At 45.1% G+C, this 72,089-nt stretch overlaps 1 protein-coding gene across 3 annotated transcripts; it reads right to left on the bottom strand.

The window, feature by feature from the left end:
* Positions 1 to 19,199: 19,199 nt before the first annotated feature.
* On the bottom strand, positions 19,200 to 53,580 carry LOC144112672 (uncharacterized). 3 transcript variants are annotated; one of them, XM_077645485.1, is made up of 7 exons: positions 52,885 to 53,580; positions 52,647 to 52,733; positions 52,450 to 52,549; positions 52,296 to 52,384; positions 48,443 to 48,558; positions 43,568 to 43,724; positions 19,200 to 27,450 (listed from the first exon to the last, which is right to left on the bottom strand). In XM_077645485.1, the coding sequence occupies exons 1-7, from the start codon at positions 52,988 to 52,990 to the stop codon at positions 27,317 to 27,319; spliced, it is 789 nt and encodes a 262-aa protein (XP_077501611.1). In that variant the 5' UTR covers positions 52,991 to 53,580; the 3' UTR covers positions 19,200 to 27,316. The 3 variants fall into 3 exon arrangements, with proteins under 3 accessions (XP_077501611.1, XP_077501610.1, XP_077501612.1); XM_077645484.1 differs by having other exon boundaries at positions 52,296 to 52,380; positions 52,446 to 52,549; positions 52,885 to 53,485; XM_077645486.1 differs by lacking the exon at positions 52,647 to 52,733 and having other exon boundaries at positions 52,296 to 52,380; positions 52,446 to 52,549; positions 52,885 to 53,489.
* Positions 53,581 to 72,089: the final 18,509 nt, after the last annotated feature.

Genomic DNA, 72,089 nt, shown 5'->3' on the forward strand with positions numbered 1-72,089 from the left:
AAGACAAATTGTGCCGAGATATGCAGATAAAAAGGGGGGGGAGGCATTCTACATCATCGTAAATGCTACCTAGGACTTTTTCAAAATACAACAAGGAGAGGAAAAAAAAAGGTCAAATATCCACAGCTCACTGCTACATCATAATGATCAACCACAGATCCCTTTGGCTGTTGTTTTTTCAAGAACGCCTTAACGACCCCATCAGAAAAAGGAATGCTAAAGTATTGGACGGATAGTGTATTGCACAGCACACACTCTCAGCTTTGTTATCTCAAAGCACAGGCCAAACCAATAAGATATGCACCATCCACATTTAAAAAAACAAATTCAATCAGGAGTTATTCTACAAGAGACTACACATTAAGGTGTTTGCCATATGTATAAAATCCGTTCAGAAAATGTCCAACCAAATTCTACGTAAACTGAAAAACCTTTGCATTAGCTTGCACCTCTCTGGACATCTGGTATACAGCTGCCCCTCAATGATTAGAACTCGAAGGGAACTGAAGATTTGCTCAAATTATGGCTGGCATTTTCAATACACTTGATGATTACAGGACCAAACCATCAGATCAAATAAGCTGGCAGTTTAAATAATGCAATTTAAAATTAACAAGACTGCACTGTGGTACGCATTACTGTGCATAAAAATTTTCTCCTTTTTATCCCCTTCACCTGCAGTGAGACGATACTGACCAAGGTGCTTCCCCATGACAGCGCTGGATTTAGAACGGCAGAGAGAGTTGATCCACGTCCGTCACGTCTTGTGAGGGCTCTCGTCTAAAGCATAGCATCACCAATGTTTGCCAGCTGCCTTACAGCACATGTGTCCTCATGTGAACTCAGGTTAATCAAAAAGCTGGAGTTGCACACGAAGGGCAAAAGATTTTGGACTAATGAGAAAGACAAAAGACAATGCAACATGGCAGCTGACTGCTGTGCCAAAAAGGAACTTTGCTTTAGGATCAGGAAGGAATGGTGTGCAAGCTCCCAGGGGGTGTATTCTGAAGGGCAGTGAGGCATTGTTATGTGGGATGCCAGCTTTAATAAAATAAATATGACCTCAGACTTTCTGGACAGAACTAATCTTTCTAGGGCCAGAAATCTGCAGCAAGAACATTGAACAAAATCTGCCTGGCAAAAAACAACATGAAAGAATCCAAAGTACCATACAGTTCCCTCATAATGCAAAAACAAACATGTTCACAATTCTCTGGTGCATGGACAAACTAGGAAGAAAAGCTATAGTGATGCTGCTCGAATTCGAATAAAATTACATATCAAGTGAACTGGCAGCATTAGTAACATCAATGTCAGTATGACATGGGCATTCTTGATAATGCTTAAAACAAGGTGAACAGAACTCGGGCAAACATCCTGCACTGCTACTATATACTAACCATTTTTTTCAGGTGTGCTTGAATTTGGTCCTGCTCGACTCAGCCATCTCTGATCAATTGCAATCCAGATTGTAAATATCAAGTGTGAAGTGAAAGCTATTGTCAGCTCCTTTGAGCCTGCTGAGCAAGTATAGCAAGTAGACCAAGCATGAATAAGAAGACTAATGGGAATTTAACACTGAAAATGTCATTACAAAGGGTACTTCCCAGAGATTCTTCCAAATGATTTTATAACTGATTTCACACACCTGTATGTTGGTAGTACCGACATCATCCTGCTTAGTCGGTGTAACCCCCATTTCTGATGCTTTGCCCATATCTTAGCACAGAGGTTCTTTCTTCCTGAAAACCTGTAGTCTACATAACTTTTTATAATAAAGAGACTTACTACTGCAAATACAAGAAAGTTCGCTGCAGCAGGCAGTTAAAACTTTGGAGTGCTATGCACGCAGACATAGATAATTTTAGCATGCTCATCCACTACTTGGCAAACGCGGACATTTTCTGTGTGCAATGCCCACACTGTAAAATCACTGACACCAAACAGTATCATCACCTCAAACATCAATTTTTTTTCCCCAAACGCAGCTTTTACTACATTTTATAGCATGTGCTACATTCATGTCACATTATAAGCTCTAATTTTTTTTTTTCAGCTGCAATCATATGTGACTTAACATTCAAGCCGAAGCCATCTATCGATGTCGTTGCGTGTGCCTGTGCATGCGATATTAAAACTTGAAAAAAAAAAAAAACTGCCGCATACTCTTTCAAATGCATCTACACACACCCGATGAGCCGGAGGCTAACCACATCAACAAATGAGAAGACCCATGAAGCAGCGGCTTGTTTCATTCATGTTCCATAAGTTCAATAGCCACAGAGTTCAATCAGGATCAAAGATGCCCCCCCAAAAGGGTATAGATCAGTCTTTGGCAGAAACAGCTAAAGCAGAGATACCCATCTTTGCTTCAACAGATTTGTACTAGTTTGATTAATAGAGAACGTAACTCATCACTACACTAGTTCAAAAAACAAAGAATGAGACCTTTACACCTTACAGCTTCAAAAAAAAGCAAGGATAATATACAGGGATGTAGTCTTGCTTCCTGTTAGGAAAGGCTGCCCAAGAAGTGAGAACCACAAAGAGGCTGCAACCCTTCTGAAACTGCCACTTGAAAAGCAGCACGCAGCAAAGCCTCACTACCAATGCATACACAACCACTTTACATTCTTCCCACCATGTATAAGCATATCTAAAAGAATTACACTTTGCTACAAAGTACACAAACCACAGAAGTAAAAAATAAAACAGTGCAGACATTCTGTCACAGCTGAAGAAAAACATTATGAAACCACTGCAGCTTCACACCACAGGAACTAATATGGATTATGATGAAAAAAAAAAAAAACCGTAGTATGACAGATCAGTAAAGCTTCTGAAATTGACTTGGTAAGAATGTTTTGGAAACAAACAAGCCATTTTCAAAAATTACAAGAAAGATTCTTAGTAGTAGCGGTCAAAGTGTCTCTGGTTTATATTTATGCACAAAGCTATCACTACCATATTTGAGGCTACTTAGGCTACTTAAAGGGGCTCTGAAAGGGGCTCTCAGTAGTGTTGCAGGCCAAGAAATTTTCCAAGGAAGCTGATGCAATAGCACCTATCCAACGTACATGGCCAGCTAAAAAGACCCTACCAGCTATATTTCTCACTTTCTTGCTTCCCTCCTGACTGAAAATATCCCTAAAGCCATTTCTCTACACGTTACAGTAGAGACTCAAAAGTATGAACCTCAGAGCATCGTGAAAATATTTGCATCATCCAAAACTTCGTATCATCCAAAACGAACAAAAACCTGTATGCACAAGTATGCGAAATGCATTAACGCATATCTATTTACTTGACATGATTTATTTACGGATGTGCAGCCACAGCTCACAACTGGCTGCAGCGCAAATGGCAATCACGACGTCGACGGTGAACAGGCCGCGCTCTCACTCGCAGCAATGAAAGCAATGCGTGGGCCGTGCGCTGCCACTCACTGGTCCCGGTGCGTACAGCATGACTAACAATTGCGGAGTCAGTGATGTGCGGGCCACACTTGGTGTTTGAGGCTGCGGCCGCGGCTCACGCGTTCGTATCATCTGCAGCGGCACGGGAGAGTGTTCAAAACATTCGGAATTCTGCACATTGTGCACAATGTGCTCAGGCGAGAGAACATTACGAACTTGTATCATCCCGAAATTCCTAACAGCCGTTGGTGTATCAGTGAGATTCTACAGTATTCATGTCTTGCTTGCCTCATGTGGATATAAAATTATGGTACGGGCTCTTAGCAAACAATGAAAGTGTTGTGCCAAGCTTGCATGTAGACAGCCATCAAGGAGTATTTCAGATGAACAAATTCACAGTTTAATGCAGATTCTGGGGCATCATTTGAATGTAACCTGAACTGTACATGGACGTCCTGGTCTGCGTGGCTATGTGTAGTGATAATGGGCTGCCATCTTATGGCTATAACTGCAGGCAACAGATGCCCAGAGGTTGCCCAAAAACAAAATTCACTACTGACAAAAGCAAGCAGGAAGCTACTTGTATCACAGACACCATGTGTGCGCAGAAAAGGAAAATGCAATCCGGGGCAGCCAAGAGATTGGGGAACCTGCTGGAATAACAGTCATGGATGGAACAAAATGGGAATAAGTGGAGGCCATTGGGAGGGGACTGAGCTCAACTTGGCTGATAATGATAATGAAGGTGGTTGTGCGATGCAATCAAAAGTAGAAGGTTCCGACAAAATTCACACAAAATAATGCAAACTGCCTCACTTTATGTTACATGTCTGTTACCAAGTTTTCTGCTATGTCAGTGAATGAGAAGTGTGCTACCCTATAATTAACAAGCTCCTTTTTCCTGACCTTAAAACTGACAACCCTAATAGTGCAGTGCTTACAAGTCCTTTTTTTTTAAAATCAAGAAGTACTACACAGTATAAGGCAGAACTCCCGTAAAGATATGGCAGCCTCTCAAGTAAACACTGCCGGGCATGTGAGCTAGCATGTGCATAGCTACATCAATAAGGCTCTCCCACCAGATTCCCTCATAGGCTGTGGTAACAAAACCCTACATCAACAACTTCATGACACTTAATAAGCAACTTGGGGTTTTTTTCGAACAATGTGACTTTATAGTCGCATCACAGTCCCCTTTCTCTGCCGCAACATACTGTTTTTCAAGAATACCCAGTGGAACCATTTTAAAACAATGAAAAGAGCCAACCAAAACCAAGACTCAGAGTCCATGGCCAGGCACGATGCTTTAGTGATTCAGCAATGATGTCAGAAACACCACTTGAAAAACACATGCATTCAATGGCTGCAGTAGCAAACGAAAAGAATTAGACCTTTCTTAAAATGCCTAAGACGACCTAAAACAAGTCTCAAAACTTTGTTACTGAAGTGCACAGCAGATGCTCACATGCAGGAATGTTTGTGATGTCAAAAATGTAGTGTTGCCTGTACAAATCATTTAAACTGAGGTCACGGAAACGGCGAGCTTAAAAATCAATTTGTGCCGGAATGAAATGTTGCGTGGCTGCCAAATTTTGTGGAAGTAATCAGGGGTGAGAGAAAAAATTACAGTATAAGTTTAGATGGAATCTGTTAACCTTCAAAAACCTTGGCGAATTTAAGTGATACAGGAAGTAAACAAATTTTAATTAGAGTGCCCAGCCCTAAGCAATATCTGCCTTAAAACAAAGGTAAAGACACTAAGTTAATGCTAACTTCAAGCTACAACACTGCATACAAACGGATGCAAAATCCGGTGCCGCAAAGTTCAGTGCAACAGGTGGTACTCAGCTCATGAATTGCTTTTAAGCATCACTAGGATCAGCTGCAAATCTGATATAAAGAAGAGCATTGCAAACCCGAAAACAGATGGCAATAAAATATACTACCAAATAAGCCAAAGATGTTCCCTCAAAAATTTTTGGGATAAACAGAAATGTTGACTTTTTTTCCTAAGCATATTTCATGGTAGACAAATTTGCTGCACAGGATCAGTTGGAGTTCACTAGATGAAATTGCTTGCTGCAAGATTATACTGAGAAGTCAAACAGTGACAATTAGCACAGATGAAATTTAGCAGAAATCTCTTCAGCTACTTCCTCATATCAATTCATCAGGAGGACCTACTGGAGACAGACTGGATGTCTACAACAGATCATTGCATTTTTGCAACCAAAGGGCAAATAATGGTGAAGACATGATCCAAATAGGCCACCCAGCTTCATAGTGAACTTCCTGCTTAAAGTGAAACTAAAACAAGAGCAATCAAATTGTCTTTCATTTGCACACAGCCTGCACATGTGAACCAGCTACCCCACCTAAGCAGAAATAATGGTTGCAGTAATCTCGGGCTGTTATGAATCATCACTGCAGCATGTAATACATTGCAATAGAGCCAATCTGAACATCAAAAAATCTGCCACACAATGTGATTCTAGCCCTGTTAAATCTGGTCCCATGTCCAAAGTCGCTACAACTGACTGTGGCAGTCCAAATATTTTTCTCTCAACAGCCCAACATTTTCAAGGTCCTTATGCCCTTTGTCCAAAATTAAAATATATTCTACATGCGCACAGCTGGCCAAATTGCAGTTTATACTGGAGTTATGAGCCAACATGTACAAGATGTTCCCTACATGCGATGCATGCACAAAGTATCGTACATAGAGTTCTTCACAGCCAGGCTCATTTTTACTGCACAACCTTAAAAGGGATCTGAAAGGGCCTCTAACAAAGTTAAGGTATGCCTGTGATGTTAAAGGATGCCACTTCACAAATATCCTCCAGCAAATTCCTTTGATGAAACTGAGTTATCTGTAATCAAAATTAAAATTTCAGCCCCTTCGTGCCTTTCCCTCTCCTCTCGTCACATTTAGCATGCTGGAAGGTCGGCGCTCCTGTGCCAGCCCCCCCCCACCTGGGGCGGAGCTTCCTGACGCGCCGCAGCTATGCCCTTTATTTGCAACGGCCATGGTAGCTTCCTGACATGTGCAAAAATCTATCTAATAGCCATCTCTGAACTGGTATACGCAGGAGCGGTGTGACGGAGCAGGTTGCGAGCATGAAAAAAGTCGCCGGAAAGACTTGCCAACTTTCGTGAGTGATTGTGGGTCCTCTGCTGCATTTTAGAAGTGTATTATTTGGCTCAGGTGTTCATAACAACACAAGGCAGTGATTGAGCAAGTTGATGTGCTCGCCTCGAAAGGTGTTTCAGAGCCCCTTTAATCGACCAACTCATTGCCCCGTGATATGCAAGAGGTAATTATGTACAGAATCAAAGTTGTCCCCAGTGCTTAGGAAGGCCAAATATGAACTACGTGAGTTCACTACAAAGATTGGTTTCACAATTTTTAGTGAGGAGAAAGAGGCAAGCCACTATTCATAACAACCAACTAATTTGACAAGACTACTGATGTAAAATTACGTGCAGCACAATTTCTTCAGTGCTGTAGCTCCTGTGACGCTGGTCCATTATCCCTTGCCGACAGGTTTTAGAGAGTTGCTAGCGCCCTTAGCCTTTTTTTTCGGAACTATTCACAACTATGTTGGCAACTTACCACTACGTCCATTGTTTTAGTCACTCAATAGCTTCCCCAATACTCGACAACAAAGCTAGCTACTACTGTACTTTCACTATACTGTTTAACAATAACGAGCTCACCATGGGCCCTGATGTTAACGTTTGGCATGCAGATGTTTCTTCACCATTCAAGGTCTTTGATGGTAAGATTTGTTTTACATAGAGTGAACCTTTTGGGGCAGGCACCACCACGTGTGCAAGTAAATGCAGACAACAAACTAAAACATTTTAGTGAAACAAGTAGTTGCACTTAGGGCACATGTTTACATTGAAGACTGAAGGTTGTTCACTCTTGAGACATTCACTTTGCGAAATTTCTCTTCAAAGCATGTGCTCCAAGATGTTTACACCACTCAATTTGGCTAATGTTGGACTCAGAGGCATTAGCGCTGATTCCATGCACAACAACTATGGACATGCAACTATAGAAAATTGGATGGCATCAGCCACAAAATCACCCATTTAAAAATTATTCAATGTGCCTGGCTATTTCTGTAACACAATGCATGCAGTGCTCTTGCATTTAGTTCCCAATATTGCAAAACCTTTCAAGAAGGGCTCTTGAAAGAGGTGGCAGCAATTTTTTCCTCTAATGGTTGTCAATTAAATACACTAATGCTGTGATGCGACGCCAAAGGACAAAAATCCGGTGGAGGAAATGTCACGTGAGCCTTGTGGCCTAAGTATAAGGCCCTTGCTTATGCAAGGGCTTTATGCTTTAGTTATCTACTTATCTACAAGCAAGGGCTTTATGCTTCAATTATCTACTTATCTACTGTCCTGAAAAATTATTATTGGGTTTATTCTGTGCAAATCACAAGAAGTGCAGTGCTACAGTGTTATGCTTAAACAGAACTCTATGCAAGTTTTTGAGGCCGAGATTGTCAGTTCAAAAATGAATGATGTGAACAAGTATTTGCAATATACTGAACTACAAAAAATATGGCCAAACAATTTGGCAATACTAAACTCTGTTTCGTACTTAGCGTGCAACATTGCGGAGGCTGCGCAAATAGTACGCCCGCAAAAGCATATCACTCCGCTGTGTATCACTCGTGCTTCTCGAAGCCTCGGTGAGGGTTTTGAACAAAACATGGAACGGTATAAGCGACATACTTGGCATTGCAAATCACAGACTAGGCAGGCAGGCATTCATTTACTGAACTCTCTCATAACTTTTACTGATAGTGAACTGCTTTTTTGTGCACAGATAAAGTCTGTGGAGTGATACACGGCGTACCAGCCACATATCACTCCGCCACCGCAAGTCACTTTTACTCCTCGAAGTCTCGATGATGGGCTGGACAGAAACATAGCAAGAAGCAAAACGAAGTGCGAGATGTTGCCATTCATGGTATGTACTTGAAATTTTTCACAGCGCTAGATCCTTGACCATACGTTGGATGTATGATGAACTACTTTTCGGGCATGGACATAGGCAGTGCAAAAAAGCACCCTCGCTTTGGTGGCGTTGCATGCTATGTATGAAACTGAGTATAGGTTCTGCATCACACAATCACAGCCTAATGAATCTGGTGACCATACAGTCGTAGCCTTTTGGAAGTCCAACAGTGGACACTGTACACGATGGCATGATGCCGTGCCTACAAAACTGAGTCTGGTATTGCTTAGAATTTTATTTTCTTTGTTTTCACAAATTTTTGCTTTGCACTAAAGTTGGCTTCACTTAGTTCCTTAGTTCGCTTAGGCAAAGCTGGTATGAATGGTAGTTCTGTTTCTTCACCGCATCCACAGTCTTTGGATAACTTGGGAGATAACTCTACTTCAGGGCCTCACTGTTATATAAACAAGAACGTCCTTGTCACAGGGGTGTTACTGTTACTTCTCAAGGCTTACATGCTCTTAGCCCAAGTTCCACACTGAGTAGGTGCGCACGCTTCCACCTTCACAACCCTAACCTCATGGACAGCAATGACCTGTCATAATCAGCTTCAAAGTCTTCACTTACCAAGTATTTCTTAGCTTGTCAATCTACTTCAACAAAACCAGTTTCTATGAAAAGCTTAAACACGTGCACAAATGATGGACATGTGAGGGTGGTACCACAATCTGGATGGCATGATACACAAAAGCTGTGTATAGCATTTGTATATATGCCAAAACAGAGTTTTTTCTGTTTTTTTTCGAGCAGAGTAGCTGGCCCTCCTGATGCAGTCATCTCAAAGCTTGAAGTACGAACTGCTCTTTTTGTTTCCTAGTTACTTTGTGGTTTACGGTTTGGTTTGCAGGGTTTAACATCCAAAGCGGCTCAGGCCATGAGGGACGCCGTAGTGAAGGGCTCCTGACAATTTCGACCATCTGGGGTTCTTTAACATGCACTGACATTGCACTGTAAACGGGCCTCTAGCATTTCGCCTCCATCAAGCTGTGACCACTGCAGCCGGGATTGAACCCGAGTCTTTCGGGGCAGCAAACAAGCACCATAACTACTGAGCTACCGCAACAGCAGTTGTTTGCGTTCCAGCTGCAGGTGACACTAAGGCAGGTCCAAGGCAGAGTTAAATAATAAAACAAAGCTGCCTTTGAAAGAGGCACTGCTGTCGGTTCTTTCTAAAAGTGTTAGTACAGTTGAACCTCGTTATAATGAACATTGATATAGCGACTTTGGATGGTCACGCTTCATTTCAGTGACATTGATTCTTTTATAACGCAACCCAAAACATGAGGTTCACAATGACATCGGCTGTAATGAAGAAATATTTAGTTTACGAAGGCTCAAAACCCGAAAGGTAGCATAAAAAAAGCAAAATAAATATTGGAAGCCAGTTCACAACCGGACTTTTCTTTTTCATCATTTCAAAAAGTTGCTGAAAGTTTGGCTGTTTGGCACAAAATTGCGCGTTTGGCTGGTCATGCCATTTATGAACAGAGTGCAAAACCTCTGAAAGCTCATGTGACGACAAAGGGCCGAACGCCGGTGCCACCTGTCCAGCAGTGAAGAAAGGCAAGCGCAGCAACAATGGCAACTGCGAAGCTGCAGCGAGCTGGCACCACCGCAATCTCTTCTCTTGCAGCGGTCGAAATGGCAACGAAGAGAAAGGCTAATAAAAAGAAATAGTGGATCGCGTCATGTTGCCTGAGGATAACAGCAGCAGCGATAACGAAGGTGACAGTGAACGTGATGGACCACCGATAAGCAGTGCGAACGTCGCGGACACGGCCAAAAGGCTGAAAGGCTATTTGGAAAATCTCCCGACGACCAGAGCTACTGAAGAAGGAAAGGCTCTCTTATGTGTGGACACTGGAAAACTTCATTCAGCTCAGTGCTGTGAAAAGCCACCAGACGAAGGTCACATCCTTCTTCAAATAAACGAGCGCAGACCTGTTTTGTCAAATGAACTTTATTCAGTTGTAATTCGACCTTCCCGTATTCTGGTCTATTTTGTTTGAAATGCAACAAGGAGACAGGTAAGGATTACCTCGTTTATAGTGGCTTCAAAGCCAAGAATAATGCATTTTAGTATCTAGAATATTTGCGCGAGCCAAATAGCGGATTTTCCACAGCCGATATTTATGCCTACAGTTACAAGAAATATCGTATATAGCTAACTAATTTACGGTCCCAATGCTACTTAGTTATAACGAGGTTCAAGTGTATTTCAGTCTGAGCTTTATGGCCAGCTACTTCCACTCCCTCGAGCAAATCATAAAGGCTTGGAGGACAGTACTCTATAATTTTCCGGTTTCACAAGCTTGCCTTCAGGTATGTTCTACAGTAATAGTGTGTGACAAAGCAGAACGCATTGCATAGCCACCCTGAACTTTCTTTTCGCTAGCTGTGTGTGAAACCTGCGCTATTATCAACTCTGCCTTTCTCCCAAGCAGGCATGTCACATTTTAAAACTGTTCATTTGAAGCCCACAGGGGTGCCAAAGCAATTTGCATTAACCAAAGTTCGAACCAATGAAGGTGAACAGATTATGTGGTACACTGCAATCGGGAAGCAGTTCAATAGTGAGATTGCTCTATTTTATTATTCTAAAATATTTTGTCATCACCTTTTTTTTTCAGGAAGGCAACGACCAACAGCTTCTGTTCTAAAGCCTAAACCTATTAGAAGGCCTTTTCTTCACCTTCAAAACAGCAGAGGCGGGCGGTGTTCAACGCGTGCGATCTTCCACAGCGGAGGACCGCACCGGAGTCACTAAGGGTGCGCGACCGCCTGTGAGCATGCTCGCAAGGCTGGAAAAAAGAGCAGTATGCTAACGTCCCGCGACTGTTTATTTCTTGAACAAAATGACCCTTCTAGATTCACAGCTGTGAGTTGTGGAGATTGCAACACTGTTTAGGTCGAAAAACGCAAGCTGCCAGGACGGCCGCAAGTATATGCTGCCCTATTTTCCAGCCTTCCGACACTGAGCAGCAAACTGCCAAACCAATGAGTGCGCTTTTTGGAAATCTGTTTCAATACCACCCTGGCATCAACTTCATGCGTGGTTTCAGTCTTCTCTAGAAGCATCTTGGAGCAGTAAACTACGCATGACATAGCTAAATTACTACACCGTGGCATACCACATAGGTTGACCACAATGGCTGCAGCCAGTCGCATGGAAAAGATGCATAGCAAACACCAGCGAAAGCTCCAATTCGTTTCTTTTGCCCACGATCGCGTGGCTCCAGTTTTGGAGTACTAGAGACCACAGAATTTTTATCAATACTACCCAGAGAGAAAGCTGGCACTACCGTCTGTGCAAGTTTCCGAGCTCTTCATCCACTGCAGGAATGCTGGGAAGACTAGGTTTCTTATTTGGCTTGGCTAGTGCTGGGCCGAAAATGTAGATTCTACCTCGGAATTTGCAGCTGAGCCACAAGGCTCTCGCCTGCAAGCAGATGAGATTATGGCTGAATCCAATTTCATGCCCAACAATAGCCAAGCCAAATGCGAGACCTCATCTTCCTGGCAATCCTGCACTATAGTGCTCTAGAATCTTGGGCAGTGTGTCATCCGCGCTGGGGAGCAATGGAGGAGGCGAAGCTGTCACAGCGATGACAGGCGTGCCAGACACCAATAGGCAGCTGCTAGTAACAGGAGTACCAAGGAATGCAGTAAGCACTGCTCGACCGGCTTGCAGAGAAGAGTGCAGACCCATTTCACGTGCTGACAGCGACGAATTTGTACTTCACTGTTCTATCCATTGCTTCGCCGTGCATTGCGTTTTCCTGGTGTATTGTAGCACAGCAGAGGAGGACTATGGGTGACACTGCAGTTGACACTTGATCTTGCATAGTAGCTTTGCTCAAACTATAAAATTTGTATAGAATTGTGAGGCAATTTAATGGAAATAATGATGACCCTACCCCGGCACAGTTTCTAGTCGCAGTGAATGCACTTGCTTTTTGTATCCTAGCACAGCCCCCTAAACTGCAAACTGCAACTCCAACGTTATGATTTCATTGCTTGGACATAATGGAATGGCACCCATTGAAAGTCGTGCAAACCTTATTGATGCCCTAGACAAGCTCGCTAATAAAGAAAGACTAGATGACGCAGAAACTGCTTTGAATTTTCTTCCTCTTGAAGACCACCTGGTCTATATCGTGACTGCGTTTCACACAATCTGTGAGCCTTTTTCTGTGAAGCATGATCACTTTTTGTTGCACTGTACTGCAAACTGTACAAGGGAGCTGTGGTCTCGTCAGGTGTTGCGGGCTTTTTGCCTGAGCTTCCTCTTTCTTTGTTGAAAACAATGAAATAATAGTCTTTGATTTGATTTCAAAAGAGTTCAAACCATCTCGTGCACATTGCGATGTATGTGCCCCGTAAGGTGCTACAGAAAATAAGTTGCAGCCTGTAGTGTTCGGCGCGCTGTCGCATCTTTTTGTACATGTGTTGCGAATATTCCGCGAGAGGGCAGTGACTTAGGCTGCGCGTCCGGTTTTGTTTTATTTTGTTTTGCTTTGGTGTACGCCGTTAGAAGGGGACTCATGCCTTTTTGGTTAGTCTCCCCATTCGTCCTTGCTGTTTCCTTCGCCGCTCCGGACGGCGGGGCTATCTGCCGGCCTCGACCTTGGACCCCTGTCCCCTTGGCGAATGATTGCGAGACCACCTAGGGACGAACTCGGGGGTAAGGGAAAACGCTGACATCAGTTCTGAGCTTTCCTATTCGTCAAAACTGATGAGCTGCAGTTAGCAGTTTATTTTTACGCATGGAAAGGGGCGCGGGCATCTTCGGGGTGTACCCGCGAAGGGAGCCGCGCCCGTGTGCTTTTGTCTCTAGCTACCCCTAGCTGGCAGGCGCTCGGTCTGGCCAAGTGCGGGGGGAGTGACCATTGAGAGCTGGTGCGAGGCGCGCGCCAGTTTGACTGTTGGGACGCGGTGTCCCTCGCCTTTGTGCAGGCGGTCGGCTAGGCTGGCCGCGGATAGTTGTGGCCGTATAATGACTTTTGTTTGTACCCATCTGTAAATAGCCTGTATAAAAGTTCGTTTCTCACTAAATCGCTTCGCCTGCAAGTCATATCATCGAGAAGCCTTCAAGCGGTGCATCCAGTTTCTGGAAATCACCGGACCAAAACCACCGGCAAACCTTTACTGGCGCAGTTGACAGGATTGGTGCTCTGCAGCAGCCCCGAGGAACGGACGAAGACATCCACGGAGAGAACGACGAAGTTCGGCATCCAAGGCGAGATACCGAAAGGACGACAGGCTACGGGGGTACGAAGGTGCGAACCGCATCGGGAAGACAAGGCCTTCAACAGACACAGAGTGGTATCCCTGAGCAACGGCGGCAGTTGGAAGATTCAAGCGGACACGGCTTTCTGCGGAGCAACGAGGAGGCAACAAGAGGCCTCCGAGGAAGAGAGTGCTGCAGCCGTGGGAAAGGACGAGGCGGCATCTGACTGAGAGGTTCGGAGAGGTCGCAGGAGCCATGGGCAGCGACGCGACGGCAGAGTGAGTCCCCCTTCCCATTTGCTTGCCTCCGTAGTGCTCGAGCCGCAGGGTTAGGGAGCAGCGGGTGTGATGGCCGCATTCAGGTGTTCGAGTGGGCAATACGCCAGGCGCGTCTTATGGTCCAGGCTGGACGATGTCAGCCTGGAATCCCTCGAGCGCGAACTAGCGATAGCCAAAGAGTACAAGGAGATGAAAGAATCTCTCCAGAAAGAGCGAAGTGCACAGCAGGAGGTGGTATCGCTAGAGCGAGCTCAGAGCCGATCACCCCCTCCGGGTAGAGGAGACGGCAACGAATCGCTGAGCAGTGCAACAGAGGATGTGGTTGGTTGCTGCAGCTTGAAGCCGGTAGGGATTGAGAGCGCTTCGAGCAAAGCGCAAGTCCCGGCAAACAATGTAGAGATCGCTGCCGCATTCAGGTGTTCGAGTGGGCATTATGCCAGGTTCGCCTTATGGTCCAGGCGAGGTAGTTGCCTCGAAAATAAGCTGGACGATGTCAGCCTGGAATCTCTCGAGCGCAAACTAGCGATAGCCAAACAAGAGTACAACGATGTGAAAGAATCTCTCCTGAAAGAGCGAAGTGCACAGCAGGAGGTGGTACCGCTAGAGCGAGCTCAGAGCCGATCACCCCCTCCGGGTAGAGGAGATGGCAACGAATCGCTGAGCAGTGTAACAGAAGATGTGGTTAGTTGCTGCAGCTTGAAACAGGTAGGGATCGAAAGCGCTTCGAGCGAAGCGCAAGTCCCGGCAAGCAATGTAGAGATGGCTGGCGCTGAGTTGCCGGATGCTGCTCAGTCAGCAATCCAGGTTGAAAGAGAACAGCGGTCCCTACCTGCTGGCTTGGAGATGAACCCCGTGGAGGGGAAGGCCGATAAAACCCATCCGGTGGGCGACGCACGTGAGGTCATGACGGACTTTTGCGCTGAACCACATGAGCATGAGGAAAAGGGCGGCTCACCAGGCACAGGCGTCCAGTGTGAACTTTCTTTGCGCATCGACATGGAAGCGGTGCGTCGGGGGTGTTTCCCCAATGACGCGGATGAAACATCGAACTCAGCGGTAGCGGCGTCGCTTGAAGCGCAGGTGTCGCAGCTGACTAGAGCTGATTCTGAGACAGCGGACGCGGGTACAAGCAATGCTACAGTGGAGAGATTGCCATACAGCAGGTCAGCTGGTGTGGACAGTGTCTGCGTCCTTTACCGTGAACAGAGCACGGAAACATGTCAAAAGTTTGCGACGCACGCCAAATCACGGCACGATCTTGGCGTGTCTTTGCCTATGCAGCCCGAGGGACTGGCGTCCAGCGTAAAGGCGCTACAGCAGTTGAGCACGCAAAGCATGAAGGCCTCAGAAAACATGGCTCTGTCCATAGTGAAGGCGCGTGGCCTGAGTGCGCTGACCGCCAACGAGGGTCGTAAGTTGGATAGACAGCAGCGCAAACGGAATGTCACTGCGCTGACCGCCTGTGCTACACCGATATTCGGTCGTAGACGGCGGGTGCGAGTGTTCGACCCGGGAGGACGCTGCTGAATCGTAGGCTGCGTTGGCCATGCCCACTCCATTTTTAACAGGACTCGCCATGTCCCAACAAGGACCCGTGCGCAGGTATGCAACACGGCTAGCCTTGGTAGCACGTCTCGAGATGAAACAAAAGGCTCGAGTAAGCGCGGATGCAGTAGGTGGGTGTGGGGGATCCAGAGTTGGCAGGACTCTGTGTTCAGTGGCTACAGACACGGACATGACCGAATGTTCTTGTGCTGCAGTTATGCTGATTTTACCTTGTGTGCTTCAGTGATTACGGACAGTGTGATATAAACTGCTCGGAACTGTCTTTGCATATTACAGATGTTTGAGTGCCCCGAGAATGATGTGCTGTCTTAGTTACAAGATTGAGAGTATTTGTCATTGGCACTGTCATTAGCATTGTCCTCGGGATGGGTGTGAGTGTGTGACGAAGGGTCGCAGCATGCGGGCTCGCAGGATCCGGTTGCTTGCTCGTGCATAGGTACTCAACCGCCACTTGCCGAACCCTTTTTGTTGTTTGTTGCCTCGGCTTATCTTTGGATAGATTAGCCGAGTCTTGGGGGGAAGGTGTAGGGTTCGGCGCGCTGTCGCATCTTTTTGTACATGTGTTGCGAATATTCCGCGAGAGGGCAGTGACCTAGGCTGCGCGTCCGGTTTTGTTTTATTTTGTTTTTGCTTTGGGTGCACGCCGTTAGAAGGGGACTCATGCCTTTTTGGTTAGTCTCCCCATTCGTCCTTGCGGTTTCCTTCGCCGCTCCGGACGGCGGGGCTATCTGCCGGCCTCGACCTTGGACCCCTGTCCCCTTGGCGAATGATTGCGAGACCACCTAGGGACGAACTCGGGGGTAAGGGAAAACGCTGACATCAGTTCTGAGCTTTCCTATTCGCCAAAACTGATGAGCCGCAGTTAGCAGTTTATTTTTACGCGTGGAAAGGGGCGCGGGCATCTTCGGGGTGTACCCGTGAAGGGAGCCGCGCCCGTGTGCTTTTGTCTCTAACTACTAGCTGGCAAGCGCTCGGTCTGGCCGAGTGCAGGGGGAGTGACCGTTGAAAGCTGGTGCGAGGCGCGCCAGTTTGACTGTTGGGACGCGGTGTCCCTCGCCTCTGTGCAGGCGGTCGGCTAGGCCGGCCGCGGATAGTTGTGGCCGTATACTGACTTTTGTTTGTACCCATCTGTAGATAGCCTGTATAAAAGTTCGCTTCTCACTAAATCGCTTCGCCTGCAAGTCATATCATCGAGAAGCCTTCAAGCGGTGCATCCAGTTTCTGGAAATCATCGGACCAACACCACCGGCAAACTTTTACTCAGCCTTTGTGCTAAATGCTCAACGATTACCAAGGTGGCCGCAAACCGGAACTCGCAAAAGAGTTTTTCGAGCAATTTTACTGTGGCCGCCTACTGTATCAGTATGTCACCTCACAAAGTTAATGACCACACTGGAAGATTTGTTCACTATTTTTTTTTTCAGAAAAGATTAGTGCTGCAATTGTCGGATTTTGCTTTTTTTCTGCATGGTGTCCACCTTCCAATGGCTGGTTGTCCTACCCATGGTAGTGATGTCTCCCTTCGAACTGTTACATTTCATGTACTTCTCAGGTTCCAATTCTACATGAAATCTTTGAATCATGACAGGAACTCCCAGCATGAATGGTTGAAGCACCTTAAGCAGAAGAGGTGCAGCAAAGTGTGGTATACATAGCCTGCCAAGGCTCTGCTCTGCATGTTGTGCCATGATTGGAACTTAAATAAATTATAAACGTTTACTCAAGGACCCCTCATTTTCGCACAATGCACAGGCTCTCTAATACCATTCCCAGCACTGCAATCGCATCTGTGGGTCCCTGTGTACCTGCTTTTGCAACATCGTTATTATAAGTGATCAATTTAACTTCTGCATAGTTGCCATAGCTAACTTTGCAGACGACGTGAACAGACACTCAGAATAAACGGCAAAACATAATTTTCGTAACTTGTTAAAGAAACACCTTGCGAGTGTATGCGGGCCCTTCACGAAAGCACGGAGGCTTTGGAAGCCCAGCACACTATTGAATGCCCCTCCAAATGACGGTGTTTGCTACTTCGGTAACAACAACGGGCAGCGGGAGCGATAGTTCTTTCAAGCCCGGCGGTGTGGAGAAAAGGAATGCAGCACTCTGAAAAACTTATCCAGTGACTCTAATAATGGATTAAGTGCAGCGCTGCTAGCTCTTCCTCTAAGTAATATTAAGAAACCCTACGGCTGGAGATGCTGCGGCGTGCAGATTTTCGGTACCTCCCCAATGGTCACACTGTCCATCGCTCAACAACAACAGCTGACACAGCAAGCTACTGAAGCCTTCGACATCAGCACCACAAGCAACAGCCTGGTACAAATCTTGGAGGGCATCTGCCTTCAGTGATCCGTGCTGCTAGGCAAGGTTGATAGATCCTAAGCTCAAAAAAGAGCCACAAACAATGTAAAACTAGCTAAGAAGTAGCCAACCTGCATCCAAGATGCCAAAAGTATCCAAAAGCGGTGCCTTAAATGTCACCAGATGCAAAAATGTCAGGAATTTATAACTGTTGTGGGATGCAGGGTAACAGTACCTGTGAGTAACTTGGAAGGCAAGAGCAACGCTGATTAAATAAAAAAGAAATGAACAGCTCAACACAGAAGCTCAGACACACAGGATTCATTTATGAAAGTAACTGAAAAGTAACCAGAAGAATTTTTTTTATCCTAGTTGGAGCAGAAAGACTGTTCCTGAGCAACAGTCATGGCAATTTTAATTGCCATGACTGTATGGCTGTATTTAATTGCCATGTGTGAAAGTACATGCGCTTTCGAAAGCATGCAGGCAAAGCAAGCCCTGCAGTGCACGTAACCAGTCGAAAAAGCCAAATTTTGTTGAGCCGCAGCACCAATTAAGGGTAACTGCGTTTTCTAAATTCCAAAAAGTCATATGGCTATTACTAACGACCGGCTACAAATCTCTAATACCAACTAGGTGGCTTACTCTGCCAGTTAAAAAGTTAATCATTAAAATTAGTTAACCAGCTTACTACTTAAGACGATTAACCGGTTTTCTGGTGTCTGCCAACACTGGTAATACTATGCCGCAAAAACCATATTTTTACCCCAAAAAGCCTAATTTTGAAAATTGTTGAAAGTGTTCGCTGAAACACCTGGTATGCGGAATGCATTGCACTGTTCTCGCTCTTTGCATGAAATTTCTTCAGTCCTTTGTAAGCAAGATTATGATTTGACGCACAAATTGCTTTTGCCCTTTATCTCCTGTGATCATTTTTTGCTGCATTCTATTGCAAAAATAGGCTGTTTGCCAAATGTGGGTATTCAAGGTGTTGGAAACACAGCCTCAGTCAATGTTTTTCAGATCACATGGTTTTCGTTTCAGCCGTGTACTGCGACACTTATGCCACCCTTGAAGCTCTTAGTTCCTGTAAGGTAAAGACAACCTTTGTCGTCACCTTTCAAAACCTTTTGGTTTTCTAGGTTGCCAATGCACCACTAAACGGCTGAAAAAGAAACCCTGTGTCCTTAAAAATTTTAGCCAAGGCTCCCGTTTTCAGCACCACACAAGTGGGTTGTCAGCCTAGTATGTGCCGCTGATCACTAGTCAACTCGCTTTGAACAAGCAGAGCATGAAGGAAACAATGTATATACCTGATAAGTAGCAGGTCACTTCCTTACTTGGCTAAAGTATGTTTCAGTGAATGGAGATGAAACACGTTTTATTGTTAGTTGAAAGAAAACCTACATAGCAGCATTGCATAACGGAGGGAGAAATTTTGGAGTCGTGCCAAGGAGGACAAGTTTGCCAAACATTTAGTGATCGACAAGGTAAGTTGTTGGGCGAGTTGGTTTCTATATTCCATAACTACAGCGCAACGAACAGGACGTAGAAGAACAACACAGGCAGGGACACAACACAGCGCTGACTCACAATTGAATTCATAGAATAGGCTGAATTTGACTAAGCTATAAAGTGTGATAGAAAGTAGCCACAAAATATGCCTGCAAATGTTTCTCACAGCAAAAACCCACAAGCAGGAGTGGCCGTTTCGTGTATTAATTTCTGAAACTGGAACATGGCAGAAAGAGGTCGCGAAATTTTTGCAAGAAAAACTGAAGGTTTTAACATTTGACGACCCCTTCAGACGAAGTAATAGCATTTCTAAAATGCAATTACAATAAGAAACCTTGGCGATTTTCTATTGATCTGAAACATCTTTACTACACTATTCCTCAGGCTGAAATTATGTCTTCCATTAGTCACTTCATCGACCAGTATGGCGCCGTTGCATTCCAGAATGAGTGCGAGATTTCCACAGGCAGCTTTCTCAAACTGCTATCTTGTTATCTAGAGTCCACTTTTGCTCAATGGAATGGTGATGTTTACATTCAAAAAGATGGTATCTGTATTGGTTCATGCCTTGCACCCATCCTTAGTGACATGTTCCTGGCTTTGCGCGACCAAATATTGAATGAGCGGTTCGAAGGGTCCCGTGTTTGTGGCATTTTTAGATTTGTAGACGACTTCTTCGTGTTTTTAGAATGCGACAACCTCGAATTCGAGCAGCAGTTCCTTCATGTTTTTTCAGTGTTCTCCGAGTGCCTGAAACCAATGATTTTAACACACGAAGTACCACTTAATGATGTTATCAGGCTTTTAGATCTCTCACTTCAATTCACTTCATCAAATGTATGTTGGGCTTTTGAGCCTCGTGGTCGAAAACCCATCCTGCCATACTCATCAGCCCATTCCAAGCTCGTGAAAAGAGCACTTGCGCATTCAGTTTTTGACAATGTTTTAAAGAAATCATGTGAGCATAGGTTGGAGCAAAGTTTCCACAACCAAGTAGACCGTTTGACACAGGCTGGTTACCCTTCAGAAGTTCTGGTTTCAGTCGCAGAAAAATTGCCGAAAAAGTTGAGGCCTGATGGCAATAGCAAAATTAACAAGGAGAAAAAGAGAAAAGTTGCCGTTGTGCCATATCTGCAGCAGGTCTCACACAACCTGAAGAGAAATGGAAAGCATGTGGGGGTTGATGTTGTGTTTTCGGCACCTATTTGATAATCCAGCCTGGTGAAGAAAGTTAACTCGGCCAACAGTGAACCACGCGGCTGCTTGAAAAGGCATGCAAAACAATTTGTCCCCTGCCAGGAGGGAGTCACCTACTCTTTGCCGCTATCATGCGGAAAGCAATAAACCGGCCGATGTATCAACGAAAGATTAAAGGAGCATGACTATAATGTCTCAAGTGGCCCCATAGTAGGCCACGTAGCCAAACACTGCAGAAACTGCAAAAGTGATGAAGATGATGACGAAGATGTCATCGATGCCTGCAAGCCACTGTACAACGAGTGCGTTGTGGTAGGTAGGAACTGCGACTCGCTGAGAAGAGAAATTTTAGAAGCACATATGATAGCAAGGCTCCCAAAAGATTGTATAAGCGCACCCTCCGTATCGCTATCAGAAAAAGAAAAACGATACCTCGACTGCGAATGCTGACACGCATGCGCTTTATTTCGAGTTTTTTCTATATATTTGTGACTTGTGTGCATTGCCTTCCTTTTCTGGCCGCCAGTCGGGTACTTATTCTGGCTGGCAGCTAATAAAGATTTCAGTGTGAGTCAGCGCTGTGTTGTGTCCCTGCCTGTGTTCTTCTTCTATGTCCCGTTCGTTGCGCTGTAGTTATGAAATTTAGTGATCACAGGAGCAAGAAGTATTTCGTCAAGTTTCGTCAAGGAGGTTATTACAGATAATTTTTTAACCAAGGTACAACAGCATAATGATCATATACAGCATTCTGGAGTACTTAAAGGGGCCCCGAAACACATAATCATTGCATTGTTTAGCCCCTTGGTTGCATAGAATGATAGAATGAGTTATAGTGATGATATTAGCATTGGTCATGCCGCATGTACTCCGGTTTTTAATATTTGAATTAGCTCGCCAAAACAAATTCGTGGTACTGACAGTGTCACCATGCAGTGGCGGTTTTCAGCAGCGGATATGACATCACTTAGCGGGAGCTGGATGATTGGACAAAGAGTAAATATACTGCAAATTGTGTTAATAACTAGAGATACGTTTTGTCAAATTTTTGTGTTTTATATTAAATTAACAAAACTAACTTGTCTGCCCTAGATAAAAGCACTGTAAAGCAAGTAAAAAAAAATACACCATCAGAGGCTCTGGCTACTTTTTGCATTGAAGGACTTTGCGCCTTTCTGTAAACATCCTACGACCTAGCACTCAACACTTATGTCTACTCTCTATGTATCTGAGAGCGGCTGTGCGCAATCGATCCGATTGAGCCATTGCACTCAACAAGTGTTCGTTTAGGTCCCAAGGAAGGATGCGTTCATTTCACATTTAGCAGGCAGTGCGCATCGTCAGCTTGTGGAGGATCACCAGGCGGCGGTGCCAGATGGCGCCACATTCCTGTCAACTGCGTGCGCTCCTTGCTCGCCGTGACCAACCAGCGCGCTAGGAGCGACGGGCGATGGTAGGCAGTAAGCAGTAGCGGTACGCGCCATGCTAAATGTGTCTGATATCTTGTGCAGGCTGTCACACTGCCGCAGTATCTCGCGCTCGAGTTCGGATCCATAAGTAAGGGAACGTCACTGATCAGTGTTCCCTTCTGCGCCGTCGATGTGACAATGAAGCATCGCTGGGTCAGCTAGGCGTTCACATGGTTGTTGTAACCATGCAAACGGCGCTGCCAGCCTTGGCATGAACGAGTTACAGAGAACAGGCAACCATGGAGTGCAAACTTCCACCATGTTATAGTGTTCTAGAAGGGGTAGTGGGTTCAGCAGCCAGCACGCCCTATGCATTGCGGCGAGGCCGCGAGTGCAGACGGGACCCGGATGTTAGCGGCGGCGCTGTAGTCGTGTGGGCTGGCTGTTGGTGGTGCCCATGTGCTGCCTCTCGCACGTTTGTTCGCGCAAGTTTTGCGGCTTTGGCTGTTCTCCGTTTTTTCAGCGCATCATTTTAGTTTGTTTCGCCGGCTGCCTTCTTCATTCGTGAAACGTAGGAATGCCGAACCGTCAACAGCAACGACACTGCTTTGCTCCCGGGTGTCAAACCGGCTACAAGTGGACTAAAGGAAAGCAGCCGCTGTTGTTTACCGTGCCGAAAGATGAGGAAAGACGCCGAATTTGCCAGCCAGGGATTTAAGTACATCACAACATCCAGATTGAGCCAGGATACACTGGAAAATTTATTTGGCATAATCAGGCAATCCTGCGGGTCCAACGACCACCCAACCCCCACACAGTTTCTAATTGTCGTCAACAGCTTGTCGTTTTACAATCTTGCCAAGACAGCGCGCTCAGGAAATGCTGACCTTAATCGAGGTAGTGGAGAAATAAGTTCTCTCCAGGGTGCGTGCAATGCTCCTGCTAAAGAAGACAGGGTTGCTGCAATCGACCAGCTCATCGAGAAAGGCAACCTAGCTTCATCCGGGCGCATGCTTCAGAGTATTTCTGCTGAGCACAGAGAGTATGTAGAGCAGAAGAGCAACGACCGGCTTATACATTATATGGCAGGGTATGTTGCCCGAAAGTTTCCTAAACATTATGACTGCAAGCACTGTATGCAAAGCCTTTCTTTTGGAAAGCTCCAATAAGGAATGCAGAAATTGAGTTCACAGTGATATGTGACAAGGGAGAGTTCTTGTATCCTTCGCAAGAACTTTTCCGGGCAGTGAAGAAGTTAGAGAACATATTCCCTGTTTTCTTCAGTCAAATGAACTCTACAGTGACAGCATAGTAGATTAAACGCTGCTTGTGAAGGCAAATTTTCGCTATGCCTTAGGTTGCAGCCAGCAGGCAGATGCGCTCACAACAGGGCTGACGAAGTTCTATGTGCTGACAAGGCTACACTTTTATGTTTTTATGTAATTATTAAAAGGGCTGAACCAATCGCAACAGGAACGGCAGAAAAAGAAATTGTTCACGAAGATAAGCGTTGTCTATAGTACCTCTCTCATAGCAGCCGTAAGCAGTGCCTTGAAAAAGAGGTGGCTGCCTGTTTATTGTACCAATAAACTTGTTTGCTACTACCATTAGCTCCCCTACTTTCTTTTTTGCATGTTTATAACGAAATTTCGCGCATTGCAGGAACCGCCGTGACCGCCTACTATAATGGCATCACTGTAGCAGGAATTATCTCTAGATTTCAGTGAACGTGTACTTTGGAAAATAAAAGCTGAACTTGATGAAATAAAGCCTTGTAGATTCGGTATCTTTCTGTTCAGGATGCGTAAGTACGCATGCCGCAATTGTTTAGCTAACTTTAACAGTGAATGTGATTTCGTCTGGACGTGCATCGAAAATTTTGATAGAAAATTAAGCGATTTGCTCAACCACAATTTTACTTCTGCCCTGTTTTTGAGGTCTGCGTTCAGAAATGCAACCGGATCGTCGTACGGCGGCTCTGTCTCTGCACCCGTTGGGTCGGCTTTATCTTCGCACAAACTTATGGCATGTCCGCCTTTCCACCTTTTCCGGGCTCTTTGCCTTGAGAGGTAGGTTTTAAGAAAAATGCATTCGAGCTGCAGACGTCCGATTTTCGGTGTTACACCAGATGCACACAGGTTTCTCGGCGCTGCGAATGCAGCGCGTATCGTGGGTATGTCGCGGGTTCTTTACAGCCGGTGCTCCGGTGGCGCCATCTCGGACTATCGACGTGAGATGGCGCACCCGCGGGCTCTCCCTGAACCCACTACCCCCTTCTAGAACACTATAACCACATGCTCAGATAGGCTGTTTTGATTGGTCGCACTAAGTGCCGTCATTGGGAAAGTGAAATGGGAATGGGAAGCTGCGCGAAAATAGAGTTGAGGGCAGCATTTTTTGAAATTTCTTCATTGAATAACTCCCATTCCTATGCATCGATTCTCGTAATTCTTTTTGAGTCAGCATCTGTGTGACAAAGAATCCACCTGAAGTGTAACTGGCATCCGTTCAAGCGGTGCTTCGCCGCCCCTTTAATGTCCTCTAATCACTGGCGAAAAAAGAAGAACTATTCCATTCTTCAGTCCCAATTTAGATTTCAAAAGTAGCCAAATAGCCAAGCTAAAATTTTTGCAGCCAAGAGGCCCCAAAAGTAGCCAATCTAGTCCAAAGGAGCCAAACCTCGCAACCCTGGTGTCACGCTGGGGCGGCCTTGCTGCCGTAACAGCTAGCAGGCTGGTAGCAGCTAGCCGGTGGCCACCAACCCATGCGACTTACTGTCACAAGCAAATTTTCAGGCAGCGAGTGGGCTGCCCAAGCATGGTAAATCGAAGACGCCCACATAGAGAGCCCCCTGTGCCCAGTTTACCCGGCCTCGTACCGCGCATGCCAATTCTACCCTCTCCACCTCTCCTCTGTAGAGGCGATGCAGGCCCGCACATGCGTTGCTTGGTTCACCACATGCCCAGGCTACCCAGCTGTGGCGGTGTGTAGTTTGAATTATCGGTGATGCAACCCATTAACATTTGAATTAACACGCTATGGTTTACACAGACTCAAATGGAGCATGGATGGACAAAGTCATGCAGTTCGAATGATCCAGAAATTCGAATTATGGAGTTCGAATTAATGAGCATTCACTGTACAACAAACTATGCATTCAGAGGCGCAAACGCCAGAGCTAAGGCCCACCCAGTATGGCAAAATTAGCTAGGTTTTAAGTCACAACCTTAGTGATCAATAATTTTAGAACACAAACTTTCCAGCTGAATTCTACAATATAAAGTATCATGGAAAGCAACAACCTTTGTGTTTCGAGCATAAAAATATGCCCTCATTTCAGAAATTAAAATATTAACCCTATTATGCAACAGACAACATTCACTCTAACATAGCTGCCTGCCAAGAAGTTTTATCCATGTGTAAAAAAAGAGGTGTTTGCATAACTCTCACACTTTCCCTGACCTTTTCATCCCAAAGTTTTCTGAATCGTACTCAAGCCCTGCTGGAGCTTCCCGCCATGTTTGTTGGGAGGACAATTTGGGTCACATAGACAACATTCGTGCTGCAGCCAAAATTCATCAAACATGCATGAATTTCCTCGCCTACCAAACAGGGGCTGGTCCAGCTGTACTGACCCAGCATGGCTGTACCACCGAGACAAAGCAACTGAACACAAAGAATCTACTGAATAACAGCAAAAACACACACTGCACCTATTGCCAAAACTTTAACTTGCAGGCTAAATGTGTTTAGACAAACCTGAGACAAAGTGCAAGAACCTGATATGCTCTCAATATTTTTTTATGTGATTGCAGTGCTTACAGCAAAAAGCCAAAATAAGCATTTTCAGGTCCGTGTGTGGTATGTCATATCCATGCTATCTCGGGAGTGGCAGTGAAATGGTCAATAATGTTCTAAAACTTAACTATAAAGACTGTATACTGCTTGTAATGACAGGGGCATTCCACATTCATACTGCAGTTACAACATAACTCATATTGCACACGGAGTCCCACGATACAATTTTGTAGAGAGAGGCATTTAAAAAGTGTGCCCACATACAGAAACGGAAACAAGCATTGGCAATACAGAAGATTTAACATTGCTCACCAAGCTGAACACATAGCCCTCCAAAAGACGAACAAACTGACAACATGGATTACAGAAAACCCTATCAACAAATCTGTGATGTAATGATGAATCTGGCCAAATACTGTAACAAAGTTCAAGAGACAGGTACCTAAGCCCTATATGAGTGGAACTCTCAGCACAAACTGTGGTAATAAACGAAGCAACACACAGAAATGTAACAGGTTCAGACTGGGGCCTTTAAAGCTATACAAGAAGAATAGATGCCATAATGTACCCAATTTATAATGTTTCAATTTCACTGGCTTAGTGTTAAAGAAAAATTTATCTGCTTTTGCATTACTGTCATTTTTACCTTAGACAACTCCAGGTAACTCATTTACCTTAAGCCATGCACCAGATTGCAAGCATTACAATGCTTGATGACAAGAAGACAATGCTAAAGCATTTCTCATGTTGCGCTCCAAAATTCAATACAGATAAAAATATTGCCCAAAAGGAAAACAGACTTTCTGCACATTTGTAACCACAAAAAGTACACCCATAAGGTAGCACAAAAGTCAGCAAATTCATACTTGATGATATTCCACCAGTGTGTTAACTGGGTTCACAAAACATCATGACAACCAACATAAAATGACGAGATTATGCTGAAGTGCAGATGACACCTATGAATGGACGTTTAAAACAAGCTGAGCTTGTTGCAAAGAACAATGAAAGCACTATAGCTCCCCGCAAACCAGATTTGCTTGGATACACAGATGTCAATCTACAGTTAAGATGCTTTTCAAGTTGTGCAGTATGTTCCTTCACCTTTCAGAATTCCATGCAAGACATGTTATGGCACTTAATGAAAAGGTGAAACATGCACTAGAATGGGGTCCAGTCTAAAGATGTATAATTGTATTGCTTCAGCTGCATTCCAAAACCATGAGAGACCAGTATCATGGAAGGCCAGCATGGAAGGCTGCAGGACATCAAGAAAGAATACCCTTTAAAGCCTGGGGCACGCTGATGCTCGGGCACCGATACTGGCATGCACTAAGTGCGAACACTACATTCTCATTTTACTTCTTCACCATTACAATGGCCTGGCTAGTGGGCTGGCACTTTACAAATTACTGCCCTGAACAGCGCCTAATTGTCCAAATGCTGAAACTCATGAATGTGGCCTCTGATGCCTATGGAAGCAAACACATACTTTGAAAATAGGCCTTGGGCCAACATGTAGAAACAAGGAGATACTTAGGAAGAGACCCATCGGTCAACCATGACTAGAGTCCAGTGTAGACTGGGTCTCGGCGGCTTTCTGCTACCAAGGAGCTGATCTCTGTTGGATTCTGTGATTGATGCTTCTGTCTGAAGTAGTAGCACCGGGCTGACAGGAAACCTGCCACTATAATGACAGCTGTGAAAGAAACAAGACGGACAGAAGAAACATCAGCAAGCACAGAGGGCATCCACTCAATAAACACAACCACACCAATGTCAGCTGACAAAAACAGGCAGAAGACATTCATATGAACAACAAGTATAAGCAGAAGTCAAGTATGGTTATGGAGTTTAACGTCCCAAAGCAACTCAGGCTATGAGAGACGCCGTAGTGGAGGGCTCCCGATATTTCGACCACCTGGTGTTCTTAACGTGCACTAACGTCGCACAGCACACGGGCCTCAAGCATTTCGCCTCTATTGAAATGCAACCGCCGCTGCCGGGATCGAACTCGAGCCTTTCTGGTCAGGAGCCGAGCACCATAACTACTGAGCCACCGGAGCGGCTTAGAAGTCAGGCATGATGACCTTGATTAGTCCAATGGAACTTCCTTTAGAGGAAATGTCCTCAAATATACTTCTTCAGTATTTCCGCCAGGAGTGCAAGCCTTACTATATCATGGGCCTTGCATAATATTCGTGCAAAATATTAAAGAGATTTGCAGCGCAGTCTCCTAAAATGAACTCTTGAGAATATACTCAAAACATTATGCACAGAATAATTTATGGTTTATGGGGGTTTAAAGTCCCAAAGCGACTCAGGCTATGAGGGACGCCGTAGTGAAGGGCTTCGGAAATTTCAACCACCTGGGTTTCTTTAACGTGCACTGATATCGCACAGTACACGGGCCTCTAGAATTTCGCCTCCATGAAAATTTGACCGCCGCGACCGGTACTGAAACCGCGTCTTTCAGCTCAGCAGCCGAGCGCCATAACCACTGAGCCACCGTGGCGCCTCATTATGCACTGGAATACCAAATGCAAAGTGCTGCATTAAAATCTGGTGGAAACTGTCCACATGGGTGTAGGTTTCAGCACTTCATAGCCTTGTAGGAAATATCTTACTACGGTGTACAACAATCCACCACTTCAATATGTCAGTTTCATCATGATGGAGTCTTGGCAGCACTTCAGCAAGGCCCCAACCATACTGCAGGCGCAAATATCCACAAAGATGCTCATTACCTCTTGTGGTACTGTGAAATACTCTGTTCTTTTTAAAATGAGATCAAGCAACATCAGAACAGCGAACTTATATTATGCACTGAAATACCAAACGCAAAGAGCTGCATTAAGATCGTAGTGGAAGACTGTCCACATGGGTGCAGAAGGGTTCAGCACTTCATACTCTTGTAGGAAATATCTTACTATGGTGCACAACAATCCTCGAAGCAATGCCACCACTTCAATATGTCAGTTTCATCATGATAAGTTTTGGCAGCACTTCAGCAAGGCCCCAACCATACTGCAGGCACAAATATCCACAAAGATGCTCATTACCTCTTGTGGTACTGTGAAATACTCTGTTCTTTTTAAATGAGATCAAGAAAAAAAGAAGAAAATGCAAAAACACAGATTTAAAAGAAGCCTGAAGCCCCTTTTGAATGTGGTAATATGAAAACCCTCCCACGCATTCAACCATATACTGGTGAACAACAGAGCCAAATACAGCTGCTCTGATAGAGTGAAAGACCTACAATCTTGCAACAATGGTTGACCCCTTTGTGTACCTTCCAAATACCCACCATTTTTTGCCAAGCTACGATATTATTTCCATTACTATCACATCACAACAAGAGATGTTAGTTGTTAACTGGGTGAATTTATTTCACATCAGGAGTGGAGTCAAGAGTGGAGCAACTGAAAAAGTGGGCAGAGCAGGCCTGGTGGGTCATGCACCTAAGCTAGCAGTAACTGGATCATGTAAAAACCAAAACAGATGCAAACTGCAGTCACTGGGCAGAGTATTGCGAGCACATTGCAGTGCCATTTACGGAGCAGTAGAAATGACAAGCAGGTAGAGAAGGCCTTGGAAACACTGAGAAGGCAATTTTCGGTAGCTGCTAATTCGAATGATACAGATCCCCTTTTTAAATCTTTCTGCTCAATTTGACTCAGCATTGGATGGCCTTTCCTAAGACCCGTACTTTTGAAACTTTCATAAAATATGTTTCAGGGCTCCTTTGGAAATCTGCAAATCTTCATTCTGCTTACTCAGTAGACTAAAATTTTAGTGAGGCTAGACTGAATATAAATTCACAGTAAATGTCACCAAGCTACTCTCAACAAAGCTGCATTGCTATTAAAGGCAGAGTGTTTGTTACAGAAGCAAGCTTCGTCAGTCCTTTTTTTCATTTTTTTTCTCGGCGAATTTTCAGGATGTAACATAACGGCACTATGCCAGCAAAATGCAAGATGGCGAGTTGTACACTATTCATCTTAAAAGGGAAGAGCAACCCTGAAGACTGCAAAACTCGTCATCTTCCTCCCCTTTTTTGTGGTCGCACTATGCCCACAGGCTACAACTTTGAAATGATGCCCATGTTGCAAGTAAAATTTCCTTTAATTTCTCCAGAAACTGAGCCTCCAGAAGTGCTGCAATGTCTAACAATGCCACGTCCGGTCGCCACTGCCACAGTAACCCTGGTATCACCTTTATCCGAAGGTGCCTACCTGAACCACATCAGTCGTTGTACTGCCCCTGCAACAGGTGGCTTTCTCTGGTTGGTGCACATACAAAACCTAGTACAGTAGAAGCTCATTAATTTGAACTTTCAGGGACCGGGAAAAAGGTCTGAATTATCCGAAGGTCAGAATTAATGAATGCCCCCCACACACAAAGAAGTGCTAGAAACCGTTCACATCATAGTAGGTAATTTTTTTTTTTTTTGTGAGAACCAGGACAGCTGTCGTCTGCTTTTGAGATTAAAAACTGCACGGCAACGACAATTTTTCTGAACAGCATCAGATTCATACTGCATGCACTCGCGGGATTGTACAAGCAGAACTGCTCCAGAATGGTAAAGCCGTCCATGGCCTCCTTCACAGTAATATGTGGTAGCAGTGGAGCCTCCTCACAAGCAGTGTCTTCACATGTGAAGAGGCATCACCGCACACACTGTGAACAGCGCCTGACAAGCGCGCCGTTTCACCCTAATGAAAGAACGAAAGAATCAGGCAGACGGAACCGAGGAAAACTCGTCAACGTCAGGAAAGCGAGGCGCCTTCTGGAGGGAAAATGAAAATACCAGTGGTGCACGTCAGCCCGTCCGAATTTTCCAGATTTCTGAATTAACAGGGTGGAATTAACAAGGTTTCACTGTGCACAATTCCATAAAACCAGGAAGCAGAGTAGCTGCACAACAAGGCTGCCAGAGGTTGCTGGAAGCAAAGAGAAGGAGCTCAGGCAAGAGAAGCAGCAGGCTTGAACAAATTGTGATTGTTACTGTCAAAAGTGCATCATATTCTGAAGAACAAGCAGGCTGTTGTTGCTCATTTTAATTAATTTTTATGTTCATTTGATTAAGTATGAAATTATTGTACAGTCAAACATGCTTTTGTGGGACCTCTTACATTTAAAATTGATGCTAACCCCTGAGCAATAAAACAGTGGCAGACATTCAGAAGAGCCTGCTTAGTGGCATAACCTGCTTGGTGATTTGCCTTTGCCCACAGCTGTGAGTTGATTGCAACTGGCAAAGTAAGAAACATTTCTCCGGAAATGCTTACTCTGTGCTCAATTTGTGAGTGCTACGTGCCACACATTACAGTAACTCGGCTCAGCTCCGCATAATAATAAAACGCATTTACTCACCAAACTCAATGGGTGTTTGCAGGCCCTTCTAACAAGGGTGCATTACACAACATGAGTGTGGCTGCCTGGTTCGAGTTTGAAGAAAAACTTTAATTGTACAATTCTTAGATAATGATCTCAAACATTGATCAAAAGGTGCTTAAACAAATAAGTTATTTTGAACAGCACATTTTTTGTCAAATTCGTCACATTACAACTGAGCCTACCAGTTTCAGTCTTTGGGGCAGGGCTCCTGCAACACTACTGTTGCACTGAAGTTGCAAAGAGTGAAGAGAACAGTTTTCCCGACGATCTAGAGCTTTGGGGCATTCAGAGAGTTTCTTAATAACTAGAGAGAATGCTGGCGGCGCTACACTTCATCCACCATGGAGAGGTGCAACAACGCCGGGAAGACGAGGTTTCTTACTTGGCTTGGCTATTGCTTGAAATAAAACGTGGATTCAGCCGTAAAAATACGACTCTTCTCGAGAATGCTGTGAAAGTTTTCATACCAGCCTAACATCAAAGTATCATTTGCATTAAATCTTTTGAAGAAGTGAAAAACGCAGCACTGAAACAACTTAATCTGCGCACAGAGGAGAGCATCGCAGCACAACTACCAATTTCGAGGTACAATCCACGCTTTCGACTTAACACCAGCCAAATCAAGCCCGAAACATCGTCTTCCCGACATTCCTGCGGCAGATGAAGTGCTCTTCAAGGAACTCGCATAGACGGTGGTGCCAGCTTTTCCTCTATGTATATTTAGAAACTCTACAGGAGCAGTCACACCAGCATGGAAACACAAATGCACTGCCTTGTTTGAACAATGCTTGGGTCACATGCATCACCTGCCCCACTCGCCTCAGGGAGATCCAAGAAAGTTCCTTTTATTTCTGTTTATTTCATGCTTGGTTTGAGAATGCCAGATATGCATTCTGCAAGTACTGCTGTACACAGTCGCCATGGTTCCCGGTTCAACAAGATTACGAAAGAGGCTAGTTAGTGTTGCATACTAAGAACTATTTTTTGCAATGCGCCAAGCATTTTTTTTAATGCGCTAAGTTAAACCCCAACACCATATATACAGAGAACAGGTCCACAGGATGTAACGCAACTATCAGCTGGTTTATTCTTGATAGAGAAGGTTTTTATTTGTAAGTTCAGATGCCAATCATGGATGTAGATGTGAATGTCTGTTGCATTCATATCTCAGCGCCAGCCAGCAATGAACCCGATTTTGTTACCGATCAGTGACAACAATGGTGAACTGATACCAATACCTTGCCAATGAAGAATGCTGCCCCGATCTCTCCGATCTTCCAAAATTTTTGTTCACAAATGCGGGTGTGCACTTACCTAAGTTCCTCATCCTGTGAAGTTTGTTTTTCTGTGCCTGTATAGTGTGGAGTTTTTCTGTCAAAACTTACTGCATTACAAAAAATAGTATTTAGGTCAACAGTGCTTGTATTAAGTGCATTTTCTTACACCATGTCTATAGAAAGCAAACCACATGTTCTAATATTGTTCAGTACAGTACATCCAAGAATCCATCTTGAACAAGTTCACCTCAATGGTAGTTAACTGTAACTTTAAAGGGTTAAAATCCAGGTAATCCCCCATCCTGCCTATCTATCCTCATCTTTGCTTCCCATACTTTATGCTTCCTTTGCCTTTATATGTGTCACCAGCTTGCCCAAAACTCTACCCTTCTAAATACGTAAATATGTTTGAAGTACAGCAATGATCAAGTGCTTATGACAAGCAAAACAATGACTCAGGCACTTTTGGATGCTACAAATGTGGCATACACCATGTTCACCACAGCTATACACACCTATGTGCAGACATGCATGACCTAATCAGTCTGATTCAGGGCTTGAAGCCACTTTCATCTGCAGTTAATAGCTGCTCGGATTCGTGTACTAAAAATGCGATTTGGTTGAGTTTACATATTAATAGCATACTGGTCAATAAGCCATACAGGTCTACCTCATAATTCCGGGAATCGGAAAATAAAAAAAAGTTGGGATGCATACAGGTCATTCAATGCAAGCTCCAAGCCACAAACGTGCAATTATAAGGCGACCAGCACAGCACATCAAGCTGCGGTAATAAAATTGTTACCGGAGCTCGCTTAAATGCTTGCAAGAACAGCTGCCAACCATCAGGAGGCATGACTTGCTGCTTGACGGCGCAACTGGGATCAGCTTGGTATGTCAGCCAATCTGCTTTGAAGCCTGGCTTCAGCATGGCCAGGATAGGGGGCAGAGGATGCTGTAATCGTCCATCTTAACCCACAAAGCCAAGAGTTCTCATGGTGGGGCTCTTTGCTTGTCATCAGGTCAGGCTTATCACAAAATCTTCTGAGTGGTAGCCTTAGCAAAGTAATAGTGCTAGCAAATGGCATGCTTTGCCAAGGCTTCCTGCCATAGCATTATTTGTGCTGTTTTCTTCTTCCTTTCTGCGTTTGTAGGTGGGTTTGCGCCTTGATCTGGCCATGACTTCTGCACTGATCAACCACCAAGTTTGGAGTGATTTTTAAATACAACAGGTTAGCCTATACGCAAGTAAATACAGTACTTTTGGTGCACTTACATATACCTCTAATCTACTAGACTGCATTTAGGTGATATTTCAAAGCACACTGTTAAAAAGAAACACAACTAATGTCGTCGCGGACGCACTTTCTCGGTTGCCTCTGAGGTTGACTGAGGACGAACCTGTGGAAGAGGTGGTCGCTGCAGTTTCCAGCCTGATAACAAAAAGTGAACTACAAGCAGCAACAGCTGATGATCCGCTGCTAAACGAGGTAGCAGGGTACGTTATGTCTAGATGGCCGGAAAAGAACTGTTTAGCCGGAAAACTAAGGTTGTATTTTCGCATTCAAGGAGAGCTGTCAGTGGTAGATGGACTACTGTTTCGGGCTGAACGAGTCGTACCCCCTGGGGCACTGACTTCCAGATTGGTCATGATGGCACAGGAATCGCATCCAGGCAATGTGCGAACAAAACAAAGATTGAGGGAACAGTACTGGTGGCCCGGAATGGACAATGAAGTTGAAGCTGTGATTAGGAACTGTGTGGTTTATAAAGCATCAGATAAATCGGCAAAATCGGTGACGCCTCCTTTGCAACCAGTGGAGTGGCCAGAGAAGCCCTGGGAAAAGCTTGGAATTGACATCGTCGGACCGATGAAGCGAGCACCTCCAGAGTGCAGATGTGCAGTAACTGCCATTGATTACCACAGCAAGTGGCCAGAAGAGGTGGCATTCGTGTCCAGGATAACTATAGAGGCTGTTATAAAAGTACTCTTGGAACTGTATGCAAGAGAAGGGTACCCGAAAAGCATCGTGACGGACAATGGGCGTCAGTTCATGTCTACATGTTTTGAGCAGTTTTTGCAGGACCGAGAGATTGAGCACTGCGTAACAACATTGTACTACCCACAAAGCAATGGGCAGATTGAGCGGTTTAGCCGCGTGCTGAAGGAATATATCCAGGTCGCGGCGTTGGAACGGAGGCCGCTGAAGAAGGCAATCTGCGAGTACCTGGGTGTGTATAGGGCCACCCCGCATGTAGCTACAGGTGCCTCACCAGCGTTCCTGCTACATGGAAGAAGACCGAGGACAAGACTGGATGTAGTTGGCCTTCCAGGAAAGGAATTTTTCGACAAACCTCTAGTTGCCATAGAAAAGTTGAAACATCAGGTCAGAGAGCAGCAGCAACGAACAAAAAGGTATACAGATGAAAAACGCGTTGCCAGAACGTCCACCATTGAACCAGGAGATTTCGTGAAAGTAAAACAAGGCGGATCGAAGACAAAGCACAACTTTTCCTTGCCGCTGCGAGTAGAGAGACGAGTGGGCAAGCATTCATTTCTGTTGGCAAATGGCACTAGATGCAATGCATCGAAGCTGACGGTAATTGCCAAAGGAGGGGACGAAGGTGCACAAGCATTAGCTGACACGGTTATAGAGTGACGTGGTGCAGCCAGAAGATTTTCCTGTGACCTAGAGACTCATGTAGGTGACAGGGCGGAACCAGAGACTCCTGCTACCTTCATGGACGAATCGGAAGTGGTACAAAATGAGGACACAGAAAAGAGCGCTCCTCGTCCCGGAAATGGACCAGCCACATCAACAGAGTCTGCACCTCAGCTTCCTGACCAGCAATACTCCGCTTGACCGCAACGAACTAGAAGACCGCCAGTATGGTATGCGGACGAGTTTGCCTGAGACCGAAAGACTGGAGCGTGCCATGAGCTGTGAAGCGTGTATAGTTTGAGTTCATTGTTGTGTTATTTACTTTGCGTTGTGTTATGAGGGGGGAATATGTTGTGTATGTATAGGGGGCGCTACCCATCATTCATCTCATCTGTATATAAGCGACAGTCATTGGAATAAAGGTGCGTTCCCGATACCCCGTCGATGTAGTCTCGCCTGGTCCCTCGGCGCTTCGCGCCACCACCAACATTCCTTACTTCAAGACAAAATAAATATGAGGTGCCAATCACACACAAAGAGAATAATACAAATCTATCAATAAATTTATCGTACAACATACACAGGGGTTGGACATTTGAGTTTGAACCGAAAAATACCCGCTACAAGTGCACCCAATTCACTTTCTGAAATACAGTTCAAACTGCAAAAGGTCAGTATTTCTGACATGCATGTCACAACTAGGTGGCTATTCAGTATTAGTTGTTTACAGCAGGTCACAGGAGAAAATTGAAGTGCTGGAACTATGGCAGCCGTGGAGACAACGGTATCTTTGGAATTCAGTTGCATGGTTGTCAGTTTTCAGCTGTTGATTCGCGCACTCAGACATGCCATTGCAGGTCGAGAGGCTCCACCTTCTGCCTCCATATCCGTTGCTCAAAACTAGCGTTCTCGCTTCAGAGGACATGGTTTTGTGCCGCGCGTCTCTGTCTATCGTTCCTCTCTCCTGTCTGCACGTGACAGCAATTGTGACTCAGCTATGGAGTGAAGTCATCACTCTCTAAATTTTTATTATTTATTATTATTATTTTATTTAACAATACTGTAGGCCTTTGCACAGGCCAAAACAGGAAGTGGATTGTAAGATATACACACGAGCATGGGAAAAGCAGGAAAAAAGAATAAAAACCAAACAAAAATAGATAGAGCAAAAAAAAAAACTGCCATACAACAGCACTGGAATTCAATACAAGACACTTTCTTTTGTTTCACATGAATCAGGGAACAAAGTACTCAAAACAATTGTAATATTTGTCATATAATATTCTTGTAGTTATCGCGGATCTATAAAACACCACTATTCAGCACATTGCAATATTTACATTTAAAATGAAATCACACGTGCACTAGTGTCCAATCACTCAACCAACGCAATATCTTGGAACTACGCATTCAAATACTTTCATGAACAGCCAAAATATGACTCCAATTTTGCAACAAAGCTATCCACAGAATCTGTTTCTACAATTTCCTTTGGCAATGTATTCCAGATTTCAATTGCCCATGGGAAATATGAATACCTAAACGTGTCGCATTGTGTCGGATACTGCCTGATGTGTCTATTATGACAGGTTCTATTGGAGTGTCGGTGTGGTGGCAGCACGTAATCTCGCTTATCTATATTAATGTTGTTATTACATAGCATAAAAAGGAATTTCATGACAGCCACACGACGCCGACAAACAAGGGTAGGCAGTGCTGCCTGGCTTCTAAGAGCATTTACGCTTTCGTGTCGAGAATACTTATGGTATATAAATCGCAACGCTTTATTTTGGATGCTTTCTAATTTCTGTGAGAGTCCTTTCTGGTGCGGGTTCCACACTATGCTACCATACTCAAGAATTGGCCTTACTAAGGTTTTATATGCTGTTAGTTTCACATAGGATGGTGCTGCAGTTAATTTTCTTCGCAAGAAACCTAGTGTTCGGAAGGCCTTCGTGCATGTATTATCGATATGGGTATTCCATTTTAACGCGCTTGTAAAGGTTATGACTAAATATTTTACTGTGTCAGTTTGTATTAAATCGCTGCCCATTAATGTATAATTGAACCTAAAGATCGACTTTCTATGAGTTATGGTCATATACTGTGTTTTCTTAAGATTAATTTCCATTCCCCACATGTCACACCAGCGGGCTATATTGCTTAGTGTAGTATTTAGTCTAAGCTGGTCCTCGATTCCTTGTACACTTGTATAAATTACCAAGTCATCGGCGAATAGCCGCAATTTTACTCCATTTTCTGCACAATCGGCGATGTCGTTAACGTATATTAGAAATAATAATGGCCCCAATACGGACCCCTGTGGTACCCCTGAATAAACTTCGAGTTGGTCCGAGTCATAATTATTTATAGTAACACATTGAGTTCGGTTTGACAGATAGGCTGCTATCCATTCTACTACATTGTGTTCAATTCCGATAGACTTTATTTTCTCGATTAGTTTACAGTGCACGACGCAATCATAAGCCTTCGAGAAATCAATAAAAATAGCATCAGCTTGGAATTTGGAGTTAATTATTGATGGGAAATCATGTGTTATTTCTAATAATTGTGTTATAGTTGACAAGCCTTTTCTAAAACCGTGTTGCTTAGGATATAATATGTTATTTTCTTGTAAGTATGTCATGACGGCTTTACTTACTATGTGTTCCATTAATTTACAGCAGCAAATGGTTAGTGATATTGGTCTATATGTTTCCACGTGTAATTTATTGCCTTCTTTATGAATTGGTATTATTTTGGCACATAGCCAATCCTTAGGAAGAGAGGCTGTACTCAGCGATTCAGAAAATATAATTTGCAAAAAGGGAGACAGCTGCTGCGCGTATCGTTTCAAAAATACATTTGATATATTATCGGGCCCCGGCGCCTTTTTGGTGTCTATTTCCAAAAGTAAGTTTAAAATGCCCGACTCTGTTATCACAACTCCGCCCATCCGGGTGTCAGCGGCTGTCACGGGTGCACTCGATATTGGCCAGCGCGTGAAGACGGATTGGAAATAGGTGTTAAATGTATTTGCTACAATGCGCTTGTCTTCTATGACCAAACCTGCCACTTCTATTTTACTGCTCACGCCTTCTGGCCTCGACAAGTAGCGCCAAAACTTTTGCGGTTGATTCCTTATGAAATTTGTTAACTTATTTGAAAAGAAGTCGTCTTTTGCAGCTTTTATTTCTAATTTCAATTTGCATGCGAGCTCTATTATCTCCGCAGAATTTATCCTTTTTCTTCGACGCCTTCTTAGTTTTCGTTTTAGGTGAATTATGCTCCGCGTGATCCACGGTGTTTTCCGCTCGGTTCTTTTGAATTTTGTAGGTATGAAATTATTTTCGCAATGCATTATAGCCTCTTTTAGTTTTATCCAAAGGCCATTAACGCCTCCACAGGATTCAGCTGAGGAACCATCCAAGGTTTCCTCTAAGTAGTCAATAACACTCTCATCATTAGCTCGGCTATAGTCCTTGAAAGCTATTCGAGATGGTTTGGTCTTACACCCAGCGCTCATACGCAGAGTAAAAAATGTTAGAACCAGCATCTTATGATCTGAAATCCCTTCTTCAACACGTAAATGTGGTGTTATCGACTGCGATACCAAAGCAAGATCAAGTACTGAACAGGCATTCCCCTGGACACGCGTAGGTTCATTAACAATCTGTGATAAAGAAAAACTTAACATTATGTCAAACAGGTGCTCACAGTTTTTTGCATCTCTGTTGCCGATAGTTAACTTATTCCAATCTATCCCAGCTAGATTAAAATCCCCAGTTAATAACAGCTTTGTACGGTTATTAATTTTGCTGTGTAGGTAATCATGCACTTTCAAAAGGTATTCCTCATGCGCTCCAGGGTGTCTGTAAATAGCACCTATTAACAATGATGTATTATGAAACTGATTTGTGCACCAAGCACTTTCATGGTTAGCTATTCCAGGCTCTTCTTGAAATGTTAAACTGCTTTTTATCATAATAGCTACGCCGCCTCCTCGGCTATTACGATCTGTGCGTATCAATGAATATGAGGCAGGCGAAATTTCAGTATCATGTATTTGGGCATGTAGCCATGTTTCGGTAATTATTACAATATCTGGACTATACAGTATGATTATCTCTTCTAATTTATCAATTTTATTAATGAGACTTCGAGCATTCAGGCACAATATCGAAAGCGGCGCAGATATCCGTTGCGTCTTGTTACCTTGTCATTTCTTTCTGCGTTCTTTCGTGCTACCCTGTGCCGATGACGAGTTGTGGGAATCACTTAAGGTAGGTGCAACGTTTCTTGTTATTTCTACTCTGGTGCGTTTATCGGGATCCCACGTGTAAATACGTCCGTTCAGTCTTAGTTTATCAAATGATAGTGAGGCTTTTGTACCGTTTGCCCGTTCAATTGCCGCTGAACGCCACAAGTTAGATCGGATGTCTCTTATTCTTTCTGAGAAATCTTCTGATATTGATATCGGTGTGCCCTTGAGTTTGTTACAGCAAGAAAGAATTTTGTTTTTTTCTCTGTAATCGAAAAGTCGAAGAATGATTGGGCGTGGGCGCTGACCGTAACGATTGCCAATCCTATGGATTCTTTCAATAGATTTAACTTCAAGGTCGAGTGTATCCTTGGATATACCTTCTTTTATTTTGTTTTCTAGTGTTCTCGCTTCCTCGTCTGAGTCTTCAGTAACGCCATAAATTACTAAGTTATTTCGGCGACTTCTATTCTCCATATCATCCACTTTATTAACGAGTTCATGCAATTGTTCGTTCATGCTTTTGCAACAACTTTCACATTCCGATATTTTTTGTTCGCATTGTCTGAATCGAGATAGCTCATCCTCAATGGACGTTATTCTTGTTTGTATACCGGCTACTGTTTTTTCCACTTGCTTCAAGTTAGAAGCCAAATCCTTCAATGTCTTATTTGTTTTACCTTGTTCTTTTAGTATCTTCTTCAGTAAGTCAGTGTTCGTGCCTTCATCATTTTCTGAGTCAGAGTGCGGTCCTGGATTAAGTTCTACATCTCCTGACATTAGCAGTAACTGTCTTATAACATCACAGCATTCACACACCAAACCAGCAAGAAATCGTGGACTCGGTAGCACCGTCAGGGTGATATCATCATCTCGAACAGAATATACGAAATACTTGTCACTAACCTGTGCAATAAAGAAGACGTGCATGAACATGTGTCCCGAGACGGTGCCACCAAGTCCACTGAAGGGCTCGGCATGAAGACCCGCTTTTGAGTCATTTTGTCATGTCATCTCGCACGCCAGTGGCCCGGGTTCGATTCCCACGTAGACCCCAATTTTGTTTTCTTATTTTATTCTAATGACGCCACATTCCTAGTGATGTCAAAGGGGTCAAACTTCCGGCAACACATTTTGCGGACACTTCCGGCGGCAACATAGCCATATAATGCCTTCGCATTAAAAACCAAAAAGTCCAACCCCTAAACATATAGTATGCAGTGACTTTTTTAGTGCCAGTAACCATGTTTCAGCCAGTGAAACAGTACAACTACAGCCCTTCGATTTTGGGTAGAACCCAATTTTACCCAATTCTTGTACTCCGAACATATTTCTTAAAAATCTGGTTAAACCAGATTTTTCCCCAAAAATAAGCCTTCTAAAAGATGTTGGATTTCTAGTTCACAAAGCTGAAGACACTGCAAGAAAATTTGTGGATACCTAGTGCTTATTCCAGAGGGATGTCTTTGGTCAACTTTAACCTCTTTTAATGCTCTTTTTCATGAGGTAGATCAAATTGAAGATAAAGATCAAAAAGTGCAATTTAGAACTGAGAGGCCACATGGCTACCAATAAAACATCTTATCGGAGTAACTGTATAAAGCTCTACCAACATTAACGACACCCTGATCCAAGGACCTTTCATGTTTAAAAGCATCACTGTGATGTTGAATGTTCTCACACAATACAGATAAAGGGAGGCCAACCTTGCTCAGATGCGGGAGTGCTATATAGGAGATCGGTAACAAATGTGACAAAATAATTGTAACCTATTCAGAAAAAAAAATCAATCGGTAAACGATTTATAGTGTAACCCGCAATTTCCATGCTGTTTATGAAATAATGAGCAAAATATAGGCCATGTTAAGGTTAGCAGTAAACGAAACCGTTATAGGAGCTGTCTTGTGCTGCAAAAAATGTCCTGAAAAACCTGAAATACGGGAATTGTATCCTGAATAACCTGATTCTCACCCAAATTTGTGTTCGAAAATACTGCCTGATCTTTACTTTCAAAACTTTGCAAAAAATAAAACCCGACAACAAAGGTTTATGGTTTATGGGGGTTTAATGTCCCAAAGCAACTCAGGTTATGAGGGATGCCACAGAGAAGGGCTCTGGAAATTTCAACCTCCTGGGACTCTTTAACATGCACTGACATCGCACAGTACACGGGCCTCTATAATTCCACTTCCATCGAAATGCGACTGCCGTGGCCGAGATAGAACCCGTGCCTTTCGGGTCAGAAGCCGAGCGCCATAACCACTGAGCCATCACAACGGCCCGAAAACAAACAGCCTTAAGTGTAACTTTATTGCAATAGACCTGGTTTGTGGGGTTGAAATTGGGGGATAAATACGTTTTCCCTGTTTAACCACAGCTGACAGTACAAACTGCTAGACCCCACCCCGTGATTGTGCGCGCCAACAAGCGCACGCTGACCACGGCGAACCCAGCTCGGAGGGAACAAAGGAACAACGACACTCTGGCTGTAACAAACAACAATAATGCCGGCTAGCAACAAAATACGATAAGGAATCCTGGTTGTCCGATTCATCAGCAAGGTTACGAACGAATGTTCGCCCACCCTGGGGCAGGGGAGAAACTCCGAGGACGGACGGGGCAAGTTGGCGGGAAATGTTCCCACGAGGCCTCGCCCTGATGGCGGAAAGCAGAGTGCCACGGCGAAACATCCGCACAAGATGAGACACGACGAGTTTCCGAGCCAAAGAGAGAGAGACAGCCGTCTCCCCCCGTGCGTAGCAATCGCACTGTCCGTGGCGTTAGTGTCACTACGATGCAGGCGCCCCCCCCTCTGCTAGTTAAGGTAACTTGGGAGGACGCATCGCGGGCAAGTCCCCACAGGTTTCAATGGATATTCAGATATAACATACCAATCTGTGATGTTTGGATGGTCACCCGCTCACTGCCACTGACTAAACTTGGCTTTATACTAAAATTGATGACCGAACTCCCCTTGCAACCCTAGCTGGCCAAAGAAAAAAGATGTACGCTCAAAGTGCTCTTCTGTACGAAGTTTTTTACGTTCCCAGGCTCACTCACCTTCCCTTCACCAACAATATCCTATGCAGTCACCAACTTTCCGTTGAGCACTTCAGCGATGTACTTAGAGCAAAATGTTGACATTACGGCATGTGCTTAGGTTAGGATGTCAAAGCAATGATAACAAAAGCTACAATATAATAACTGCAAGAGCAACTGTTTGAGGCTAATGCGAATAAAAGATGATAAATGACCTTTTTACACTCACGAGCACTGCTGTCCTGAGTGATTAGTATGGTGAGCGGCAAAGTGAACCAACCAAACTGCCAATATTCTTAGCTTCGGTTTTCGGCGCTCTGCATGCTCCAGAAGTTATTAACCGGAAGTTTTCCACCCATCGCTCATCCAAGAAAGCGACAGCCAACTTCAGCCCAATGGGCTAGCAGTTATGAAGGCATGCAGTTTAAAATGGCTGTGCATCCTGGTGGGACCGTGGCACTTATAATCTCAAAAGAGTTTGAATTATTGAAGGTCGCATTAACAAGCTATCACAGTAAAGAATTATGGTTATAATGGGCGTGCTACTACCTTCGGATGATCATTTTAATAGAAAAAAAAAAAAGTCCCGACTTACACGCAGCAGTACACAGTACACATGGCTTAGCCCAGATCATTCTAATACTGAAGACTCAAATAATGCCAAAAGGTTCAAATTCATAAATGCAGTCAAAGCTTCCTAGTCTCTGAGAAGAAAAAAGTGAGTAGATGAAGCGCACAAAAACACAGCACACAGGAGAAGAAAGAAACGAGCTGTGTGCTGTGTTCCTGTGTGCTGTGCTTGTGTGCGCTTTATCTACTCAAGCTATGAACCAACTTGCCCAAGAACGTGTTCTACTGAAAGAAAAAAAGTGTTATGACTGAATAAACCATTTCATGTCAACAGCTATGCTACATGTCTTGTAGATCACTATGGTTGTAGTAACAGATTCATGTATGGTAATGTATCAAAGTCAGCTGCAACAGTTTTGGATTCTGCACATTTCAGCAGACTGAAATCTTGGGCACTATCAAGGTCTCTTGTAATGAGTTTACACAGCACTTCTTCCAGTGTTTTTTCCTTTCGCTTTGCTAACTCAGTATCTAAACCAATAACAGCGACCACTCCAGCTTATGTTCTGCTAAAAAGTGATTCACAAGAGAGGGTACGAAACTTACAAATACAGACACCAATGATGATTCCAATTGCTGAATCAGAAATGTAGCAGGAATAGCCATGCTTGACAAACAGCGGCTTGTGGCATGATGTTGGATGAATGCTCCCAACAGGACAAACGGCGTCATCAGGGCAGGGAAGGGGGCCACAATGAGTGCACTACAAAGGAAAAGGTGAACGCATCAGCACTACAGCCATCTAGAACAGCTTTCTTGCAACCGGACAATGGCTGCAAGCTTGTTCATACAGCTCACACTGCCACTTGAAGTGGCATGAATGATTATGCCTTTTTTTATTACATCCTCCAAAGTATTCTTGCCACAATTTCATGTTCTGAAACTAAATCTAGTTTTTATGCCCACCCACAGCAGTATGGGCTAACTCTGTTTTGCCTAAACAGTGACAGCATTACCCTTTTTTCTGGAAACTGTGAAAGAAAGTGGGGGAGGGGGCAAGGTGCTGCGGATGAGATCATATACTACGACTTCCCTTAATAGGCCCAGCAAGAGAATAAAAATTGACTGACCTCGCAAAGGGCGATATTGACAGAACAGATCCCACAAGTGCTTCATCATGCATACTGTCTAAAGGGGCCATAAGACCCAAATTTGGAACACAAACTGCTCATTACATCTCATTCCTAACCTGCCAACTACAATTCCTCAAAATCGGAGCTCCACCAGTGCAGCAGATACTTTTAAAATTATTTTTTTAGTTCCTTCATGAACAGCTTCCTGGTCTGGCAGCCGTCATGATTACTAATGTCACTGAGGGGTTGGCGGGCTCTTTTTCAAAAGTTGCAGGGCAGCCTTCACTGCGTCTGCTGGGGGCAGGGGTTACCTTGCCTCAGGCCTTGCCTCGGCAGTGGCTGGAGCCCGGTGTTGCACACCACATCGGCAAAATTTGTTTTTGCTGTTAACTGGAAAGTTGAGGAGAGTCATTTTCGTGCTTCCTGATATGTTATGTTTTCCTTTGTCTTTATAGTTATTTCTTTCTCTGTCTTCCAGGTCAGACATGACCTCGAGTACATGGGGTGGTCCCCTTCACAGTTCACGCACAATGGTGCGGTTGTGCAGTCCATGGAATCACGATCATTTGATAAACATTTGGCACATGTTTGGTGGACACACCAGCTCCAGGAGCCATGGCCGAATCTTTGAAACTTGAAGCACCATCTGGGATTTGGGATGTATGGTCTTCCTTATTTTAAGATACCCTACTTCTATTGATTCGGGGAGTTGGCTGGAGGTAAAGGTCAGGACTATATGCTTTGTCGGTGTTTCCTTGTCTTTTCAGATTTTGATACGATGGACATTGGTGACGTTCTGGTCTTTTAGACCCTGCAACATTTCTTCTTCTGAGAGACTGAGGAAACCATGTTCAGATATTGCCTTTCACTGCATTTAGTGATCGATGAGTAGCGACGGATACAGGTATGTCTCGAAAGGACACTATGGTTGGGGGTTTATAATAATGCACTTTGTCGCAGATATGGAGAAGTAAATTGCCACTGGCCAGCTTCACCACCTTGTAGCCAAGGCTCAAGGCATCAGGCAGAGAAACAATGAACGGAGGTATTTTCCTAGCTGGTTGGTCGGCATCTTCACTAGGTACGGTACCTAGGGAAAACTTCTCTTGTTTTTTCCAGGAATTCGGCTATTGCATCGGTCCGCAATATTTTTGGGGGGGGCGATCGTTTTGTGGAAGAAGAGGAGCCATGGAATGTATGTGTTTTTCGGCCGTGGTGCCAGCCACCCACCAAGGAGCCCAACGAGGGGACGGGGCAGGAACTTGCAAGCAAGTCCTGTCCACGCTAGCTGTGCACCCCAACTATATAACTAAATATGACGCAACTTAGGGCGGTTGGCCACACAAGGTTAACGCTCACAGCCAGGAAAAAAGGAAAAACAAAGAAGTGAGAAGGAGACAGGAGAGTCGTGAGAAAGGAATAGGAAAGTAAAAGATAGAGGGGAGGATAGGAAATGGTGACAGCCGATTTCCCCTGGTTAGATCAGCCCGGATGTGCCATCTGCAAGAAGCTGGGGCCAAAGCGGTGTGTGGCCTCCGCCGAGGAGCCTTAAAGGTCCAAATGCTCGGCATCAACCCGACCACCAGGATCCCCATTTCCCTGGACACGGCTGAACCACGCACAGCTAAGCGCGGATGCTCGGGTCCATGGTGGCGCACTGCTCACCATCATCTCTCTGCGGGGATGTGCCTGCGGATGCTCGGGAAACCGTGCTGTCACAACTCACTATTATCTGCACGCTGCAGATGCACCTGCGGGCAGCTTAAAGAAATTGTCACATTAACCAAGCTAGAAGATGGCCGAGATGTATCAAGATGTTAGAAATGTTTTGCAAGCTTGTTTATCTTGGCAAGCCACCTTATAGCTGTCCACTAGATGGGTTCGTGTTCAATGGGTGACCGCATCACTGTCAACAAATACAGTAAGCCCCACTGTAATATTTTTCATGGGACGAACTTGCCAGCCAGGAAAGACGCAGTATAACCGAATGTAGTGCATGAAATAACTGTCCATATCGCTGCAGAGTTTTCTTATTTCCTGCAAATACAACATATATCTCTAGGTTTGAGGTTTCGTGCCCGTTCTGCACGCTGTAAAACGTCCTGCGACTGCCGCTATGCTTTAGCAGCAAAGCAAAAGAATGGAAGGAAAGTGTGTGAAGCGGGCAAAGTTGTGGGCATGGTGTTGTTGTGGACACTCATGTCCACTTCTGTGCTCTTCTTCGTAACTGCCGCTTTAATCCTACACAATCCTTGTCAGCTAGAATCTAGAAGCTGCGTTTTTTAAGCTGCTGGCATCAAGAAAAAAAGATGCCAGAAAGAAAACCTTGTAGCCCATGAGTCATCATTATTGAGTTTGAGGTAAATGTTGAAGTTTTACTGTAACTAGTTTGAATTAATTAACTTCTACATTTACTGGTTTGGTTTATGGTTAATGAAATTTGAACGTCCCAAATCGACTCAGGTTATGAGGGACACCGTAGTGAACAGCTCCGGAAATTTCGACCCCCTGTGGTTCTTTAATGTGCGCTGACAAGGTACAACACACAGGCCTCTAGCATTTCGCCTCCATCGAAATGCGACCGCTGCGACCAGGATCGAACCAGTGTCTTTTGGGTCAGCAGCCGAGCACTATAACCACTGAGCCACAGCGACGGATTCCTTCAATTACTGGCAATAGATAAAAATTTTCAATCAGAAAGTTCAGTGTTGAAAGGGGGGCCTTGCAGTGCATGTTATCACGATTCACGTTTACAAAATATGTGCAGTGTAAAGACCCATCCCTTGTTGAATCAGCCACAGCAATTTCTCAAAGTGACTAGTATCACTTGTGCTTTCAGCAATTAAAAATTGCCCGAGTGCTTCCATGGCTTTCCTTCTTCAACCACAATCTGTCTGCTACGATATACAGCAAATGAAATGACATCACAGCAAGGCAAGAAAAGGGCACGGATTTAAAGGGGCCCAGAAAATAGACCATTGCTCTTGTAGTAGTACACAGAAAAAACTATTACTACAATTACTCGCGTAATTTGTGCACTTCTTCTTCTTTAAATTAAGGCTTCAAAAAGGGGGTGCACAAATTACGTGACCAGGAACATGTAAAAAAAAAAACAAACTGCAAAGGTCATAATGCACAATATGCACCGTGTTTTGCAGTCGGTACGTTGACCCTACAACTCTCACCCATCACTGACAAAAAAAAGACGACTCCAAATATAGGACGCATACCGCCTCCCACACCGCCTCCCGTTATGTAGTTCCCTGCGAGATGGCGCGCGTGTGCAGCTCTAACCAATAAAGGCGCAACAATACAATCGCGAAGCCATCAGTGAGAGGTAAATGGAAATAAAAGGCAAAAAAATGGCACTCTCGCGTGTGGCCCTGTCTGACTAGCAGCAAACCGAACAGCCAGTGGTTTGGTAGTTACGGATTACAGCATGTGCTGGAGCTACTGGAAGTTTGCTCTTGCAGCCACTCGTCCGGGTGCGAGCTAGCCAAGTAGATGGCGCGCAATTCATCCCCTCGCCACACGCATCTTTCTCAGCCGCACGCAACAACGTGGCCACGCCAATGATCCCAAGCCTGCCGTGTGCGCACCTGTGTTCATTCTAGTGGTCTGCCAAAGCAGGGAGCGTAAAATATGCAACTAAATGTGTTTTTTTTATTTATAAACCCAGGTGACAAAATTAGGAGTGTGCAAATTACACGAATAAGTACAGTATTTGGGCCAGATGTTCACTGGCATGTGACCTAACGAATGGGAGGGTTGCATTACCATGTACAATAAATATTCCAGGGCTCCATTAATAGTGCAATCTCTATAAAAATAGGATTATTCTCAATGTTTCCTTCTGAGCACTGAATAGAGAGGACAAAGCACTGCCAAAGAACAAGACTGTGGCTCCTCAAGCACACTAACAGCAGCAGCGTGAAATTGTAAAAGCCATATTATTGGCCAGCACAAAAGCGTAACCAGGTGGGCGATGTCTCCACACTCCTATCACAACACATTGCAGATGCAATACACACCAGCGAATGGAGCCTGCATGTCCTCGCGTACCTTCAGACGAAACTGTGACTGACTTAGCTGACTGCGTCGAAATAACTTTTTCCCACACACTCCCATCCCCTGAACTTTTGCTGCTGAGTACTTCAAGGCTGTAATTAAAGTGTAGATCAGCTTCACAGTCACAACTAATACAGTTCACAGGTTGTTTCAGCCAGTCAAACAAATGAATGCTGTTGGTAGGTTTTCTTGAGCTACACTTTTAAAAGCAGTATCTGCCCAGCACTGGCTGCCCTTAACGTTCTGATGCAGAGGACAACGCATCACTGGTATCACTTACCAGACAGTAAAAGCCAGCAGGACAGACAATGCACTCGGTGGAGCCCTTCAACAATGTGTAGCTGCCTTGGGAACAGGGACCGCATGCACCAGGTCCCAAGAAAGGCTTGTAGAAGCCTGCGAGGATTTACATGCACTTATGGAACAAAATTTTTACGGCTGCAGATGAATCACAGTAATCCAGCACAATAACTTTTGCTAATTCTGTGGTTCAGATAATTTTTGGAGTATGCGCTTACACTAGCAGTATCCACTAAATTAAAATTTACCCATCAAATACTGCGACCAAAATCAAGAGAGCCCATGTAGCAGGCAGGGGGAACAGCAGATGGTAGCAAAGCTTTGAGAACAGACACCTTTACACAATATGCGCACTAAACATGCGAAAAGAGCTATAACACGTGGAAGAAGCACAAACGTTTCCCATCTACTTTGCCAGCAGAACTTCTCAAAGTAGTATTAATTAATTTATTTATTTTTAGATACTGCAATCTAGTGCACGATCATGGCAGGGTGGGTATACATACACACACACAAATGCACTGAAATTCACAACACTTGCAGGCATTTTTCAAACATCGTTAAAGAATTCTGGGTAACACACTCGCTATTAAGGCTATGCCAGTCTGTAATTACCCTCAGGGAAAAATAATATTTCAAAGTTCTTCCGCATGTTTAAAGGGGTTATTGTTAAAGTATGCCTTCGTCTCGTGTTGCAACCTGAGGAGTAAGTAAAAATTGGGAAGTATTAACTTTACAATGAGAGTGAAATGAATATGAAAACAATACTCAAATTGTCAAAACTGCCTATGGGTACGCCAGTATTAAACAGGTTTGACATTATTTTTTTGCACTGATTAGGCAACAGCTTTTACAGGGGGACTCCTCCGTGAACATACCAATCGGCTGCAAGCAACGCACCTCGCAGAGACCATGGAAGCATTGGTGAATATATACAGGTCAACACAAATAGGGCAGGGCAAAATTAGTTAGCTGATGCCTCACTGAACTGAACACTACTGTAGTTACATATCGCATACGCTAACTGGCTCCAAAGCTTTATTTCCACTATAAAGGTGTACAGACACCAAACTTTGACTGAGTGTTTTTTCTTTCTAATGATGCCCACGACACCAGTAAGTATTAACTGCCATGCGGAATTAGCCTACACACGGGGAATCATGTATAATTGAATTTTTTCTGTCATGTTGTTTTGGCTTTGGTTTCAGCAGCTGGACAGTGGCTATGACATCAAGGTTCAATTTAGGTCGTATGAGACATGCAAAAGCAGAAATATTTTGGCCACTGCGTCATGTGCTGTTTTTGCAGTTTTTGGGGCACACAGAGTTATAATGAATTAAAGGGAAGAAGCACCAAACATATCATAGTTTTTTAAGCCTTACGTAATCTAAACACAAACTGACACCATCGCCACTGCTCAGCTAGTGAAATCAAAAGTGAAACATGCGAATAAAAATTCAACAATAAATTATGTACTACGCATAAGCACATCCCATGTGGAAATCCATGTATGTTAATGCCTTACACACAATTTCAAAAAAGAAAACATGCAACCGAAAATATGGTGCCTATACTCCTTTTTTAAAAATAAAATGTCCATTTCGAACTACAATTTAATGAGGGTATTTACTACAATTTTGCTCGGTTGTATCATCAAGTGTCATTTCCACCGACTTAGATGTGATGCTTAAGATAAGAGAAATGCTCCAGCATGGGGATTGAGGACAGCAGGCAAATGCATAACAGTATGCCCTTTTTGACATGACTACATGCTAACCCCCTTCACCTTCTACTCACAACTGCAGCTTGTTGACTGAAGCATGCTGTTAATTCATCCAGCAATGCATTGTACAAAAAGTTTTCACTGCTGCCCCACTGCATACTAACAGTAAGGCTTTCTGATACTCCGTAAGCATAGAAATCTTATGTTTCAAAACTCAACCTACCCACTTGAACAGCGATCCGGATGTAGGTCACACAATATGTTCTCCCCCTCTCGCAAGATTGACAAAAAGATGTAGCATAAAGAAATTTACCTGTCGAACACATATGTCAGCAGAAAGGAATCAGAATATTTCAAGGGCACTCACCTATTCTACTCAACAGCTCCCAGGTGAAAATTTCCAACTGGGAATCTGTTGGTTCCAGCAGTGCTGGTTCCAACAGCTGTTGAATCAGAATATTTCAAGGGCACTCACCTATTCTACTCAACAGCTCCCAGGTGAAAATTTCCAACTGGGAATCTGTTGGTTCCAGCAGTGCTGGTTCCAACAGCTGTTGAAACGAACAGCTGCTGGAACCAGTAGGTGCCTGCCCTGGTAGCACTGAAACCTTGAAATAACTTTTCTCTTTGTTTGGATAAACAATTCGTACAACGACCTATGTTTCCTACCTTTCTGGAATATTATAATCAAGTGCTAAAATAACAATTTCTATAATGGTAAGTGCACAACAAAAAAATAAGGAAAACGCTCGCGACCTACGCTAAAATGTCAGTCACAGGACCACGCATATTGCCTATAGTGAGGTTGCATGTCGAGCTTCAAACGCCACTCGGCAAGCAGCGATAAGAGGAACAACAAACTACATTAACACAAACAACTTACATGCCGAACTCATACATTCAGATATGAACTAATGCCATGAACACATGCGTATATGCCCATTGTGAAAAATTCAAGTGCTAGCAAACAATGACACAAAGGGGAGAACACAGCACTTACTCACAACTTAAAATTTTTTATTCAGAGACTTCAATTTATACACAAAAACCAACAACAACCCATAACAATCACACACCACATGCAAGTTCAACACATGGCATGCGATAGCTATGGATTGTTGTTGGTTTTTGTGTAGAAATTGTAGTCTCTGAATAAATAATCTTTAGTTACGAGTAAGCACTGTGTCCCCCCTTTGAGTCAGTATTTGCTAGAGCTTGAATTTTCCACACTGAACGTTTACAACTTGCTTGATTTTCTGCCCTGTTATGTAAGCCTTCCTTTTAGGGTGTACTAGAAGTATCAGTAAGGAGTGGTTAATAAGCTAAGTTTTCTCATCGAATTTTGCCATGTTTTGTGCAATTTACAGTAGGCACAATCCAAGAGATTTAGCTGAAAATTTTTATTAAAGATCATTCCTATCCAAACAATGGAAAAAGTTCTAATTCAACAGCAAAAAGCTCTCAGCTGGAACCAGCAAATCCCAATTCAAAACCAGCAAGTTGGGACCAGCAGGTTTCTGGTTCAGGTTTGCAGGGTTTAACGTCCCAAAGCGACTCAGTGGAGGGCTGTGGATAATTTCAGCCACTTGAGGCTCTTTAATGTGCACTGACATCGCACAGTACACGGGACTCTAGCATTTCGCCGCCATTGAATCAGCGTGGCTGGGATTGAACCCGCATCTTTTGGGTCAGTAACCGAGCACAGTAAACACTGAGCCACCGCGGCGGCTAGCAGGTTTCTGCTGGAACCAGCTGACCCTGTAGAAAACCAGCAAGGTTCTCGCTAGGAGCAATTGGCCCACTAGAAAACCATAAGCTCTGTTGCTGGAACCAGCTGGTGCAGTACAAAGCCAGCAATTTTGTTAGAAACAAGTGAAACCACCAAATACCAGCACAAACCAGCAGATTCCTAGTTGGAAATTTTCATCTGGGCTGTCGTGTACATGAAGGTCAAAATGAACGTGATTTTGCATTGGCTGGTGGGACAAAATATTGTTTTATGGCGACCTCTTGGCAAGCTTACACCAGTTACTAACCAGCTTGCTGTAACGGTGGCACATTCAATAACTAGCAGCACTATTATTCAACTAGTATTTTGTTGCTTGCTTACCTGCTTCACAAGGTGTGCAATTCTGACCGCGCTGTTCGGTGGTGGACGACCCAGGGGGGCAAGGAAGGCACGATGGGCAACCCGCCTCCCTAGAATCACGTTTCGTTTAAGTACGCGGTATACCAGTACAGCACATGCGATTTGCATAACCTGCCTGCAGAATGTGCCGGCCGAGCACGGCACACACAATGTGTCGAAGGCACTGTGGGCTGGTGGTTTCGGACAGTGGCCCGGGATTGAGCAGCAGTCGCAGGCTGCATAGAGAATCAAGACATTGCGTAAGCACTCTCAGCAACGTGCGTTGTTTTATGGCGAAAACAATCACTGCGTCAATAGCATTAGCTTATTCACCTGAGCTTGCATACGTCCCTGGAACACACGCTTCACACTGGCTCGAGCAGTTGTTCGCACTTGTGTCACTAACTTGACTCACAAAAGCTGAAAGCGGGAAAATTTTCCATTTTAAGCTGGCACTGCGAAGTCGCGATTTTGTGCGTACAAGCCGAAAAGCCAACAGAACAAAGCGCGCGCGCTAGCTGCGTGCATTGCGCATGTGAGCGCACTTATCGAAATGCGCTCTTGAACTTACCGAAAAGTACAAAAAGTTTGGCAGTTCCAGACAACATACGGTTCTTGGACGTTGGAGTATTGAAATGCATCAGCTCCTTCGTCATATCTTGAGACACGAACACCATCACTCGGACAACGATTGGACGGGGTAACCTTAAAAACTTGAGGCACGAATACTAAACACTCGAAAAATGTTTGGACGGGGAAACGTTCACATGCGCCGGCTTCTTCATCCTACTTTTGCCGCAATGAACCGAAAAACTGGGATAAATTTAATCTTCCCCTCATGTTGCCGCAGGCCCAGTGGACACACGCCGCTCTGTTGCGATAGGGGACGACTTCTTTTGTTACGCAACGCTGACGCACAGCCGGCACAACCAGGGCACCAAGGCCTCAGCAGCCCCAGCACAGCTGACTGACTCACTCAACAACTGAGCATGTGAGCTGGCTGCAGTTAGCCACTCATGCAACGAACAACCAGAAAAGAATCCCTCGCGCCACTGTCGTGTTTTCTTCTTTCGAATGATGTGTAGTACAGTACATTAGGCAGGTATGGCAACACTGGAAAAGCAGACGACGGATACATCTCACGAAACCCTTCCGTTACATTAGAACACTGATTGCCGCCTAGTATTCGCCTCCGACCGCTAAATACTTCTGAATTTTTTTCCTCGTGTTACTTCGGTTTCGATTTCTTCAAGCGGATGATGGCTGTGCAGAGCCGCGCTTCAAAGAACGTTAAGCCGCGAATCTTTATCGTGAAGACTTAAAGGAGACATGACAACCTATTTTCGTCTATACGTCCTGCTTATTGCATTTCACTGTCAACACCTCAAAATTTTTTTTAAACGAGTTTTTTTTTTCGTTTCTTTTGCGAACAACTTGCTGGTCTGACAACGTCCGATCACTGACGCAAGCACTGACGTCAGGCCAAACTCGCCCCGCGTCGTCTGCTGCGCACTGTTTGCGTTGAACTGCTTGCATGTAGTACGTACGCCGTGAACGGGTCGCTCGAAAAGCTTTTGAAACGAAAGCTTCACTATACGCTAGCTAAAGCCGATTTCGCAGTGCGCTGCCGGTTGATCTTCAAGTGAGCCAGAGGTCAAGTGTGGTTATAGGCCTTACCATATGTGATCCACCATCAAGGGCGTCCGCAGAATTTTTTGGGGGTGGGGGGGGGGGGGGGGGGGGGGGGGCGTTGGTTGTTGGCGCCGGAGGGGGGACAGCGGTATGTTCGCAGCAAAAAGGTAATATTTGGAAAGTAAATTTATTTATTTATAAATAAATAAGTAAAATACACACATGAAAGAAAAATTACAAGCAGCAAATTAATGCGTGGCTTGGAGAGATCCATTAGTTTATTAACGAACAAACAATTAAAATTAATTAAAAAATGCAAAGAGATACTATCACTTCGTGGAGAAGAGTGCTCAGTCTTGCTGCATGCGGGTTCTCGACTCACCCGATTTGATGACCAGCACACAGCACAATATGTTCACAAACACGTAACTATACAGTCAGTCAGTCTTCCTTGAACAGCAACTGCAGACGCCTTGGATTTTTCTGTAAGAATTGCGTGATGACGCGGGTGATAAAGTCATTTCTGTGCTTCATTACACGCTCTCGGTGCACACTCATCATACACAGGCCGTCCAGCCTGTTGTTTGTCATCGTTGAGCGTAGCCAGGTTTTCACTCTCCTCATTGTACTGAAGGAGCGTTCGACCGTACAAGTAGTAAATGGCAAAGCCAGAGCCGCCTCAATGGCTTTAGCAACACCGGGGAAGAATGTCTTGGCCTGATGTAGAAGCTCGCAGAAAGTTATTTCTGATGGCTCCCCAGTTTTGTTGCACCACATCTCGTACCAAGAGATGGCATCTTCCTTGAAGTTGTCGATGCCGTAAAAGCATTGGAGTTCTTCGGCGATGGCAGCGAACTCAACACGGCTCAAGTGCTTCATTTTTTATAGATGCCGCTGGAGAAGTTTGAAGCTCCTCTCATTGCTTTCAGAAAAGCGGCGAGCTAAAGAAGCAGTGAGAGAGTCCAAGTACGGCACATATATTGCCACACGGTAGTATATTCCTCCGGCGACTGAATCCGGTAGTTGTCTCGGTGGGCCTGACGAGAGACTTGTCTTGGTACAGATATCACCAAATTTAAGTGATTGGCTGTCTCCCTTGCTGCATTCATGATGTCAGAGAACTCCTCTACAGCGTTTGTCCGGTGGCCACGAAAAATACGTTGCAGCTCAGTGATGTGGTCATGCACAGAATGGAAGCCCATGGATACACCTTGCAGAACGTTCGCAACTGGTTCGAGCCGAGCGCTGTACTTCGCTACAATGTGCAAGCAGACGATGAAATATGAACTTGTTGTTGCGCAGTAGAGGATGTGAGCTCGTTGTCTAGTTGCAGCGTCGTTGACGCGAGCTCCTCGAGTGCTTCGACTATGGCCACGTAATGCTGAGAGAAGATCCTAATAGACCTGTATTTTGCAGACCATATTGTCTCACACAGCATCGGAATGTTGGGCTCCAATTCTCCCCGGAGCACGCTCTCGCGGAAGAAGTTTATGGTTTGTTTGATTATCCCAATTGTTTTTCGAATTTCGGAGACGTCGTTCAAATCGTTGATGGCGAGATTTAGTTTGTGACTTGCGCAGTGGAAAAATAGTGCCTTCGGGAACTGTTTCTGTATTATTTTGTTCCCTCCAGCTTCTTTTCCAGCCATTGTAGAGCATGCATCGTACCCCTGTCCAACGAGGTTCGACAGAATATCAGCCCGGCATTCGTCAAAAGCTTCAAGATTGCAGCAGCGATGCAAGCGGAGTTTAATTGCTCCAGCTCTACAAATCCCAAAAACTACTCTCGAACGCACACTTAGGCTTCTGCCTTGTCAGTAAAGTGAACGCCTATAGGCATCTGCTCTTTTCCTGACATATCTGCAGTTTCGTCAAGAAGAACGGAAAAAGCAAACGCTGTGTTAGCTTCGGCAACTATCTGCACTCTCAGGATGTCGCCACAGTTTGTGATGATCTCGTTCTGGACGCGGACAGAAGTGTACTTCGCATTGCCAGCAGAAGAAGCGAAGTGCTCCTGAAGTCGAGTATCTCCAGCTTCTACCCGAAAGTCAAGGAGATCATTGAAGACTCCCCTATGGGACTGCTTGCCGCGAATTGGCAAGTCATGCGTCGCGCAAATGACAATGGCGGAAACTATTGGAAATAGTTTCTCACGATTCGTTTCAACTTGCTGGTGCAGTGCTCTGTTCAGCTGCTGTACAACGGGTAGCTGCTTGCCTTTCATTCCATCCCTAAAGTTCTGTGAGGCCGTCATTGCCTCCTAGTGCCATCGGGATTTTACGTGAACCCTGCACGCCTCGTGCATTTTTCTGTAGTTACTGAAAGCGCGCAGGATAAAACTACCTTCAATACCCCTGTGAACACGCGGAGGAAAAGTGACGCAAAAACGACAATGGGCGCCTTTCGCTGTCGCTGAGTACGCAAGCCAAGGGGCGTAATCTCCCAGCCATTGGTGGCGAAAAGGCCTCTTTCCAGGTGTTACATCCTTCTTAAAGTCGTATGTAACATTTGGCGACCATGGCTGAGTAAGAAAAAGTAACTTCAAAAGGGTACGGGATGCCAGTGAGTTTAGCTTTGCCTAGAAACTCTCCGAAGTCATATTCTTGAGGCAAGTTAGTTGTTTTCTTGCTGTTGTCTCCGGACTTCAATCCCAAGCAAGGAGAAGGAAAATTGTCTCGGCTTAGTGCGTGACTGGAGCGCGCTGTTGGTGGAGTTCCTTCCATGGGGTCGACGACATCGGCTACTGTCCGGTGATGAAAGCTTGCATCACTCCGGTCAAATGCTACACCGTTATCACATGTCACACCAGAATATTCAGGGGCGCAGTTGGATAACGCTTCGTCAGACAACCGCTGACACTTGAAGAAGCGTCGGATGTCCATCATTCGGGACCGCGCGAGACAAAGCTGGCTATGGAGTTCCTCGTGGTTGATAGTGTTAGAGAAAGAGAAGGCTCCCGACAGGAGAGGAGAGGGCTCGGATGCCTTTTCAGGAAAGAGGGATCTTGTATTTGGTCATAGTGTACGAACATACTGCACCGTTTATTTGGCTTTACTTTGCTTTATGTTATTGGCCGGGCGCTGGGTTTGAGGCTGTAGTGTGGCGGCCGCTTCGAAAACAGGATCTGCTCGTTGTCGGTCTCCTCGGCTCCCTGTTAAGTCGCTGACTCGCTGGTCATTAAGAGCGTCCTGGCGTTTGCCAGAGCCCGTTCTCGAAGAGTGCCGGCTATGTTTTATGGCCGTCATTCCCCCTCTTTTGCTGTTTCATTTGCTTTTACTAGTTATCACCGAAGCCTAGCTGCGGCGTTCCTTTGTACCTGTTTTCATTACAGTACGGAAAAAGCGCGCGGGCCTCCATTTTTGGTGTTTCTCTCGAACACTATTTATATATGAGAAAAAACGTTGCCTCCTTCCCTCTTCGCTGGCAAATCATACCGTTGACGCACCGCAGCTGTTTTCATGGCAGTGTGGCTCTCTGGGGGTTTACACTGTATAAATTCGTCCGAAGCGCTTGACAATCGTTCTCATAACCAGAAAATGAAGCAAAGCCTAGACTCCCACGAATTACACCACTCCATTAATAAGGAAGCTTATTTAATTGACTATCCTATTTTGATAGGTAGCTATGTACAAAATTTAGTTGGGGTTGCATTTATCTCCATGGGACCAAAATAATTATGTGGTCCTATCTTAATGCGTTGAAATGGATCGCATGATGACACTACTGGTCTCGGCTTTCAGTGCACTACAAGCGTGCAAGCTTTTTGAGGGGTGGATTCGTATAGGCTCGGTTTGGGTGGCGGGGTGGCCGAAATTTCGTCATTTCGGCGAGGAGTGTTCACAAGCAAATGTGACGCCACGGGAAGGAGTCACACTTTGCTTACTAAGTGTGGCGGTCTAGACTTTTTCCCAAATGTAGCCGGAAATTTATGAGAAAGCGGAAGTTATCGCGATAATATACTGCGTAGATCTCGAAGTTCAAGACAGCTTTCCTCTCAGAATTGTTCGCTATCTTCAGCCTGCCATTCTTTCACTTCGATGCCATCACCAGCAAGATTACGTCATAGCGTGTAGAGTGCAAAGTTTGCTCGCAATACTGAACGGCGCTTCTACGGATATGAGGAACCTGAGTGTGCTAATCAATTTTTAGATTGAGCGAAAAAATTTTTGCCCAAATTTCTAAGGGGGTGCAGCCGCCCCCTCTTGCCCCCTCCCCCCATCCGGATGCCCATGTCTACAATGGTGTCGCACCACTTGATCACCTTTGATCTTGACCTTTTGAATCGCCGGTAAAGGGCGGTAGAATAGGCCACAGCGTTCATTGGGTGACCATCCTCTCGCGATGAACCATTAATTTAACTGCCACTAGCCAGGGTGGCAGGGTGGCGCGCTGCCTATCCAGTGTGCGGAACGCACTCAACGTTACAGACGTCAGGCCGCGTCTGTATTTGCACAATACACGACAGCTTTCGCTCTCTAACCCGGTTCAGCAGCAGTTAAATTGCAGCTAATTTTTCTTTTAGCTTAGCGAAACAAAGGGCACTTTTGGTGTTTTCTTTCCGGAAGCCTTCAGCATAGTATGCGAGCTTAGTGATCATTGAGAAAGTGGACTTGTTCGTGGCGCCCGTCTTCTACTGTTGAGGAAGCAGGAATCGATGGGCCCCTGCAGTATTATTTACACTTCGAAGCATGTTATTCGTATGTTATGGGTATGCTCTTTTTGGCACCCAAGTGCTCCTATATGAGAAAAGAGGCAGGTGCGCATGCCTTCGCCGCAGTGCGCCGTGATGAAGGGCCTGGCGGTGGCGTTCCATCGCTGAAGTTCTTGCCCGCTATTCGGCGGCTCAACAGCAAAATTCAAAGTGATCACAGGGTGGCACTAGAGCAAAGACTGCGGCACGAAAGGAGCGGAGAAAAGTTCCGAATGCGACGGCTTCCAAGCTACATGCATTGTGTCACTACTCACTTTAATTTTTTCTGTTGGCTATACCGCGATCATAGAGCGGCAGTTCCGTCGCTGCCATCAACACCACTCGATGCTCCGCCCTCTACATGGCCCTCTGGCTCAACCCAGCACGGAAACGCGACTATAAAACTTGTCAGCCTAGTCCTTACAAGTAAACTTCCACTTTCGTTTTTGTCTGCCGGCGATCTCATACAACTTGAGTTACTCTTTAATTGGCAATAGAAATTTCTTCTACAAGCGCAGCTCTAAGCACAACCATTTGCTCATTAATTACTGGTTAACACCGAGACAGATTTTAAGTGTGTTTTTTGCAACATTAGATCGGCGAAAAAAAGTTCACACATCGAAAATAATGTCTGCCAAAAAAAAAAAAGAAACAGAAACTTGCGTTCTCGTCCCTGCCTGGAAAAGACTTTTTCGCTTTGTTAGTTGCTTAATTGCTCGTCTGTCATGAAGGCATCGAGGCCTCATTTTCGTTGGTCCAAACCACCAGATGGTAAGGCGCGGAGGGAAGTGCAGCGCACTGATCGGGGAGCGCTTCGCGACATAGTCTGCGAGTTCCTAATCTCCAGCGCTGCCCGACAGATTAGAGGAGTTTGCGCTCTAATGAGGCAAATTCAACAAAGGTTGCACGCAAGAAAAGTCTTGCTACACGACAGGGGTATTAACCTAATCTATAGTCGATTTCATAGCTAGGCTTGGATTACCTTTGCTAGGTCCAGTGCAGTTCCTTCATTGCGCCTTGGCTAGCTGTCAGAGTTTTTATAATTCCTGCCCTTAACTATGCCTAAAACCAAGTAGGTTTATCCATCGCTGTGGAGCAAAATAGAAGCAACATCCATTCATGCTTTTCTGTTTTCTTCGCATTTTTATTCAGTGAATGAAGGAGGCGGCCAAGGGACATAGTGTTGCAGCCATTGTGTGTCGCACTGATATTCGTGCTTGAAAGAAGTCGGCACGTAAGTCTACGAGTACTGCTGCTGTCCTGTTTCGGGCACTTGCGACATGTTTCGCTGTGCTAGAACCATGAAGAACACTGAGGGGCGAACGCGGCTAGTTCGTTCTTCCGGCACAGGCAGCAACTTTAGAGTTTGCAGAGCGCATCGCATGAAGAGGCACATTCTTGGTTCCCTTCACATACCTGGCGAGTTTTATAGGCCGATGCATAGAACGAAGTTCAGCCTTGCTGGTGCGACAACCAAGAATATAACACTAGGTGAAATGATACACACGAGCGCTAACCTTTAATGATTTTTATTCTAGAAATTATTGTGCTCACGTATCCGTACGTTCACGCCGTTCGTGACCTATGGCACATGCCATGGGTACAATATGTGGCAGTAAGAAAAAAACTCCTTAGAATAACAATGGTGTACGCGAAATGAGCGGCATCAATGGGCCGTCTTTGCCAAAGGGAACCAGGCAACGGGGATCGCTTCCCAGAATCCCCGAAGACCAAAATTGTCTCGAAAGGCGACGGCAAGGGTTCTCCTCACCTTGCACTATAGGGCGGCCACAAGTGCTCCGCGACACGGCGCAGAAGAAAGCCTCGTTGCTGGCTTTCGTTTGGCAAACAGCGCCCATGCGCACCCACCGCCTTCGAAGTACCCAAAGGCGTTCATAAGTGCGCCAACTCTGCCTCTCCGCGTTACTTTACTTGGGAGCGTTTCAAGACCTGCAAGACTTCGGAACCCTTGAACGAGAAGAAAGTTCCAACAGCGGTCTTTCGCTCAACTTGCCAAGGGAAAAGATCGCATTATACTGCGAGGCGGGACACGTAAAAGCTCCTCGCGGATGTATTTTTACGCGCACCTAATAAGTCTGTCAATTGGCCAGTTTGAAAAATAAAGCTTGGGTATAGTGCTGTGCGTTGCACACTGTCTTCTTTCTGAGTCGGCCCCGATGTGCATATCTGATGGTGCAGACAGTTTGTTGCAACCCCCGCCGTGCACAGCTACTTTCGCACGCGAGTTTGCTGTTGACCAGGAGTTGAGGCGCGCACGCAACGCTGCCGTTAAGAGTTAAGCCTAGCGGTTGAAAATCAGCAGCTGAATGCTTTATCCAGTGCAGCTTTCCATCCTTTTTTGCAAGCAGGAGAGAAAAAGAAAAAGTACGTTAGTGCGTCAATGTTGCAAGTCACCGAGCTCAATTTTGTGCCGGCCTTTTTCTTCGCTTCGTGTGTGCTTATGTGCAAGAGAGTTGGGGACTCCTGGGAGTTTGCAGACGTAGGCGGGATTAATTAGGGCGCCCGTGACAGCCAGCAGGTCGGTCAGACGCGCGACCAGCTCCGTTCTAGCCAAGAATCGGAGCAAAAAAAGGAAGGTTCGCGGTGAAAGCTAGCTAAATAAAATCAAACCAAAATGTTTCAGCTCGGCCCAACAAGGACACGCGCCGAAGAAGCTCAAGTGGGGGCGGCACTTACGGAAGTCTGATCCGGAGAGCCAGCTAGGCTTTGGAGCAGCGCTTTACCAGTGGGCGGCTGACCCTACAACATATATATGAGCGGGGCGGCTTCCGGAGTGATTTAGAACCTGTGGATTAGCTTCCAGGTTTCTCGCTTGCTTGACCTTTCATTGGGCGCTGGCCGCTGTGAGTGCTGCATGTTTTCAAGCCAATCTGGGCGCTCTGGAAATAGATTCATGCCACCAGCTATGGCGGTGCCACGGAGAAACGCCATCATGCCTGCAAAGGCATCCGAGTGCAACAATTAGCAAACTCGAAGCCATGGGAAGTGCTTCGGATTCTGCGCCTAATCACGCGCCCTCTTTTCGCCGCCCGGCAAGACTAAAAAAAAAAAAACTAGTATTTGAGCTCTCCGGAGCCAATGGCTGTGCCCCGAAGCATAGAAATTTCCAGCGCTCGAAATTGTCGTTCTAAGGTGCACGAATCAGTGGATATCTGTGAAAACATGGCCCCGCCGAGAACAGGAACCTACCGTCTATCGCATGCGTTGGAATGCTGTCAGTGAGGTGAACGTCCAAGGAGGGGTATCCCCAGGAATTGAAACTACAAGGGGGGGGGGGGGGGGTCTAAATTTTTAGGGAGGGGAGGGCGGATGTTGAAGGTAGAGAAGCGGTAGTCATTTGTAATTTTTCTGTTTGCGTCGTTAGTGTGTCGAGTAGTATAAGCAATGTTTATGGCTCTAACGCTCGTGACAAAGGTGACAAAATTCCCCGTCGCATGTAAAAAAGAAAGTATCACGAATTATAAGGGGGCGCCTTCGGAAAAACAAGGTGCTGTCTAAACCCCCCTTTGGAGGTGTGTAGGAAATCGGTGCTCCCAATCGTGAGGAAGACACTTTCTTGGTATCACTTAGAGCTGCCGCAAGGACGCGCGTTAATCGGGCTCCAATTTTTTTGGCGCCGCCAGCTGAAGGAAAGCAGTGCGCTGTAATCAACACCGCCTAAAAAACTTAGCCGATGTGGTAAAACTGGCTTGGCTCAGGGCGCAAGAATTTACTCTTTTTTTTTGGCATTTAGACTTTTTTCCCTGTACTTTTGCGTGTTTCGCTGTCATTTTGCTATGTCGCACTAAGACGGTCGTCTGCACGCACGGAGACTTCTTTCCTTTAAATCGGTGCACGCAATAGGAGCACCGGCTACTATTCACTGCTCTGCGCAAATGGGAACCTTTACTGGCAGGTTTCTCAGTAATGAACGCAGCTGAAGAGCAAACCCGCCGAACTTGCACAATAGCGCAGAACGTGAAGGCCCAATGACAAAACGCATTTTACAAATTGCTACTGCGTTTTTCCTGTACACAGAAAACAAAAATACTCCTGAACCCCCCCCCCCCCCCCCCTTGCCCCGCCGCGGTGGCTCAGTGGTCAGGGCGCTCGACTACTAATCCGGAGTTCCCGGGTTCGAACCCGACCGCGGCGGCTGCGTTTTTATGGAGGAAAAACGCTAAGGTGCCCGTCAGTGCACGTCAGTGCACGTTAAAGATCCCCAGGTGGTCGAAATTATGCCAGAGCCCTCCACTACGGCACCTATTCTTCCTTTCTTCTTTCACTCCCTCCTTTATCCCTTCCCTTACGGCGCGGTTCAGGTGTCCAAAGATATATGAGACAGATACTGCACCATTTCCTTTCCCCCAAAAAACCAATTATTATCCTGAAACCCCCACCCCGGTATATGGCAAGCAGAGGACGCATGCAGTGAAAACAAGTGCTGTATTATACACAAGAATACAATATAGCATTGAATGCAAACAGCGTAGTTAAGAGGGACACAGGAACCCAAGGCAGACTGGTCGTACTCAGTGCGCCACCATTATCTGTGATCTCACGGCAAAATTCAATGCTGTTCCTTAAACGGTGCGAGCCATATTTCTTTGTGCGTAACGGCTGAAAGGATGGCAATAGCGGGCACGATAATGGCCCCTTTTGTCAAGATAACGCTGCCAGGATTGCCAACATGCATGCAGAGAATGCTATAGGAAGTATTTTCTACAATATTATCTGCATCCATCTTGTTGCATGCATCTTGGCACACCTGGCAGCGCTTCTGCACCTGAAAGGATCTGAGTGCGTAACGCGGACAAAACTTCCCCTTGCCAGCAGTCTTGGCTAGGATTTCGATGGAGGCGAAATGCAATAGCACCCGAGTGCTGTGCGAAGTTTCTCTCCGCCTTCTTCCGCTCCTTCCTCCATCCATTCCCTCACGGCATGGTTGAGGTGTCCACCGAAAAGTGAGACAATTACTGCGCCTTTCCTTTCTGCCCAAAATTTCTGCATTTGAACGTGTAAATTTACCCTATTCATCTGGGAGCTGAGCCGCTCCTCCTACTGCATTACGTCCAACTCTATGGCCTCTGCTCGCTGTCCGCACGAGCCACGTCTTGGGTCGCACCAAGCTGCAGCCTCAACCCACCGACTCGAGAAAGCGACTTGGGCCTGAGTCGCCCAATAAAGTTTTCGCTCTATGTGGCAGTGTTCTCTTGATTCCTCAAGTAGCCACTGGATCCCACCAGAAAGATACTACGGCACCATATACTCTACCTTTCCCATAAAACGTTCGCTTTGGCAGCGGCGTTATCAGCTGTCTATTGGTCCTCTTTTTATTCTATTGCAGTCGAGCCCACTTATAACGGCCGCACTTATAACGAACGCTCGCCTACTACGAACCAGGACGGTGCTAGTACCACCAAAAAATGCCTAAGGGCATTGGGACTGCGTCTCAGATGCACCTAACAACCGTGGCGGTGTACCTCGGTTAGAACACACGGAAAGTCGCCGTAAATTTGGTCCCGCAGTCGAAAAACCCGCGCATCCGGTAAGAGTGGAGTTTGAACAGCGCCTCCGAGCCTCCGTGACACCCGCCATCGGAAAAAAGAAAAAAAAAACTGGGAACCTAAAAATGCAATGGGAAAGGAGATGCATTGCTGAAGGAGGAGGAAAAACATTTATTCAGAGCATAAAAAATGGGTGGGTTCAGTACGAGAACCCATTGGTCGCCATCATAATCCGGCCCCTCTCAACCAGCGATTTCTGGTCGAGGGGGCTGTGGCTATGAAGGGTTGCCTCCCAGCGCTCATAAGTCGGATCGGGATTGCTGTCCAATAATTGGTTTTTGGTGGAAAGGAAATGGCGCAGTATCTGTCTCATATATCGTTGGACACCTGAACCGCGCCGTAAGGGAAGGGATAAAGGAGGGAGTGAAAGAAGAGAGGAACAAATAGGTCCGTAGTGGAGGGCTCCGGAATAATTTCGACCACCTGGGGATCTTTAACGTGCACTGACATCGCACAGCACACGGGCTGTCCAAGAATCGGTTTTCTTGACATTCCCAAACCGCGTGAAAGAGTGTGCCAACTGCTTCACAGAAGGGGCAGGACGAATTGTAGGTTTCTGGGTACCATTTACTCATTAGGTAAGGATTGGGCAGAGTATTAGTTTGTAGTCGCCTGACTATGTGCTCTTCATATTTACTTAGGGTTTTGTGAGGAAGAGGATATTTCCTTCTTGTGATCTTATAGTACTCCGTAATTTCTGCGTAGCTTAGTAAGGGTGAGGGGTTGTCAACTGTGTCAGAGAGAGGCTGCTTGCCAGATGCTCGGAGGAGGAGAGCTGAAAAACCAGCACAGTACACAGGTATAGTCGAGCCCACTTATAAAGAACCTGCCGGTCACGCGGATCGCGTTCGTTCTATCCGATGTTCGTACTGTAGCTGGACTCACCGTATTACAGTCAGAAATACTATGTCCACCAAAAGAGGCGTTTGTTATATTAGCTGGTGATTTCAATTTAGATGTGTCTAACGTAAAGAAAACGGGACTAACATAATACATAATATTACTAGCGAGCTTCTGATTGGAAAATCAAATTGCGAGTTACACACGTGAAGAAATCTTAAGCAGTAGCTTAATATAAAGCTATGTTGACCACATGAGCACAAAGCTGTGTAAAGGCAGTTCTTTTGGGTGCGTAATCAAGGAAAAAGTAGCGGACCACTATTTTATTGCCCTAAATGTTATGGGAGATGCTACCCATTCCAGTCAACAGTTCTGGGAGAAGTTATTTTTAAACAACGCACATGTCGATAAAGAAATAAGTTTTTTCACTGGGACAGGCTCATATCTGCTAATCATTTACAATGCTATGAGCTGCTGGCACAGAGGTTTTCTGATATCTACCGCATCTCACAAATAAAAATTATGCTCAAGCGAAGAAACACCTGCAGGCCCTGGATTGACGAATAAATACTCGGTTAGGGAAAGCTGCATAAAAACCTGGTGATAAGGCTACGAGAGAAGATTTTTAAATAAATTAGAAATAAAGTAACTGCGAAAAAAAAGTGAGGTTAGCTAAGAACCGCCACACCTGCAGAAAGTTTCTGCATCCCGCAATGATTCCGGAAAAACCAAGAGTTTAGTTAACACGGTTCTAGGAAGATAGGCGTACAATTGACAGTACGATGAAAAAAGCTTTCCCGATTGTGGAAAGCAAGAAACTGGCTCAGGCTTTTAATAGAAATTTAACTGGCCCTCTGAGAAAGTTACTTACGCCTTATGCGTTGTGTTCTGCTCGCAGCGCTCCAAATCACTCAAACGTCCATTCTGCCTACTTGCCGTCTATCTCAGAAACTGAACTCTGGAATGTATTGAGAGCATAAAAAAGGAAGAAGCCCCCCGGCTACAATGGCATTACAATCAGGGATATCAGCGTACATTTTGGTAAACTAAAAGCAGTGCTGTCCCTCACATCGTTAACGAAACTCTAAAAACAGGCCAGATTCATAACTTAAAACCAGCGTAAAAGTATTTGCGGCAACTACAGAAAAGTAGCTACCCTACATTCGCCTACATTGTTGAAAAAGTTGTTCATGTTGATATGGTGTCATTTTGCCAAAATTGTGGTTTACTAAGCCAAGCTCAGTACGGTTTGCCTCGGGATTGAGCACAATTAATCTTTTAGAAGACTTCAGTGACTTTAGCTCCTCTGAAATTGATCGAAAAAATTTTGTTCTAACACATTTTATTGACCTTCAGAAGGCATTCAGTACAATCACTCATCAACTTCTACTAGATAAACTGGACAACTTAGGTTTTGATAGAGGGGCGTGCCAGTCATTCTTTCAAAATTATTTCACAGAACGAAAACAATGCGTAGAAATATGTTATTTTTACAGTGCGTTGTCGGAAATTCAATCTGGAGTACCTCAAGGGTCGATCCTAGGGCCCCCTCGTGTTCAATATTTATATTAATGAGCTAGGCAGTTTACGGCTGCGATCCAAACTATACACCGGGTGTTTCAGCAAACGCTTTCAAAAATTTTCAAAGATAGGCTTTTTTGGTGTAAAAATATGGCTTCTGCGGCATATAGTATTACCAGTGTTGGCTGACAGCAGAAAACCGGTGAATCTTCTTAAGTAGTAAGCTGGTTAACTAATTTTTTATAATTAAGTTTTGAACTTGTACAGTTAGGCGCCTATAGTTGCAATTAGAGATTTGTAGCTGGTTGTTAGTAATAGCCATATTAGTGTTTAGAATTTAGAAAACGCGATTACCCTCGTTCAGACAGGTAGCCAGACTTTTTTTCGGGGAGGGGAGGGGGGGGGGGGGCAACCGAAAAAAATTAATTTTTTTAATACTGAGGGAGAGGCGGATTTTTGCGAATGCAAGAGCTAATAAAATAAAGTTTGTCTGGTTCGCATGTGAGGTACGCCCCTCACTATAATGACTCACACAGACGAATTTTCACACAGTTAGTTGAAAAAGCGATCAAGTAAATGCGAAAACGTCAACTACAAAACAGAGACCTTCCTAATCTATTTCACACATAATCGTAACCAAATTGTTTAATCTGGCTTCATTAAACTTATACAGAAACCGAGCTTCATTTCAGTGTGGCATTGTATGCACCTCCTTTACTACCAATGTTAGTTACAAAGAAGCAACTGGTACAAAGCATATACACACCGTGAAAACTAAACCGCTTACAATTTAAACAACGAAAAAATACATAGCATTGCACACACAGCAGTAAATATTCGCCACACAGAAGGGACACTTTAGCGATGTATGCACTGCTACAAATAAGCATTAGCATCATGACTACTGCATCTTTACGTGAGTGGCATAATATAAATATCCGCCGTGGTGGCTCAGTGGTTAGGGCACTCGGCTACCGATCCGGAGTTCCCGGGTTCGAACCCGACCGCGGCGGTTGCGTTATTATGGAGGCAAAACGCTAATAATAATTGGTTTTTTGGGGAAAGGAAAAGGCGCAGTATCTGTCTCATATATCCTTGGACACCTGGACCGCGCCGTAAGGGAAGGCATAAGAGAGGGAGTGAAAGAAGATAGGAAGAATTAGGTGCCGTAGTGGAGGGCTCCGGAATAATTTCGACCACCTGGGGATCTTTAACGTGCGCTGACATCGCACAGCACACGGGCGCCTTAGCGTTTTTCCTCCATAAAAACGCAGCCGCCGCGGTCGGGTTCGAACCCAGGTACTCCGGATCAGTAGTCGAGCACCCTAACCACTGAGCCACAACGCTAAGGCGCCCGTGTGCTGTGCGGTGTCAGTGCACGTTATAAAGATCCCCAGGTGGTCGAAATTATTCCGGAGCCCTCCACTATGGCACCTCTTTCTCTCTTTCTTCTTTCACTCCCACCTTTCACTCCACCGACATCTGTAAGACAATTATTGCGCCATTTCCTTTCCTCAAGAACCAATTTTTATCATATAAATAATAAAAACCGCTATATATGGCGGTGTTTCTTTTTTTTTCAGTCAATTCTACTTTTGGTTTGGATTGCAATATCATTTTTTGTCGCGCTGTAATCCAAAGTCGCCTTGGTTTCGCCATAAATGCCGAAATAATTTCGTCAACGCTAACTGGGGCCCGATGAATGGACATCAGGGCTAACCAGTTAAGGCGCTCTTCACCTGTTCGGTTCCGAAGGTATGTTTTAACCCTCTTCAACGTAGAGAAACTGCCTTCTGCCGTGGCGGTAGTCACTGGCATCGTTGCTAAAATCTTGAGGAGTGCATGAATTCATTCGGAAATAGGACCTCAATTGCTGCCATTCATCAACGCGTCAGTGGCGCAGCGCGGCGTCTGCTCTACTCCTGTTGCTTCCAATTTTGCTTTCCACATCTGACACTCTCCCCTTAACGCAGGGATATGCGTTGCCCTTCATGGTAGGGCGAGAGCGAATTGATCAATAACTCGAAGTGGGAACTCTGCTGGTCAAATGTTTAGGGCAATCCCCCAAGGTGGAGTAGATTTGTAATAAGGGAGTAATTACTCATTGGCATCCACCTGAGCGCTAAGCCGCCGCGGTGGCTGAGTGGTTATGGCGCTCGGCTGCCGGCCCGAAAAACGCGGGTTCGATCCCGGCTGCGGCGGTCGAATTTCGATGGAGGCGAAATTCTAGAGGCCCGTGTACTGTGCGATGTCAGTGCACGTTTAAGAACCCCAGGTGGTCGAAATTTCCGGAGCCCTTCACTACGGCGTCTCTCATAGCCTGATTCGTTTTGGGACGTTAAACCCGCATAAACCATAAACCATAAACCACCCGAGCGCAGCCATACGGCTACAAAGGAAAGCTATACAGCTTTCTCAGAAACTTCGTAGCTGAAGAAAAATTCGTCCTGCTCTGGGGTTCGAACCCAGGACCACCGCTTCACCGGAGCAGTCGCTCTACCAGCCGAGCTAACCGGGACGGCACTCTTATGGTAGGGCAAGAGAGAAATCTACTCCATCTACTCCACCTTGGGGGATTCCCCTAAACATTTGACCAACATTGGTCCAGGATTCTGCACCTGGTTGCTGGCTCGACGTGGCCCGACGTACGGGGAACCTCTGTATACATTTTCCCGCGCTGGCCAGCAGGTGCCCGCACGGCGTCACACTCGGGTTGTCTATTTTCGGATCCAACTCTGCCTGCTGGCAGTTCATCCAATTTGACTGAACTTCACCTTAAATGGGCTCCTGTGACGCTTCAACTGCCACAGATCCGAAGCGGATGAAGAAGCTGCGTAACAGACACAGTTGATGAGGAGATCCAGGCTTTTTCATTTCCGTTTCTTTTATCACCTTTTTTAATCCAAATTCGAGTCTTGGTCACAAATTTATCCAATTACTCCACTCCTTACCCATGCGTATTAGCAATGCAGCCTGGCCAATACCCCGCCGTGGGAATGTGCCGAGGACATCACCATCATCATCATCATCATCGAGCCAGGCGAGAAGAGATCGCTTCCCGCCGTTGCACGTTTATCCTTGTGCAGATACGGCTCTCTGCCACGGCTGAGTTGCCGCGAAGTGCTTTTGCCTGTTGGAGTGTCTGGTGACTGGATGGAGGAGTGTGCATCTGCGTTGCGTTTGTGCCGCTACATGTACAGAGCACGCGTAAGCTGAATAATGCGTTTCGCCTAAAGTGTTAGTATTTACCGGTGCAGTAACCAGTCACGTGGTGTGTGTGTGTGTGTGGGGGGGGGGGGGGGAGGGTAGCGGTAGTAGCAGTGCTCGCAACGGAGGCCGTGATTACAAAGAACGTGCTGGCGACGGATGTGGATTGCAGCTATGCATCGCTTTCCTGGTGGGTGCGCCTTCTTACTCCTTGTCTTATGTTCGAAAACAGCTGTGACGGGACTTAATACCCTTGCACTGGTTCAGTACGTCACGCGGCGATTAATTCATATGCTTTTCTGACGGAAGCATTAGGCAATAATGCATAGGTTGGTTTTATGTGGTGTGCGCGGTTTAACTTCCTCTGTCACATTTATACCACGAATTTTTAGGCGTCGGGTGTGCAGCGGGTGGTCAGAGACTATTTACGTTTGGTGGCAAGCTAGTCATACGCACGGCATAAACAGGCGACGTGATGCAAAACAAAATGCAGCAGACAAAAGCGGCGCGCAGCTGCGTTATATCAGGCAAAATTCTAGAGTGCCTCGCTGGCGGGTTGCTGTAGCAGTTTCGCGGCACTTGCGTCAAACTGAGCACATTGTTACGCGTCCCACAGCATGCATGAACAAGTAGTCATGGCTCGCCGGCTTCGTTTCAAAGAGAGTGGTCTCACAAAAAAAAGGACATATGGACGCACCACATGTGCCAGGCGATGCGCTCGACCGGAAGCAACACTTGACTGGAGGGCCGTTCGTCCGCACGAGCACCACTGCATGGTGGCACGTTTCTGGTGGAGTTGCTGTTCATGCTTTGTATGTTAAATATGAAAAGAATGCTACAAGAAAGTAATATAGGGTATAATCTATCGTACAGACTAGGCGGAAAGGTTGTTGAGCAAAGACTCCCAGGTTTATTGTACGTGGATAGTTTTGTACTGTTAGCAGACAGACAGGACGATTTGCAATATCCGGTTAATTGTTGTGGAGACGAAGGAGACAGTCTAGGTTTTCATTTTTAGCGCGGTTAAGTCAAGTTTGATGACTCTCAATGATTCGTCTTATCAAGTGCTATCATACAATGCCATGAAATACCCCGACTGGCCGAATACAAATACCTCGGGGTATGGGTAAACGAAGGGCAGATATGCATGGAAATATTGTAAACAAAAACGTAGCATATGGACGGGACGAAGAAGGGCCCTTCTTCGCCCTTCTTCTTCCCGTCCATATGCTACGATTTTGTTTAATATGTCTGACCAACTGGCCCCTCAGTACACTCTGTTAAATTTCATAATATGCATGGAAAGGCACGAGCACACTGTTAGGGCGAAAGGACGTAGAGATGTCGCGAAACGTAGGGCATTATAGGGGTAAAACAAGTATGAAGTACTGAGAGGTATTTGGAACAGAATAATGGTGCCAGGGCTTACTTCCTGGAATGCGGTTTAAGGGCAGAAGTTCAGCCAAGACTAGAAAGAAATCTGAGAGCTGATGGCAAGACCACAAACGAGGCAGTACCGGGTGATATGGCCTTGGCATCGTTCGAAGCACGGGAAGCTCAGAGTAAAATACTATGTGAAGAATGCCTGAGGAAATTGGACGATAACAGCTGGGCAGCTAAGGTAGTGCAATACTTATGCAGAAAAAGCGTTGACTGAAAATGGCGGAAAAGAACTCGGAAACTAGGAAGTCATAAGAGGGTTCTCGCACAGCTTCCGCCCTCACCGTTCGATCACGTTGCTACGTGACACTCGCGGTAATACAGGAACTGGTGAACACTCTCGAGGTTCCGTTACACTACACATAAATACCGCCGAAAGCAGAAGGCTGGACAGGCGTCGCCGTCCCTCATTTGGTAGAGCGCCGGATGACAAATTCGGAGGTCGTGAGTTCGGATCCCATCGACGGCATGTGGTTGTTTTTCTTCTGCTTTCTAACCAATTAACTTTAGCAAAATAATTACATTATTAATCTCCCATTGATGGATACCAAAAACAATAATATTAATAGAAAAATCCCCTCTGCTCCTTGGTTTCGGTGGCTGTTTGCTTCTGACATGTAGGAAAATAAACAGTAAGTATACAGGACACAAGAACGGATATGTAAAGATATTTAAACTACATTAAAAAAACATCACTTAAAAACTGGATTATTTAAACGGAAGAGAAGCAGTGTAGAACTACATCGAAATTTGAAGACGCAGATCAGGAAGAAAGCGTCCTATGATAATTCAAGGGGCAGTGCCCTACTCTTTGAAGTTAGTTCAGGGCGCCTTAGAACGCGAAGCTACGAAAAGAAATTTAAGCAAGACGATGACTCAT

Source organism: Amblyomma americanum, chromosome 1 (genome assembly GCF_052857255.1).
Source record: "Amblyomma americanum isolate KBUSLIRL-KWMA chromosome 1, ASM5285725v1, whole genome shotgun sequence".
In the NCBI taxonomy this organism is placed as follows: Eukaryota; Metazoa; Arthropoda; class Arachnida; order Ixodida; family Ixodidae; genus Amblyomma; species Amblyomma americanum.

Coding starts and splice junctions, on each gene's coding strand:
- LOC144112672 (XM_077645485.1), bottom strand. CDS start 52,990: ATGGTGTTCGTGTCTCAAGATATGACGAAGGAGCTGATGCATTTCAAT. Junction 52,734..52,884: donor CAAACTTTTTGTACTTTTCG/GTAAGTTCAAGA, acceptor TCCCGCTTTCAG/CTTTTGTGAGTCAAGTTAGT. Junction 52,550..52,646: donor AGGGACGTATGCAAGCTCAG/GTGAATAAGCTA, acceptor TTCTCTATGCAG/CCTGCGACTGCTGCTCAATC.